Source organism: Myxocyprinus asiaticus, chromosome 4, assembly GCF_019703515.2.
Source record: "Myxocyprinus asiaticus isolate MX2 ecotype Aquarium Trade chromosome 4, UBuf_Myxa_2, whole genome shotgun sequence".
Lineage (NCBI taxonomy): Eukaryota > Metazoa > Chordata > Actinopteri > Cypriniformes > Catostomidae > Myxocyprinus > Myxocyprinus asiaticus.
Genome location: NC_059347.1, coordinates 40,076,104 through 40,148,192, shown reverse-complemented (window position 1 = coordinate 40,148,192; position 72,089 = coordinate 40,076,104). Strand labels below are relative to the sequence as shown.

Genomic DNA, 72,089 nt, shown 5'->3' with positions numbered 1-72,089 from the left:
CCAGAATGCTTTTCTCGACGCACTAGAAATCCGTTGGGAGTTTTTGCGACTGATGACCTCAAAAGTGTTTTGATGACGCAATGACACAAAATAAACACATGTGCTTCGTTTTTGTATACTATTTCAGCGTTTTCTTTCATAATGCAGAATTAAATGTTTTTGGGTCTAGAAAACTTTCAGTGAACTGTTGCCAATGCCCAAGTTTTACTTAGGCTGTATATAATATGTCGAATTAACACTGACTGCTGCCTTATTTACTTATGACCTTGTGACAATTTCTTAACACATAAAACTGTTAATTCTGACAACAACACTACAGTTTTATAAATGCAAAATTCAGATCGTCAGCACAAGGGTTAATCCAGGGGCGGACCGGCCATCGGGAGAAACGGGACTTTTCCCGAAGGGTCGGCCGCGAAACGGGTACAAATGGGCCGTGATAAGATGAAATCGCCGCCGCGTTATGCAGAACGGGCCACAAAATGGCGCCGCGGTCATTTTTTCCTCATTAATAAGTTTAACTCATATAGACATGTTGCAATATATATAGGAAATCATGACCACTTTAATTCTTTAAAGGCCTTATTAATATCTGTGAAGTAAATATATTGCCTCCAGAAGACTTCACTGAAGGAATGGTTGAAAAAAACTCTTTCTGTTTTATGTATCTGACAAAAAATTTCCTGATTTGTCCCCTGATTCAAAATATGTCTGTCTTGCCCTGAATAACCAAAACTCAGCATTATGTGACAGAATAGTATTGTACCTATATTTTAGCTGGGTCAACTCTCTAAGACCATTGGATGACATTTGGCGCTTCAGCTCTGCTTCAGCATTTGTAATACTCTTTTCCAGTTCTATGTATTCTTGTGCTTTGATCTTTTTGATGAATGAGGTATATTGCCACACCCACAGAGGACACTGAGGATCAGTTGGTTTCTACATAAACATTGACTTCTGTCTTTAACATTTGTTGAAATGCTGGGTCTTGTAGAAGAGGTGTATTAATGTGCTGTCTATATGATTTTCTTTTATCTATATGCAGAAACATCTCTAAACCCACCAAAGCATGATCTGAAACTAAAATGTTCCCAATTGAGCAGTCAGTGGTAGATGGAATAAGTGGCTTATATATATATATATGAGTAAATCTTATAAACTAATGAAAAAAGGTGTAGTCCCTCCCAGATGGATTCAGAAGTCTCCAAATGTCTGTAAGACAAAGATTTTTACACATCCTCTGAAGTGTCAACATTGCTCTAAAGGGTCTACACACCTTCGCATCACTATGATCAAGGACTGGATCCATTAAAAGATTGAAGTCTCCACCCAAAACCATATCATGAAGGATCCCAGCTGCTTGTTGCTTTCCCTCAAGATCTATAAAAAAAAGTTCTGATCATCAGCATTGGGTGCATAAATATTATCCAAAATAAGGTTTTGCCCCTGTATTTCAGCCAAAACAATAATGACTCTTCCTAAATTAAAATGAGATATTTGAATTGTAAATGCTTACTTATCAATGTGATGACTCCCCTGCTCTTACTCGAACCAGCACTGCAAAACACATGCCCACCCCATGCCCTACCAAGTTTTTCAGCTTCCTGTGAAGAAAGGTGTGTTTCTTGAAGGAACGCTATATCATATTTTTTACGTTAAGGAAAGATACAACCTTCCTTCTTTTTATAGGGTTCCCCAGCCCATTAACATTCCTTGTGGAGAGAAACATTTTACCTAAATTAAAGTGTGACGTATTGACATATAAAGATAAACTGTGTACCCAAGGCAAAATTATATAGACCACTTTCCAACATTGAAGTAACAATCAAATCCTGAACAAATAAATGTGCTTTAACCCCGCGCACAACAGTCCCAACTGACATCCATCCCCCGGATATCCGACTGTCCATGCACGCTCACGAGATATTCCGCAACACGATTGTTGAAGTCCGATGGGTTTTTTTCTTTCTTTTTTTCCCTTGTTTTGTTTTTTAAAACATAATTCGTGCCATAAAATTGCACAAAAAGTTATTCCATAAAATAAGCTCCAGTAAATAATCACATTGAACCTACAAAATGAACAAATGGACTCAACAATAAAAAAAGAAGAAAAGAGTAGAGCGAGAGTCAGTGGGCAGCCAACAGAATAACATACCCTCTCAGGCTGTATCAGTAAAATGCACAATGTGTAGTCTGTATTATTGAACGAGTGCAGGCAAAATTACCCACTCACACCATTAAATGAAGGCCATAGCTTGTCGTGGGCATGTAAATGTCTTACGCCCAACCTTGGTGTCAAATCTCAGCTTAGCAGGAAAAAGCAGTGCGAAGCCCACCTTCTGTTGGTGAAGCAATTTTTTACACTCTTTGAATCTGTCATGCTTCGCTTGTGTCGCACTATCAAAATCCAGAAAAACCATGATGTTGTGGTCCTCCCAGCACAACTTGCCTTTATTCCTCGCTGCTCGTAGAACAAAGTCTGTGTCAGCTGACCGCAAGAATCTTGCCAGGATAGATCGTGGTCTGTCACCCATCGCAGGAAGCTGACAGAAAACTCTGTGGGCGCACTCAATTTTGAGCTGGCGGTCCACTGTGTTGTTCAAATTCGGAATAAGCCCGTCCAAAAACTTCACCTTATCTTGATATTCCTTTCCCTCAGGGATTCCAATGAAATTAACATTATTACGCCTGCTCTGATTTTCCATATCCTCTAGTTTTTCCCACATGCATTCCACATCAGCCTTGGTAGCAGGCGGGTTAGCCTGTAGCTCTCCTTCGGCAAACTCCAGAAACTCAACCCATTTTTCAACATCATCCATTCTTGTGATCAGGGTGGAAAGTTTCGCCTCCATAGATGTGATCGCTCTACGTATTTCTGCGAGGCCCTCCAAGTCAGTCGAGATTTTTGTCAGTGCTGCGTAAATGTTAGGGATGTTCAATTCCGACTTTTTTGGAGTTGACTCCGATTCCCAACTCTAGACGTAAGAGTCGATGGAATCGACTCCTCAACTCCATTTATTTTTAGTAAGGATAAGGTTGAAATTCAAGGCCATTGCCAAGGGTGGCAATAGGGGGTAGTGCCTTCTAAAGTGACACAATGTGGCCCTTAAAAATTGCTTGTCAGGCATGAGGGGAAAATTAATTGAATAAATAAAAATCCCCAGGAGTTTTCACTTGTATTAGGTTGTTTAATCCAATAATTTAGATTGCTGGTCCATAATAATTCTGCAGTTTTTCTGTAACTGCTGGTCTAGGATCAGTGTCTCTCACCCAAACCCAAACTATTAGTGGGGCATGAAAAATGACTCTATAATCAGTGGCTACGGTCAACTGAAACCACATCGCTTGCTGTGTATCTGCAGAGATACACAGCAAGATCTTTATATATATATATATATATATATATATATATATATATATATATATATATATATATATATATATATATATAAACTATGCATGTATAACCAATTTTAAATAAAAGTAATGCAATTCATGGAGTAAAACATAAATTATGGTAGCATTATGATAGAGTATGGTATGGTATGATATGCTAATTACACAGCAACTGTTATTTATAATCAAGTCAAGCTAACCTACACTGAGATGACTTAAACGAAATTAATTCACAAGATATATCCCTTGAACATGTGACACATTGCCTACTGGATTTCATTCCAGCTCCCTAAACCTCAACTTCAAGTTGATGCTGATATTGTTGGCAAGACCGCAAGATATGCCAGGTGCAAGTGTGATTTTGCTGCATTCAGTAGTTAGGCCTATATATTTTTCATGTTGGCTGCCATGCCGACGGAAAACAAATCATGCATATCGTTGCTGTCTGATGAAAAGCACGTTTCTCCAAAAAAATTATTTTTCAAGAGCATGGAAAAACTCTATTTCTCATAAACAATCTTACAAAATGATTCGAAAATAACAAAATTAGTCACCTTTAGCACAATAAATAGAATTCTGTCATTACACATCTGTTAGTGAACTGTTCGATATTGTAACTGGACTTCCATGGATTTCCATTAGCAAACGTAGACATACATGGTTTTCTTATCATGGGTTCTTAAATTTGTCTGGCCCACTTGTGGGCCACATACTTAGTTCTGGATTTAGTTCTGGCCCAGTATACGCCTTGGTCCTCGGCCCTGATCTGGCCCACACACTGTAAAGTGAGCAGAACTTTATTGAATGTGTATATCTGTATTTGCTGAAATCTTTTAAATGTATGTATGTATTATTATTTAACTGCCAGACAGTTTATATACGTTTTCTTTTTTACACACCATGTTTTCAAAGATCTCACACATTTAAGACCACAAGCTACTTAATATTTACTGTGTTGAGATGGAGGCCTTATAAATGAGTCAAATTTATTTTATTGTAGACACATTTTTTATTTATTTAAATTCATACATCAATCATGTAGGACAGACAGCAGCATTAAGAAAAAAATTTGGTGTTAAAGGTAGAAAAAATAAATAGCTTGTAAAAGGAAGCTATAACAAAAGCATTGTGCAGACCTTCACTGAAGGGATAGAATGCTTTCGTTTCAAATATGCACCATTTCAAAACTTGCATACTTTTGACTCAAAATGGAATGCAAATCTTTTGTCTCCTATTTTTATCTGTATTTTATAGGTCCTATTGAATTCAATTATATCTAACATAATTGTTAAACAAATTAACACATTTACACTAATTGCATTTCCCCATATGTAAAATCACTCTTGCATTTAGTAAAATATAAAATTCAGTGCTCTTCTGGCTAGAGGGAAAATTTCAGTAATATTAGCCTTATCTGTTCAGCACTACTGTGATTGAACAAACTCTTAACTTATGGACCTATCTCATTAAATAAAAGATTATTTGTATTAAGAACATTTGAAGCTCATGTTTACTCTTCAGTCAAGGGCAACTGATAATGTGTTTGTGGGATTTAGATTATTGACATTTACATTAAATGTACTGTATAGTATACAGTGTCAACTAAAGCTTGGAACAGTAAAGAAAAGTAAACAGAAATATAGATGGTAAAAATCTATATTGCAATCTATCTCAGTGGGGGGGGGGGGGGTTCACAGGAAACATATTTTCTCTTTTTTGAGTCTTAATCATCATAATTATCTTGAGGGCACATGTGTGTGTCCAATAATATACAGTAAGTATCCACTTTTAAATGAACATTTAGCAATAAATAATTCTCTCCTTTAAACTCACTTTTGCCTATATTGGTAATATTGTATGATCCCTTTTATGTACACTGTACCAGTGGATGCTAATAGAAAATGTATTAAAGGCACACGTTGCAGTCTTTTCACCGTTGCTCTCAAACTGGAATAGCTTATTACCAAATGGCTGTATTTGTATAAAAAATCCACAGTGTGTGAGAGAAGGCAATTCCACTTTGATTCTTCATTAAAAAATGTCTTCATTAAAAATACAAAACTACACTCATTCATCCAATTTGTTGTCCTAAATGTGGAAACACTTTACAGATAAAATGTTGTTGTATGTTGTTCACATTCAGCTATTATTTGGTCAGCAAAGGATTGTACTTCCAAATATGGTTTCTTCCAGTGTTGTGATATGAAAATCTGACAGCCTTGGAGGGTAATACCAGTATAACAAACAAAGTAGTAGATATTAATAGGAAACAGGCTCATTGCTAACATAAGTTGGCAAATTAAAATGAGTGAAATCAATTAGTCTAGCATGCAAAAAAGATACTAAAATGCAGTCTTTTGCGGACACTCTTACTTGAAAAATTTATATGACCACCTTTCAGGTACCTCCTTAATTTGTACTCATTTAGATGCAGAGTAAACTGCACTGTATTATGGAGGAATGTGACAGATTTTTAACAGAATTTCAGCAGGTTTGTGCATAATTTCTTTTTTTTTAATCCTCTCTAAACAACTGTGAATATTATTATAGCTTGTATTGATTGAGGTAGATCTCCATTTTGATCTTTGTAACTGAAACTGAGCAAAATATAAACATCACAGAGAAGTAGTTTAATCCATGATATTGATAATATTTCATATCAAATGCCCTTGTTATGCTTAATAAGTGATATCCAATCTAACGTTCTATTCCAAAGAGCTCCTTTGCTTGTTTCTGAAGCATGGTTGAGGCTTTCTCAGTCACTATCCACTACAATGGATCCCACCACCTCCCAATTCTCTGACACTATACACACTCTAAGCCTTAGCAGTCTTGGTAAAAGCATTCTCCTACAACTACCTCTGGTCTCTTATCTGGGTTGCATTTCCCATGTTCTAGAAACTTGCCTGTGTAGTCCATGCACACTACAGTACGGTGGCGCTCTCCTGGTCCGCAAGTCCGTGAGCATGCGGACCACGTCCCCATCTGCCACGTGGGACAGGGCAGATCCCCACAGGGCCGGATGTCTGCAGGTCGCAGGTCAGCATCACAGAGGAAAGACAGGGACCCCTCCCCATCTCTACACTCCACGCTCCTCCTGGACCATCCAGCACCACAGCTCTTGGAGCACTCAGACCACTCACCCAAGACCCAGTCAGCCCCACCAAAAGGCAAGATCACATGTGGTGAAATCCTGCTCTCTGTGCCAGGCTTGCTAAAAGGTACATCCCTTGGCAAAAAAAAGATGTACTTGATCCTGGGGGGTGAGGCGTCTCCAGCTGTGGACAACAGCTGGACAGTGATGGCTTCTTGAAGCTTGTGATAGCTGAGAAGTCGCTCCAAGGTTGTTGAAGAGCCACTGTAGCGTAGCATGGCTCCAGGCACTGGGATGTCCTGCTCTGCCATGGACACTGAGAAATTTCCATTCAGAATGTAGGTTCCATCTTCTGCCTTCACCGCTAAGTAGTTACCATCGTGTGTGATACCTCGATGGCTGCGTTGTTTTATGTCAATATTAGTGGCCCCAGCAGGTATGGTAACAATATCATTGTAACCAAAACTGTGGAAATATTATAAGGAAAAATCAAAATGCAAGAATCTTGGTTATATCAGCAGTCCATTACTTCTCCAGTGTTTACAGCATGTTGTAATTTTCTAACATTTTAAGTGTCATTAGTAATGCTTAAATGAATAGTTTGTCCAAAAATGAAAATTCTGTCATTATTTACTTACTCTAATATCTGTACAAACCTGTATGACTTTATTACTTAAGTGGAACATAAAATGTTTTTTTTGTTTTTTTAAAGTCTTCACACAGCTTTTTGCCCTATAATGAATGTGATTAGTGATTCTGGGCTGTCAAGGAGGGTTGAAGTCATAATATTTGGTCACAAGACAAGCAAGAACCAAAGAGGTTTGATGTTATAGACTTTCAACCTGCACCATAGTTGCCATTTTTAATTTGGGCACTGCATATTCAGCTCATGAATGATTTGATTTCATTTGAGAATTAATAAAGACTTAATTTTTGTTCTGTTCATCACACAAACTGATCTCATGGCTTCAGAACACTTGTAATGTTGTTTGAATATTGAATGGTGAAAGGATGTTTAGATATTTTTGCCAGAGAATAAGACAAAAATTATTGTTATAACTGTAAGAAAGTAAAGTAAGAAAATAATTGTTTCGCATTGTGTGGGTTTAAAGCAACATTTAGATGACAGAATTGTAATTTTTGGGTTAACTATCCTTTTAAATATACTCAGTGTACAAATTTACTCAGTATCCTACTTACGTAGCTTTATTTAGTGAGCCACCTATTTTCCTACAGGTTGTACCATCACCTCCGCAGACTCCACACTTATCCAGCCTTTGGTTGGAGCCTATCACCAGGTCACAACCAGCTTTGATGCACTGACCCTGAACACAGATAGATGTGGTGTCTGGCCCACAGGTGGTGCCATCCACAACCTGCCCAGCATACAGCAAAACACAAACGAAGGTTCAGTGTTAAAGTGTTAGGATAGCCAAAAACCTGAAACTTGAACCAAGAAATAATGTGCATTTATATTGCAATGGCAGCCTAAGTGCTCAAGTGAGAGGAAAATGTTAAGCAGTTGTAGCTCAAGGAAAGGAAAAACAGTTAAACTGAACAGTTTAACAACATAAAGAGGAATAGCAAAAACATTGGGCTGATGACGCAAAACTAACTACATTTCAACTATATCTGAAATATCTGTTTCAGAGAGGTGCACACAAGAGCTTAAACAAGTAGCTGTACTGTGGGGTTAGGGTACTCAGGTTTCACATTTTACAACAGGGAAAATATTTCATGCATGAGAGTTTAGTGGGAGTGTAAAGATATCAATGGGCCTGTGGCAAGAGAAAAGTTTAAGAAAGAGGCCAGACATCTCACTAAATCTGCAGAGCAGTGCTTCTCAAACTTTTCAGGACAAGTACCACCTTCGATCAAATCAGAAGATTCAAGCAACACCTAGTCACCATCAATGTTCACTCAAATATTTTTTCAGCATTCTGCAAAAAAAGTTTTTTTAGCACAGTCTTGAGGATTGTGAGCAACATACACAATGCCATATTTGATTAATATCAATATTCCTGCAGTTCACACAATCACTAAGAGTGTGTTTCTAAAATACACATATACAATGTTAACATTTAGAAGTTTTGCAATCTAGTTCAAACAAATTGGGGGAGGGGGGAGGGCTATATATGTGGGCTATATATGACTCTTATAGATGTACATTACAAATAAAACATGGAAAACATTGAATAAAATCTATATTTTAGTTATTTTTAATGCTAATATCCCAGGTCGTGCCGCACACCACTTGAGGGCACTAACATTCACACTCACACACAGTTTGAGAACCACTGCTTTAGAGCATATACACGGAGGAGAGTAAAATATATTTAGCTTCTTCACATTATTACTAATCAAACTGGTTTAAAAGGAAACGTTTTCAATGCATGTGCACCTTAGCTTCAAAAACTTTGAATTCGTTGGTCCCTTTGGCTCGGCAGACAAGCCTGCAACGGTCTCGTGAAGAGACACCTGAATGTTTGGGGATCCACTGCTTTATATTCCCTTGAATGTCCAAATAACGGTCAGTGTTATACTTCTCACATTGCTCCTCTCTGAAGCTTTTTCCTGTGGATAAAAATGGTCACTATGAATAAAGTGATCATAACGAATGCATGGTCTTAAAAAGCAGAGTATCTTTTGACCTCAATCCTTCTCTAGCCCTCAATAATGTGACCTATGCCACCCAAAGTCTGTATGGAGAGAGTTTATTTATAAAATGTTACCATGGTCTCCTGGGCATGTCTGAGTATTGCAGGATTGGTATTTGACCCTCTGTCCCACACAGTACAATCCTCCATTCTGTGGCACTGGGGCAGTGCACTCACGGTAAGAAAACTCCACACCCCCACCACATGTCCGTGAGCATGGCCCCCAAGGGCCCCATTCACCCCACCCGCCATTGACTTGCACCTGGAACAAAAATAGAGGCTGTTAGATATACATTTCACTCTAATATGTAGCACCTAGTACAAAAATAATGTTTGCATTATGCCAGGTCAAACTTCAAATGCCTCTATAACAAATTCTTGTATAAATCCACTTTTATAACGCACTTGCATAAATTGCCTATGTGCAATAACAGAGTGCCATTTTCAATTAAAATGCATAACAAAATGCACATTGATCTGGCCATGCATGTAAAGGCTCCTAAACACCACTTCCAGTAAGCATAGTGCTGACGGAATGTGAGCATACCACACTGCATTTCTTTTAGAGTTTTTTACGAGTTGGCTGAAGGATGTCTTCTCACAGCCAGGCCGTCTGGGATCACAAGCTGGGGATTTTTTTTTAACACACTGCACTAAATATAATCATACTTTTTTAAGGGGCTTTGCTGAATACATTGCATCTTAAATGGGTGGCTCAAAAATAATTGAGCTTTTTAAGGCTAACTCTACTGTATATAAACTCTAAATCTCTCACTGTTTCTCCCCTCACTTTCTCTTTGGCATTTAAAAGCTGGATTTAAAGTAGATTGATTATTTTAAGCTGCTCAGAGACAGGGACCAGTTGGGATCCAAGAGGAGGAATGGGTTTTATTTCTGAAGGGGAAATTTTTTTTTTAAGTCTGACTTTGAGTGACTCTGAGGACTCTTTCAAACATGTAAACAGCATTGTGAATAGAATGTGTAATCTTGAGCAGACACTAGTATAAGGAAGGGAAATACACTGGCCAAAAAAACAAAGTCGCCGTTTGGATTTAAATAAGCAGATACATTAGAGCCTATGATTGGATCATTATTGCAGTGATTAATATGTTTCAGCTGGCAACAGTTCTTTTAACCCTAACTGATGCAGTGTGTAGCTTCTCATTTCTTAAACAACCATGTCGGAAGATGTATCCTGTGGTCGTAGAAAAGATGTTACTGTGTTTCAGAAGGGACAAATTAGTGGCCTGCATAAAGCAAAGAAAACAACTAAGGAGATTGCTGAAATCACTGGAAATGGGTTAAGAACTGTCCAATGCATTATTCAAATCTGGAAGGATAGTGGTGAACTGTCAGCTTCACAGAAGAAATGTGGTCGAAATTTATTTTTGAATGATCATGATCGGAGATCACCAAAACACTTGGTGAAGTACCATCATAAAATATTGACAGTAGAAATCACAGATATGTTTAATATTGAAAGTAAGAGCATTTCCACACGCACAATGCAACGAAAATTTACAGGATTGGGACTAAACAGCTGCATGGCCACAAGAAAGCCACTTGTTAGTGAGGCTAATTGGAAAAAACGACTTCAATTTGCTAGGGAGCATAAAGATTGGACTTTGGAGTAATGGAAAAAGGTCATGTGGTCTGATGAGTCAAGATTTACCCTATTCCAAAGTGATGGGCGTGTCAGGGTAAGAAAGGAAGCGCATGAAGCAGTGCACCCATCATGCATAATGCCCACTGTACAAGCCTCTGGAGGCAGTGTTATGATCTGGGGTTGCTTCAATTGGTCAGGTCTAGTCTCAGCAATGTTATGCGGCAATAAAATGAAGTTAGCTGACTATCTGCATTTACTGAATGGTCAGGTTATCCCATCAATGGTGTTTTTTAATACCTGATAGCACGGCGTATTCTAGGACGACAATGGCAAGATTCATCTAGATCAAATTGTGAAAGAGTGGTTCAGGGAGCATGAGGAATCATTTTCCGGATTTCAGGAGTCCTGACCTTAACACCATTGAAAGTCTTTGAGATGAGCTGGAGAAGACTTCACGGAGTGGTTCGACTCTCCCGTCAACAATACAAGATCTCGGCCAAAAATTAATGCAAATCTGGAATGCGTGTCATAATCAAAGCTAAAGTCAGTCCAACGAAATATTAGAGTATGCTACTTTTTTTTTGGGCCAGGCAGTGTATATTAAAATTTTGAGGAAATAATTGAGACAGTATGTGTTTACAATGTTTAAAGGAAGGGCCATAAGCAAGGCCAAAGTGGCAGTTATTTTTTTTTTTTAGAATTATGGTGCCCATAAATCTGTGCATGGGCATTTCCAGTCATTTTTTTCTCACTATAGATGTATATGTGCTGACAGGTAAAGTGCGATAAAACAGGATGACGCAGATACACACATCCTGCTCGCCATACATACCTTCTCCTCTCCCGCCTCCTTCAGTGCACTTGACACGCACAAACCCTCACGACATCTCCTGTCCTCCCTGCAGGGAGTGCCGTCAGCCCAGGGCAGGCTTCCATTCCGAGTGGTGCATTGCATCTTTCCTTCCTCTCGACACCACAGCTGTGCACAGACCTGATCTTCAGGGGTGTTGGGACAACGGGTATACTCCTCCCCGAAAGCCTGCTGACACTGCCTGTCTAGTCCATATGTGTGGCCGGGGAGCTCGGCAGGTAAAGGGAGGGCATTCTCAGGTGGATCCAGCAAGCAGTCACCTGAGTAGTGGAAAAGGAGTGCACATGCAGAGAGATTGTTAACTTTCAAAATTGAAAGTTTGCTTATAATTTACTCACCCTCAGGCCATCCAAGATGTATCTGAGTTTCTTTCTTCAACAAAACAGAATTTAAGATTTTTAGGATTTCATTTCAGGCCTCCTCCTTTAAACAGTGCAAGTGAATGAACTCAGTTTTTTTGACAGTGCAAAATGCATATTTAGGGTGCATCAAAATAATCCACGTGACTCCAGTCGACAAAATAAAGTTCTTCTGAACCCAAACGATTGATTATTTTTAGAAACAAAACAATACTTATATACTTTTTAACTACAAATGTTCGCTTCCGTACATCTCTGTGATGCGCGCTCATGAGATGACGTAAGCTCTTTGGATGACGTAAACTCGTTGGTAAGGTCACGCGTGGAGGAGGAGGCAGGAAGCACTTCATTGTTTACAAGAGAAACTTGCACAGACCACTGACCAAGCACCTTTCACAAGCCAAAACAGTCCAAAACAATTTCAAGCATAATGTCGGAGGATTTTGATTTTAGAAGAGAAGAGGAGATGTAGTTTTTCGACCAACCCTACCTATTTGAGCCTGAATACACCGATGAGGAACTGTGGGAGATGGAGGAGGCTGCAGCAGCGGCGCAATCACAAGTCTCAGGGAGGCAGAGATCTATGGAGACATGGTGGTGCACATGTAGTAAATGCCAACCAATACCAACAGAGGCAGAGAGCCTGTGCTGCCACGATTGAACCATAGCAATCCCACCGTTGGAAACAATTAGCGAGGCAGCCGGTGAGAACACTCCTAGTCCTAGCTGCATTACCGAACATTTGGTTTTCCACCATTACTGAGCCCCAGCGTTTTAGAGGTGTTTTTCTCCTGCCTCCTCCTCCACGCGTGACTTTACCAACAAGCTTACATCATCCCTCTCATGAGCGCGTCACAGAGATGTACGGAAGCGAACATTTGTAGTTAAAAAGTATATAAGTATTGTTTTGTTTCTAAAAATAATCAATCGTTTGGGTTCAGAAGAACTTTATTTGTTGACTGGAGTCGTGTGGAATATTTTGATGCATCCTACATATGCATTTTGGACCATCAAAAAAATGGAGTACATTCACTTGCATTGTTTAAAGGAGGAGGCCTGAAATGAAATCCTAAAAACCTTAAATTCTGTTTTGATGAAGAAAGAAACTCAGATACATCTTGGATGGCCTGAGGGTGAGTAAATTATCAGCAAATTTTCATTTGAACTATTCCTTTAAGGGCAAGTGCAATAAATGCAGTTGCGACTGTTTATTATATCATCATTATTTAATATCTATTTAATGTTTAATTTTTTTCCCCCTTATACTTTTTGTCAGTTTTTTTCATAAACTGATGGTTAGATAAATTGCAATATGGCTCAGAAGGTAGGGGAGTTGTGGGGTAAAATGGTTCTTAGAGGATACAACTCTCTTTTTTAAATGAAGTACACTGTTATCGTATACTCAAAATCGAATACCTAATTTTGCAATATTGCAATAAGGAGTTGAGCTTTAGATAATTGTCAACACTGTTCCATTTTTATGTTTTATGCTGTATTTTTCCTTCATGATTGCTTCAGAATTCATTCTTGCTTCTGTAATGATGTTTATGAAGTTGCATTGTTATTCTCGATCAGCCAGTTGCTATTGACTGAGCCTTTGGATGTTTACTTCAGCTAAACCAATCACTTATATTCACTCAGTCTAAACCAGGTGTGCATGCTGGCTTGAGGGGATTTTTTTTCATTGCAGAGAGATCTAACTGCGTAAGACATAACAGTCTCCCATTTGGAGCTTTCCATTATGTAATCTATTATTGTGGAGCTTTAGTTAGCACACTCTGGTCCAAAATATTGAATCGGGAACAAAGGAAAGTATAAATGTACTGTAAGGAATGTCTACTCTGTGTCCTTCCTAAACATAGTTTTATCCATATGGATCAGAGAGGATATGGAGACAAAATAACACCTTGAAAGAATCATGCAGACTTCTCGACTTTAAGTATGTGTTGCAAACAGCTTAATTTCTGAAATATTAAGATCTGGGTGAAATACAGTGAAATGAAACCCTTTTCTGTTTACACACGTAAAACATTTTACTGTTTGAATACTCAGTAATGAAAGGCTTTTGTTACAACGGAAACAGGCTTAACAACAATGGAAAATAACAGCCTAGAAACCATATCAGTTCTTAGTCTACCTGTGGCAACAGTGCGACCGGTAAAGACAGCATGTGCTTGGCTACACATAGTGTCTCTGTGAGGGAAAACAGTTGTTAAACCTGGAATGTGTGAGTCACTGAAGATGAGTCTGAGATACCGACGGAGATAAATCAACAACTGAAGCAAAAATGTCTACCACATTTCTTGAGATGTCACTTTCTTTTATCTGAACTCATCTTTTTTGTGAATTGTTCTGTTATCTTTGAACCAAAGTAGGCATTAGATATCCTCCTGAAAGACAACCTTAATTTAACCACCTTAGTAGTGGGATCAATTCTTTCAGATATCTCAAAGTCCTATTTTACACCCCAAATTGGTAAGCAAACCACAGCTTCATAGATAGAAATATATATATATATATATATATATATATATATATATATATATATATATATATATATATATATATATATATATATACAGTTGTGCTCAAAAGTTTGCATACCCTTGGAGAATTGGTAATATATGTACCATTTTTAAAGAAAACATGAGTGAGCAGGCAAAACACATTTCTTTTATTTCTTATGGGATTCATATTCAACTGTAGGTTATAACAGAATGGCACAATCATAAAACAAAGCGTGGCAACAAATAAAAAAATGAAATGACACCTGTTCAAAAGTCTGCATACCCTTAGTTCTTAATACTGTGTATTGCCCCCTTTAGCATCAATGACAGCGTGCAGTCTTTTGTAATAGTTGTCTATGAGGCCCCAAATTCTTGCAGGTGGATTAGCTGCCCATTCGTCTTGGCAAAATGCCTCCAGGTCATGCAAAGTCTTTGGTCGTCTTGCATGAACTGCACGTTTGAGATCTCTCCAGAGAAGCTCGATGATATTAATGTCAGGAGACTGTGATGGCCACTCCAGAACCTTCACCTTTTTCTGCTATAACCACTGGAGGGTCAACTTGGCCTTGTGCTTAGGGTCATTATCATACTGGAAAGTCCAAGAGTGTCCCATGCGCAGCTTTCGTGCAGAAGAATGCAAATTGTCTGCCAGTATTTTCTGATAACATGCTGCATTCATCTTGCCATCAATTTTCACAAGATTCCCAGTGCCTTTAGAGCTCACACCCCCCCAAAACATCAGTGAGCCACCACCACGCTTCACAGTGGGGATGGTATTCTTTTCACTATAGGCCTTGTTGACCCCTCTCCAAACATAGTGCTTATGGTTGTAACCATAAAGCTCTATTTTGGTCTCGTCACTCCAAATTACAGTGTGCCAGAAGCTGTGAGGTGTGTCAAGTTGTTTTTTGTGGCATTGGCGCAGTAAAGGCTTCTTTCTGGCAACTCGACCATGCAGCTCATTTTTGTTCAAGTATTGTCGTATTGTGCTCCTTGAAACAACCACACCGTCTACCTGACCTTGGCTTGGTATCAAGAGATCCCCGAATTTTCCACTTCTTAATAAGTGATTGAACAGTACTGACTGGCATTTTCAAGGCTTTGGATATCTTTTTATATCCTTTTCCATCTTTATAAAGTTCCGTTACCTTGTTACGCAGGTCTTTTGACAGTACTTTTCTGCTCCGCATGGCTCAGTATCTAGCCTGCTCAGTGCATCCACATGAGAGCTAACAAACTCATTGACTATTTATACACAGACACTAATTGCAATTTTAAAGGCCACAGGTGTGGGAAATGTACCTTTAATTGCCATTTAAACCTGTGTGTGTCACCTTGTGTGTCTGTATCAAGGCCAAACATTCAAACTTTTGATCATGGCCAACTATGCGATAATAAATGGCTTCATATGATCACTATCCTTAAATAAAAGACTTTTATTTTATATTTAAAGTTTTTTTTGCATGATATTTCAAAATCAATGCCAAAATGTCACAGTTTCTGCCAGGGTGTGCAAACTTTTGAGCACAACTGTATACTGTAAGTACAAACACTTATTCATGTTTAGATAAAGTGAATGAGCGAGAGCTTACTGTGCAAAGTTAGTTTTGACAGCTCAGCAAAATTACACAGTGTGGTCCAACCAGCCCATTATTAGTGGTTACAGAGTAAGTGATGATAAAAGAGGAGTTTTAAAAAATCTAAAAGAAAGTAAATTCATAAAACACAGGCATTCACATTATAGAGATTTTTCACCACACTCTAAGTTCAAAATTATACAGTAGATTCTCTGTGACATGTTTCCATTAACTTCAAAATGACAGATGGACAATGCAGGCCAACTGTCTCAAAAACATATTTTTTTATTTATTTATTTATTTTTTTTCTGGGAAATATGCAGAATTCAAATCTAAAGCCAAAAACAAATGAAAACTGAAAACCTTATGTTGACCAAGAGAAACCAGCTGTAAAAAACAATTACCCAGAAAGCAAGGGAAAACAAATGCATGAGTACTTCTGCTTTTCAGTGAATTCTTTCTCACTGACATTAAATGTATTGAAAAAGTTAAATGAGTAAAACAGTATTCTGACAAACAGAGAGGGAACATACCGTGGCCATTGTCGAAGAACTCTGTGATGTACTGAGCACTACATGGGGACCAGGGAAGAGATTTGTTGAGGTGGACAAAGAAAGGAGCCATCATATTGTGTCCATGGAGATGCCCGAACCATTTCTCACAGTTTTTAGAGTCATCATGTGGCATGCTGAGTACATGGCCTGAAAAAACAAAGAAACAAAGAGGGAGATGCAAAGTGAGAAAGAAAAAGAAGAAAAGTAGAGGAAAACAGAGTGATGTACAGTATCTGTATAGTTTAACAACTTTTCCATGTCAGTGTACTTCTCCAGATGACTGTAGGCAATATATCTTTCATTGATGTTTATCACTGCGTCTCAGTGTGTACTTACAACCAAATATTCACACAAGAATCCTGCAGCTACTACTACTGCAACTGCCCTTTGTAAAACACACTTTACTTATCTTTTGAACACATACTGTATTTGTGTGTGCACATTCTGTATGATCTTTATAAGCTTTAGTACCGAGAGTAGAGTGTGACTGGGAAATTTTTTAAATCAAGGTGACAGTAACGCAGTAACTCAGACATAGTAACTCAGTGTATTTTGGCTCTACATTAATTGATGACTCAGTCTGGAGAACATGCTCTTGTCCAGACATTTAGTAGAGTGAGATGTTCAACAACAGACATGGAGTCTGGTCATGTGTACATGTTTGTGAGTGTGTGCGTCTATGTATATAGATGTGTGTGTGTGTGTGTCTGAACATACCAAGTTCATGTGACACAGTGAAAGCTGCCTGAAGGCCATTGTCCTCAATAACGGAGCAGCTTCTTTTGGGGTCACACATAGTGCCAATATCAGCTACACCCAGAGTGTCACAATCCTTATATCCACAAATATCCTGAGGTCAAAAAGAGAGAGAGACAAGTTGGAAAAGGAGAGTGAGAGATGTGAGACATGATTGGAGAAAAGACAGGAGACGAGAGGAGATGAGAGGAGAGAGGGACACATTTGAGACATTGATATCCAGACATCACTCCATTAGTTCTAGACAGACCTTTTTCCTTAAGCAGGCTCTTGCCAGCAAAACATATTTGTCAGTGTTTCCATCATAAAATGAAGCAAATACATGGTAGACTGCGTATTACAAAAAACAAGAGGGAGAAAATTAACTGTAAGATAGTTGGACCACCCAGCATATCTAGACCAAAGAGCCTGTCCAGCACTTTTCTGTCCAGGCTGGGATAACCTTGACTGGAGAAGACATCTCAGTGGAAGCCATGAACCAGAGACACACAGACCTCCACTAAACAAAACCACCTGTTTCTCCATCTAGCCCCAGCAGAGCTGAGACCACCATTCTGTTCTATTGCTCTCAGCTGGAAGTCTAGCCAAAGTTTTGTTTCTCCTCCATCTACTTTATACAGTGTTAACCCTCTGGTTTTTGAAGAGCAACAATATCATGCTTGCTGTCTCCAAGATTGGACAGTAAAGGGTTCCCTGCTGATCAATATGATCATGACCCTGTCTCTGAGAGAATGAAATTACTTCTTGTTTTGGAGAAGTGGTAGCCAAGTAAGTAAATCAAATGTTAAAGGTAATTATGTCTGTAAAACATGATAAATGTGCTGCTGTGTTCTGATGTGGACCGGAAATGTTGGGGAGTTGGAGTTGCCATCTTTCCCAATGGAAAAATGAATTAAATGACCTACATATTTCAAAATTTTACATGAAAATCTGGTATTAAAAGTCCAATCCTGTTAGAAATTTAATAAGCCTGAAACTAAACCTGACCCAACATCAGTGTGATTGCTACCATTGTTGGTTACTTCTTTGCTCGAGAAGAGCTTACAAGCTGAAAGAAGCATCTTTTTAGAACATCTCCATTTATTTTCTTCCATCCACAGTAATGCAGATTCTCTCTTTGGATTCATTCTTCCATTTTCCCAGTCCTTTTATCCCTTTATTTATTTGTTTTATCGATTTCTCCAATTTCCCAAATTTCAATTTTTTTTCATACCACGCATTTCAATGAGTATTTTGGAGTTTGGCTAATCGTTCACAGCATCTTGGTTAGCATTAGCCACTTGGCAAGGTTTGCAGGTGTTTGTCATCTTATTGATTCCCACATTGGGGTTTCGTCTACTTTGTGTTTTTAACTCACCTCTTAGCTACTTAAGCAAACTTGTATATTGAGAACCCAATTGTTGTGTTCTGAATTGATGACTGGGGTAGTTTTTAACTTGTTAGGTGAAGAGCTCTGTTACAGTGCAGCTATCTCAAGGGGAAGCTTCTTCTATTTATATTGATTTTGTCATTAAACTTTTGACTACTTTATTATGAAAAAAATAATAATGACGTCTATTTATGTTTCTCACCTCTCTTGTGAACAAGATGGCAGTATCATAGTGTTCTGGATGCCTCTGGCTACCTGGGTTGAAAAGCTGTTGCCACATGCAGAAATTTCGCAGAGCAACACCACCATTGCTGGAAAGCTCAGGCCCCACCTCCTCATCGTCCACAACCAACATCTTCACTACCACCAGACTAACAGCATTTTTCAGGCTAGGGTGCGCATAGATTTGCGCTGCCATGGACATCACAGTCAGTAGATAGTGCTGCAGAAAGAACAGAGAAAAAATAGAAACCCAGAAGTGAGACACAAGTCTGTAGATATATTACACAATGCATAAAAAAAAAAAAAAGTGGTCCAAATCTGTAGGCTTGTGAGACCTAAATATTTAAACATTTGTTCTTCTTTCTAACAATAAAATGGGTCAAAACAACTCCTGGCCATCCTTCTTTTCCAGATGGTTCTTTAACTCCCTCTTTCTTTCTTTTTTCTACCACACGCACATACTGATTCACAAGTTTCATATTTTGTTACACTCTGTATAACCAACCCCACAGTCACCCTCAAACCACAAGTTTTAGTGATTTGCCTTATTTATATTTCTCTTCATATCTTAAGCCACTGACTGATCATTGTGAGCTAACCTTCAATGTGTAGTCCTCATTGCAGTATGACTTTTCCTATGATACAGTAGGACTTGGGAATACAGCAGCAATTGCACGAGAATGAGGAGTGACTCTTATGAAAATTAGCTCCTGAATGATAGTTTTGTCATGAAATACTTGAAAATATCTTACAGTACATAAGGCTTTAGCGAAACATATGTAGCAGTTATATGTGGTCAGTGGTACACCATTTAAAGGGATAGAGACAGAATATCCCCTACCTCTGTTTACTTACATATAGACCTTAAGGGCAACATTGTCAAGCCATTCAACCATTTTGTTTGATGATTGTTGAATAGCTGAATAAAAAAACAAAAAAACAATACTGGTACAGATTCGAAGACGACTCGCTGTTCTTAAAGGGAAAGTTCACCCAAAAATGAAAATTCTCTTGTCATTTATTAGGGATGTGCCTGAAGCCGAATACCTTATTCGGAAAGGCACGAATAATGACTTCAAAACGAATAACGGATTCATCCGAATATAAAAATTTTCGTAAAACTGATTATCCAAGAGGCACAAGGATAAAGGGACATTTTAAATAAACACAAAAAATTACAACAAACTTAATTGGGTGGTCTGTTTAATCCTTTACTGTCAGAAAAGAATGTGCAAAAATTGTACCTTTAGGGGTACAGCAGCTCGTCACTGGGGCAGTACCCTCAAAGATACACCCACTGTACCCTTTATGTTAACTGGAACGTATTTGTACCTTACCTGTCCCGAAAGTGTAGCCTACATATTAGTATCTTAAGGTGAAAGGAAGGTACAGTGGGTGTACCTTTGAGGGTAGTGCCCCAGTAACGAGCTGTTGTACCCCTAAAGGTACAATTTTTGCACACACACACACACACAAAAAAAAAAAAAAAAAAAAAAAAAAATAATAATAATAATTCTGAAAGTGTTTCGAATGAGTGGCGAAACGTCTTCGATACGTGGATAACTAGTAGTGGCTTGACTGACTTTTACATGTTTTTATTTTATTTTATTTTTTTACGATCGACAATGTAAAGACTGTAAAGTTGCATTAATCATTGTGCATGGTTTGGCTATTTAAACAAAATAAAATCACTTAAAAACAAATTGTGACTTCTCGACCCACCTTGATCTCGTCTCCATAGAAACGGGCCATTGAAGCGTCAGCAACTATCAGTGTCTCGATGTATCTCGCAGATGACACGAATCTTTTTGCACGTCTCAGTTTGCCGTCTTCGTCTTCTCTAGAGTTCAAATTGGTCTCTGTCACAAAATTGTCTATTTTCACTTGATCAAAGAGCATTTTTGACGCTGTTTGACTGTTGGAAAAAACTCGCCTTTTGACGACGTGCACCTGAGGAAAGTTCCCGGTGGTCTTGCCACTTGCTTTGGGCTGAATAAAGTACTCGTCTCCTTGCGTTATGAAAGTACCCTGAATGCCGTGACACAGACTGACAGCAACTACCGATTCCTTTTCAGAGTTGACTGTTCCTGTGTAGAAACAGTCTCTGAGCTCCACACCGCTGTCCTCGTACTTGTTGACATCCATGAGAGCACCTTCGCTCCTGGAGCCGTGCAGAACTGAGGGGAGATTCTTTGCTTTAATGCGTTGAACGTTTAATGCTGGAGCCACAAATCTGCTATCCGGTGTCAGGTCAAGCAGGAAAAGTTGACCAAACGCATTGATCCTAAAACGCTGTCTCTCCCCATTCCAAAAAACACCTCTTCTAAGTGTAAGGTTTACTGGCACAGTCTCCTCTTTCTCGTTTAGCTCACCCAGAGCAATCTGAGACATTATGAGATTCACTAAGACAAATTTATAACAACTAATTATGGAGACCATTTTATGGGTAAATAAATGCAAGTATTCGAATAAGTATTTGAATTCGGAAATATCCAGCGCTGTATGGTTTAAAATATGAAAACTTAGAAAATGAATACGGAACGCACAGATGAAGACTCCAACGGTAAATAAAAGAAGAAAAAAGAAGAAGAAAAAAAAACGAATATTGCAGACAGTCAAAAAATAAATGTAAACGGCTTTTATCAAAGTCTCGAGAAATTAATACAATAAACTTGATCCAATGAAAAAATCCTCATCTAGCTCACACTGTATAAGCGATGAATGCTCGTGCTGCTGGTATTTATACAGTACGCATACGCGGTTTATTTTTGATATTCATTCTCTTTCTCCTCCCCTTCGTGCAACAAAGCAAAGAAGAAAAAAATCGGTTTGATCCAATGGGGCTACCGGGACGCCCCCTTTCCACTACTGTGGGCCTTGCTTACAGCTATTACTATAACAGCCGGCTGGAATGCTGAAGGCCATTCAAAGTAGGTGTAAGTGTAAAACCGTGACAATGTTTGAAAGCGTGTTAAAATGAATGAAAATCTTGGGAGGAATGCAGGTGTACCTAACAAGTAAATGGCTGTCTGTCACATTGATTTTCAAGTAGGCCCATCACATACACTGCAATCTCCTAAATCCCTAAAGAACAAAACAGAAGAACATATAATAAACCAAGTTGTGTGCAATACACACAGTAAGACCGAATGATGCAGCCAGATCATTTATCTTGGCACAATGCAGGCAAACTGATTTCAGGTTGTTTTCCAAATCACCGCTGAGAGGCAGCATTGTAACATTTATAGAATTAATCTGTAAACTACACGCCTTTCTGCAGAGGCTACCATTTAACAAGATATCGTATGATATTCTACAGTACCACCAAGGGAAAAAACACTGCCCAACACTATACTAATTTGTTTGTGTGCCGTAGAAAGAGGTTTTTAATCGTAGTTTGATGGCGTTTAGATATTAATGTTAAATTGTCCTGTCATGTTTTTACCACAAGATGTCGCTCTTACACCTGTGCATTGAGTAAGGTCACTTTTTATTTGACCACTTTTAGTTTGAGCCAGCCTTGACAGAAACACATTCAAATAAAAACATTGAATACATGCAGTAAAGTGTTTGTACTGACGCGGTAGAAAATGAAAGGTAAGTGGCTGCTGTCGGCGTTGTTTTAACTAATCGGGTTAGCTATTAGCTAAAGAAAGAAGTGTCGCTGGATAATAGTGCACCCTTGATGCACCCAGAAATTATGTATTATTCTTAACACCGTTTCAAAGCTTGTCATGCTCCCAGCATTTATTTCCACGTGGAGAAAACGGATCATTCAAAAATATCTCCACTTGAAACTTATCGGATTTGATAGTGTATTGCTAAACATTTTTATGATTGTAAATTTAAAGTTACATCTTTTATTAGAGTATTTCGTTGTAATACCTAATTTATTCTTTATTCTTTAAATGACATTAAACCTGAAGGCACTATGGATTTTTCCTTGACGTGTCAGTCAACATGAGAGCCCTGAGCCTGGCTGGGGGTCACTTCATTCTGTGGTAAGTGTAAAATATTGAGATATTACAATAGGGTTTGAAATGTATGGTGTATAGTTTAGTCTGGCTCTTGTGTTGTTTTTGTTTTATGTCCATGAATCAAAAATTATGATTTGTTGGGGCTTTTAGCAAGTCATACCAGAGTGGTACATGGATTTATTAGTTATATTGCATGTCTGTTGCACATTCTTTTACATGTTCATGTAAAAGCAGGTGAATGTTAATACACTTTAATTATTTAATGTGTATCATTTGTAATAGTATCTGTAAGTTCATTAACCTTTAACAATTTACCTCATAGGGCTTGAAGAAACTGGAAAAAGTAATTAAAGTGCATCACTGGTGACTGTCATGCATTCTGTTTCTAGAAAGTGGGCCAAGAATAGGCCTTGTTCATTTTAAAGATATTAAGGTAATTCACGTTTAACTCTTTTTTTTTCTTTTCTTTTTTTTAATCACACAATAACAGGTTATTGTATCCAAGTGCTGCAAGGATGTAGTGGGTACAGTGTGATGTATGTTTGAGTTGGCTGCACACTGAGTCTGCTGGAGTTACTGAGAGATGCAACCCTACACTTCTGATGGGTAAGGTTAAGTGTAAAGCAAATCAAATCAAATCAAATCAAATCACTTTATTGTCACACAGCCATATACACAAGTGCAATGGTGTGTGAAATTCTTGGGTGCAGTTCTGATCAACATAGCAGTCGTGACAGTGATGAGACATATACCAATTTACAATAGCACTGGTTTAGATCATTGTCTAGCTCAGAAATCTTAAAATATGCCACTATCTTGCCAAAGTTCTTAATGGATTTTAACCAGACAAAACATAAATGCATGCAAAGAATGCAGTATTGACCAAAATGTATTTACAATAAACTCTCTTCTAGTCACTAGTTGAGCTTTAAAGAAGGATTAATGAAACTTTCAAACTGTATGGATCCAGAAACTGATTGTGCCACTAACAACCAGACACACCACTAAATTCAGCAGCATGTGCAAATCTGTTGATAATCTGTTCTTTCAGTTTTTGGATCCATACAGTATTTAATTTGCATTAGTCCCTCTTTAAAGCTTGACTAATGACCAGACGAAAGAGTTTATTGTAAATAAATGTTGGTCAATGTAGCATTCTTTGCATGCATTTATGTTTACCTTACTATGCCAAAGCGTTGTGTTTAAAAACCGAATGTGCCAACTTTCAGTAGCATGTGCAAATGGCAGTAGACTTTGTTTCCACCTGGTATTAAGATGCGTCTCGGTTGATCCGACCACATGTGGTAAGGTGAGACACACCACTGTTTACACATGGTCGTTTTAATGCGTCTTCTGTGACCACTTTTGATTGGATTTGGAGGAGAGGGATTCTGTTTCATGACGACGTACATCATTCACTATGTCAGTGTGTAACTGCATGATAATAAACTGCAACAAAGTCAGGAAAAGACAAACATTCATATGTGGTTTTTGTGATCCGATCACAAAATGTTTTAGACACAATTTAGATCTGTATTTAGCACTGACCACATATGTTTGGATCACCTGAAACGGATTTTAATACCAGGTGTAAACGGGGTCAAAGATGTCATGCCACTAAATGCAGCAATGGTTCTAATTTAAATTGTTATTGGCATCTTACGTTCTGTTGCCATTGGCACGTGCTGCTTGTGGCTCATCCATTGGCATTTCTGGTCACTAGTGGCATATGCCACTGTAGATGCCACTAAAATGTGTGGCACGTCCGGTAGCGACTGATACATACCACTGTATTTTGAGGTACTTGGGAGACACTTGTGGAGTCGGCAGGTTAGACAGACTATTTTGTTAGAAAAAAAAAGTGGCTTGTTTGAGATCACGTGTGTGTGTGTGTGTGTGTGTGTGATGCTCATAGAGGTACATTCTAATGGTTTATGGAATTAATGTCTGAGACCAAACATACTTCATATACTGTACTGTATGGCTCTACAAACTGAAAGAACATACAGCTCTATTATTTGTAAAACGAATAACTTAATGGTTTCAACCTGAAAGACTTAAACTTAATTCACTTTAAAACATGAAAGTGTATAAAGAAGAAGGATAGGATGTGAAAGGATATATATTTTTTAATATATATGCAATGAAATGTCAACTTACAATATATAATTCTTTGAGTTATGTTTGTTTTACATAGATTTTATCTGAGGACATGCTTTGATCTATGAGACCCAGAAAGTGGCCTTCCTTACAGGGTTCCCGCAGATCCTTAAAAAGTCTTAAAATGTCTTAAATTTGATTTTTAAAATTTAAGGTCATAAAAAGTCTTAAGTCTTATTTTTACTTATGAGAGGTCTTAAATTTTAGATGACACTTTGACTTAGACATATCCAAATACTTTACCAAATTAAGACTATCTAATTAGCATTATATGATTTTTGTTATTCTTTCTTTGTGGATTTGCTTGTTCATGTGACAATTCGTGGCATTTACGACAGCGTATTACGTATTGTCTCCTGCATGCGAAAGGAAGAGAGAAGGAGAAGAAAATGGGTAAATGTAAATTCAGTGCGATTTGGTTCCAAGATGTGAAGTATATAGAATGGTTAGCTGGTGCAAGCAACGAGTTTGAGGTGACTTGCAAGATGTGCCAGAAAACCTTCTGTTCTCTGAACGAGTCGGTTCTTTTGAATCTGCAGCGTGGTACTCTGAGGGCTGAAGTGTTGTGGGTTCTGCACATGATAAGTCGACACCATTCATACAAGTCAAACAATGACATCCACACACTTTTCAAGGCAATGTTTCCTGATTCGTAACATGTAAAAACATTCACCTGTGGCAGAGATAAAATGGCATACATAGCCAGATTTGGTATTGCGCCATTTATTAAAAGACAACTGACCACAAAAGTTAATGACGAATGACGAAAGCATGAACAAAACAACAAAAAACAAACAACTAGACCTCCATGTCAGGCACTGGACCACGGATGAAATGGGAATGTACATTTGCTCCCGCTACTATGGTTCTCAGTTCCTGGGCCATTCCACAGCTGAGGATTTATTGGACAAATTCAAGGTAAAAATACATTTATAGTACACAAAATACATAGTACACACTTGTCTCAAAAGAAAATCAGTGAGTGTATTTCATTTTTAGGGGCTATAGTGCAACCCACACCATGAAATATGTAATTAAATGTGCTGTAGCAGGTCAACAAAAATAAAAATTCAGTCTAGTACCAGTCCTGCAATAATCCCTGTTCTCATGAATGTTATATTGTACAGCTTTGTTTCAACTGTTTTAGAGATTGTATATCAGTGTGGTTTGACAAAACCAAACTACAACATCTTAAGTGATCATAAAATTACACTAGCAATTGTCATCTAAATAAGTTTTTGCTTTAAAGTACACATAATGATTACTCAATGCCTGGCACACACATATGCTGTATGATCTGCCATTAGCCTGTTTTGTTGTTGTTGTTGTTGTTGTTGTTGTTGTTGATGATGTTTTTCCTGTTGTATCTTCTCTGTAGGATGGTACAAAAGAGCTCCGCCTCAGCAAGATGCTTTCTGTGTCAATGGACAGGCCAAGTGTTAATTGGAAGTTTGTGCAGCTCCTACAGCAAGAATACAGTGAACAGTTTGGTGGAGCTCAGATTCAGATTGTGAGAAGCTGTGGTCTTCACATCATGCACAATTCTATCAAGGGTGGTTTTGGAGTGTGACAAGTAGAGAAGCTTTTGAAGGCCCTGCATGTCCTTTTCCACTGTGCCCCTGCAAGCGGCAAGATTTCAGTTTAGTGACAAAGTCCACAAAATTTCCCCTGCCTTTTAGTGGGCATCGCTGGCTGGAAAATTTGCCAGCAGTGGAAAGGACAATTGAAATTTGGCCATCCATTGTCACCTATGTGGACCAGGTGAAAATGAAAAACTCCCCAACCCAGGATCATCCTCATATGACACTGTAGCAGAGGCCCGAATGGATCCCCTAACTATACCAAAGCTGCACTTCTTCATGTTCATCTCAATAAGCTTTCAGCCGTACCAAACTGTTGTTCCCATGATCCCCTTCCTGAACAAAGACTTGGAAGATCTTGTCAGGGTAAATATACATGTTAAAATTATATTATCTTACACCCTTTATTCATTCATAATCATGTTATGTACACTTGCAATGTATCTTGTGCGCTTCAAAATATATATTTAAATATTCATCTATTGTTTGTCATATCTGCTATATTGCTTACATGTTGTTTAATGAATGTATGTACACACACTGGACTCTGTAGACACTAGGTCATTAATTCTGTATTGTAATTACAATATTACTCACTCAATGGAAATTTTTTCTCAGAGCCTTTTCCGACGCTTCATCCAGCGGGACATCCTTCTTGTTTCTGTGTCAAAGCTTGTCAGGCTTGATGTGACAGATCAGAGCCTATGGGTCAGTCCAAAGGAGGTGGATATTGGAATGGGAGCCACAGCTGCCTTGAAGGTGTGCCACTCACTTTTCTTATTAGTTATAAATGGTTCCTTATGAATTTATTCAGTAGGATTCAGCTTGTTCATATAAATATCTTGCACAGATCACTTGTTTCTACTTTTGCCTGGGAAGATCAGGGAGTCAAAGCAGAGTAAGCGAGCTTAGTCTGCTGCAGTTCATGAAAGACTGTGGGATTGCTCTTGCAAACATCTGCAAGAAGATTCTGGATAAATGTCCACTGAAGTACCACTTGTTCCGAAATATGACGTGTCTGGACCCAAATAGAATGTACTCTGAGCCAGATGTGTGCTTGCAGAGAATAAAGGGCCTCATCCAGAAGTGTGTACAGGATAAGCAGTTGTCAAGTCTAACAGCTGGTAAATAATACTTAGGAATAAAAAATTACTTGACAATTCAAAGTATATTTTATTTCTTATAGGCTCTATTGTATTAGCCTATTTAAATAGTCCATGTACAAATGCAGGTCATTTATTATACCTAACTGAAGTTTAAGGCAAAATGAGCAGGATTTGTCACTTCCAGTTAGTAAGACAACATTCAAAACTGGCCCTTCCTCTTTTGTTCATAACACCAGAATTGTGCACTGATTATGCTGCTTACAATTTGCATCTGGTCGCTACATTTTTAGAGTCCCGTTCTCAAACCTTATGTGCTGTTATTGGCTGGAGGTGACATACACACTGTATAAAAAACATTCAGAAAACATCTAGAACTCAGCAAAATAAGAAAATACAGGCAGAGGGCAGAGTTTCTGGAGATACAGACACCACCACACACCTCTAGTGTGATTGAGAGAGATTGTTTTTGTATAAGTCTGTACATTGTATTTTTGGAAATTCCTACTCATTCTGCCATTTGAAGTACTTTTCAATACAGTCTGCATACTAATTCCAAAAGAATTTAGCTCTTAACAGTTTTAATGCGGTTAGTATTTTGCATTAGAATAAGGTCTAATGTGTAAGCAACTGCCAATATTGACTTTCCTTTTTTAAATACAGGTGATGTGATTGCACGGCATTTTTAGACATTCCTCTTCAATGAGGCCAGAGCAGCAAGCTTCAAGGACTTCAGTCCCACAGAACCAAACTCCAGAGTCGACATGTTTTTGCATCAGCACATGAGCACCTCATCACCTGAGCTGTGGGGTTTTGTGAAAAAGCTGCTGATTCTCTCCCATGGCCAAGCAACAGTTGAATGTGGGTTCTCAGTCAACAAAGAGGTGGAAACATGGAACATGGATGAAGACACAGTTGTTGTCCAAAGACTTATCTGTGACCATGTGAGAGTGTATGGTGCAGTGATCATGGTACCTCTTACAAAAGAGTTACTAAACTACTGTGCAACTGCACGGACCAGGTACAGAATTCACCTAAATGAGGAAAAAAGGAAAAAGACAAAGGATGAGCAGATCACCAAAAGAAAAATGGCTGAAGATGAACTTGAAGTTCAGCGGAAGAAAAGAAAAACCATCCACAGTGTATGTGAGACCCTAGAAAAAGATGCAGACAGCTTTGCAGAAAAAGCTGAGAGTACGACAGGGACAAAGGTGGCAGAACTGATTGTAAAGTCCAACACACTGAGAAGACGCTACAAGGAGAAGAGAGAGGAGCTAGATGACTTGGATAAGGAAATTGAGAGAAAGTCTTCTGAGCTACAAGAAATATAATGCTGAGATGTATCTGTTTTGATGTTATTAATTTTATTGAATAAAAATTGTTACATATGTGAAACCTGTGTTAATGGCTGTTTGTTCTGCTGTGCAAAAATGGTATTAATCTTTCTTTGTTCGGGTCTTAAAAAGGTCTTAAAAAGTCTTAAATTTGATTTTACAAAGTGTGCAGCAACCTTGCTACCAGCTGTTTTGTCAACTTTCAAGGCTTCGTCAAGAAGCATGTTTGTCCAATAGTGTTCAAAATGTCAGTGATGCTGCCATGTGCATTGTATGTATTTAATTTTTTTTTAACGAGTTGAACCAATTTTTATTTATCTGTATTTTCTAGGGTACCACTGTGAGACCTCTGCCGACATGGACATGATGGCATTTTGTTTTCCTTTTGTAGAGAACACTGTGTTTAATGTTGTGTTCTTGGTTTTGACACTGCTCGCAGTTCGGGAGAGGTGAAAGTTACATCTCTGTATTTGGAAAGGCACTAATGTCTTCCTGCAACAATGTTCACAAGTCTACCTTGTATGTACATTGCATGTTTCTGCAACAGTATGCATAAAACCTGTGTATTTAAGCACTCATTCTCTCTTAAGCATTTGACAAAGGCACACTCATAACATCTATGTGTGTGTGAACAGTTAAAGGCACAGATAACATCTCTGTGTGTGAACTTGAAGACACATAATCTCTCTTTGTGTGATCTAATGAAGATAAATAAACGCATGTGACCCAAACTTCATCTCCCACTTCTCTTCTCTTCTCTTTGACATCAGCACTATATCAACTGTCTAATTCCACTAAATGTCATTCCAGACAAAGCACAAAAGGTGCCACTGTATAATCTTGCCATATTCCACATTGCTAGTCTACAAATAATCTAAGCCAAACCTGATTGTAAATTCTTGGTGGGAATTGGCAAATATCCTTTTTCTCTCTCTAAATTTTACAGTTGTAGCCACCACTCTACATTGACTCAGAAGAATACAATCACACATTGGTGATCACAGTGACATAGTAACCATACAAATATAATGAAAAGTTAAGTAGTTGAAACAGTTAAGCTGTCAGAGCACAGTGGCTATTTAAAAAATAAATAAAACGCCTATGTTGACTAATTACTTTATTACAAGAAAACAAAATACATTTCATGCACAACGCGTATTACAACGGAACACGAGACAGACCTAAACTACAGTGTAAAACAATCATTTTTGGCTTTGTACGGTTAACCTGCTAAAAGCTAATGTCAGGAAGCAACGTGATTTATACAATATGTCCACGCGCCATCACTACCGTTAAATAAACCGGCGTGTATCGTTGACAACATCTACAGTACAGTATGCCTTAAAATACAGTGGCATGTGTCAGTCGTCCAGACGTGACACAAATTTCAGTGAGTGCGGTAAAGTTAGTTTTATATTTGACATTCGTTTGACATTCGCGACAATATTAAACTCTTTTCACATTTTCAAGGCAAACCAACTTAGAAATGCATGAATACGTTTTCTTTGCCTAGCACAAAGCTGAATTTAAAAAAAGGAGATTTTTTTTCATATACATTTTATTAGCCCTATAAATCAAACAATTTAACCATTTGATATTATGACACCACAACAAATATGAAATGTTCTTAATAAAATATTGTAAATAATGTTAATAGCCAACCCCTTCTCAGTGTTTCTCTGTGTATCAGGAGACTGTCTAACCATATTATTGCAATATCATTATTTCACTAATGAAAAATATGTTAGGAAACAGTCGCATAAAGTAACCAGATGTTCTCCACTGAATCGTTGTTTAACATAAATCGCTGGAAAAGTTTAAACTGTGCTATTATAACTTCCCACTATATGACAATGATAACACTAAGCCTGGTAGTACAAATAGATGCAAGGGTGCCCTTTTAGCGTAAAATAAGTAGCCCATCACCAAATGACAGCAAACGTAGCCTGGTGCGCTTTCTTGCTCTCGTCTCAGTGTCATCATACCAAAAAAAAAAAAAAAAAAAAAAAAAATACAAAAAATAATAATAAATATATAAAAAAATAAAAAGATTTACGCATTGCAGTTTCATAACAAAGTCCTATCATACTGAATCGATGTTTAACAAAATTATTATTATTATTATTTAACATTTAGATTTTTAACATTTTATTAAAAATTACTCAATTCCTCCCTGAGATGAAATATAAACTGTTCAAGCCAGATCGGAAAATATCATTAAAAACTGAACAAAAACGCGTTTACAGAACATAAACATACAACTGATCTATAATATATCAGTGGTTATCCTCCCTAAAGTCACTGTTTGGCTGCTACAAAGCTAAAGGAAGTGGGAGGGAAACCCGGCTCGCAGAGCGCTCCAGGCTGATGATGTGAAAGCTCACAGAGCCACAAATTGTTGCGGGTTTAACATTAAACAGAGAGGCATACCCAATGAGCGCACTCGAGCACCTCCCCAAAATTTTCTGATTACAGGCGCTAGATGTTTATTTACATATTACGCGCGCATAAAGGCGACAGAAGAGGAGAGTCGCTTCAGTATACAAGTAGAAGACAGGGATGGATCACAGACCGGCGGATTTCGCACTTTGTGGACGCGCAAAAGCAGTCTTTTAGTGCACTGCATCCTGGAATATTCTTCCATTCACATCTCACTCTCTTTCACAATTTGCCATTTATAGATCAAACAAGTCTCTGGTGCACCAAAACAGTTTTGCTTTTCGCGCATAATCATGTTTTTTTTGCTAAGGTCAGTTCTTCTTGTTAATGTGTTATATGTTCAATGGGAAATTGTTGGTTCAATGCAGAGTCAGTTGTGCGAACCCGTCAGACTGGACCACCAGAGATATGTAGAGAACAGTTTAGTCGGTGTTGAAGAGAACGCGTTGCCACAAAGAGTTGTATTCAAAATAAGTGCATTCGAACAAGATTTTGTACTCGAATTGCAGTCGGACTTCAGTTTCATTGCCCCAGGCTTCTCTGCACACACAGACGCAACTACTCAAAATTCAGCTCAGAGTGAAGATTTGAGCCGGTGTTTCTATGCCGGCGAGGTGAATTCTGACCCCCTGTCCTACGCAGCGCTGAGTTTATGCAAAGGCTTGCAGGGGGCTTTCGGCTATGATGGCTGGGAATACTTCATCAAGCCGGCGTTCAACGACACCACCTCAACAACCGACTGGGAAAATGTGGATGCGCATCTTATCAGACGCCGGTCTAACGCAAATCTGAATGGAACTTCCACTTCAAGGTGCGGTGTGGACAGCGGTGTGACCTACACCGTTGCACAGTCTTTGGCAAAGTTTAAACACCTGAAGGAGCAACACATTAGTCACCTGAGAAATCGCTCGAAAAGGTTTGTCTCCATTCCGCGTTATGTAGAGACATTAGTGGTGGCCGATGAGTCCATGGCTAAATTCCATGGTGACGACCTGAAGCATTACGTGCTGACTTTAATGTCGGTGGCAGCTAAGCTTTACAAACATCCCACCATTCTCAACTCTATCAACATCGTGGTCGTCAAGTTTATGGTGATTAACGAGGAAGAGAAAGGACCCAAGGTGTCCGGGAACGCAGCGATGACCCTGCGTAATTTCTGCACCTGGCAAAAGAAGCTGAACAAAAACAACGACAAGCACCCGGAGTATTGGGATACGGCCATCCTGTTCACAAAAGAGGTAAGGCTAATCCACGTTTCGTCAACAGGGGGCAGTCTGCTCGAATCCTAGAATGATCCCGCGAATGTATATTGTGGTAATTATATCAAGATGTCTTGCAACATGAAACAAAACGGAACACAACACAGGCGTTTGCAATTTACTTACCCAATAATCAAACCAATTTAGATATGATTTATGATGGCATTGTAACCGCACCTTTTAAGACCAATGTTGCATTGGTAAAATTTTACAATAAGTTTCCATATATTAACATTATTTCACAACATCAGTTAACATGAACTAACAATACACACATTTTTTACAGCATTTATTAATCTTGGTTGATGTTGATTTCAACATATAGTTACTAATACATTTTTAAAATCAAAAGTTGTATTTGTTAACAGTAGTTAATGCTCTATGAACTAACATAAACTAACAATGAACATTTTTTTTTTCATATCTAACACGAACAAAGATTAATAAATGCTGTAAAAAATATATATATTGTTCATTGTTTGTTCATGATACCTAATGCATTAAACGAATGGAACCTTACCGGTGCACTACACATCCATAAATAGGCCGATATGTTGTTCTAATCATGTGCACGTATTTGGATGGGTTCTTACTCTTACTTCAAAAAGTAATGTTTTAAACACATATTGGCATACAAGCCTTTTTTAGACTCTGAAATGTGTTTTGTGTCTTACCAAGCAATGGGCAGGCTGCAACAAGAACAGCCTCCAAAGTTAACCTACAGTCGCCATGGGGCTCCCATCATATTTATGAGTGTTGTTAAGGTCATGGGTCAGGCCTGTCTTGGGGCTACTGCCCTCTGTTGGCACTGCAAGTATTAATGTGTGCACTGAATCAGTAGAGACACAATTCATGTATGCAGAATGCTTAGAAGAGTGACAAAATAATTTAATTATTGATCCAATTTAACTTGCAGTATTCTTTTAAATTGTTAAATTTTAAAACTGGCAGATCATGGTAGATCAGAGTAGAATTTTCAGGGAAAACAGAAAGAGCAACATGTCTAATTGGTCATACTGTATGTGATTTGAGAGCCACAGCAAAAGGCAAGATTTTTTCATTAAACAATGACTTACATTTCAGTCTGTTCATTTGTCAAAGCTATCGTATGGCTAAAGATGAAAATTAAGATTAAAATTGTTTCAATCACTTTTATGATACCAATGTGGTCCTTTTTTTTGTCATTGTGGAGCTTGACAGCCAGACTAATCTCACTGTGAATTTTGCAACAGTAGGTTGAAAGTTCTGCCTCTAAATTCAGTCTGTATTTACCGAAATTCAAACCCCAGTGACCAAAGCTGAAAGTGTTGTTGAACTTATGAACATGTGTGAGCTTTAGTTACTTGGGTGAAATGTCCACAGAGTGGCTCCATAAGCGAGTTGTAAAGTGAGTTGTATTTTTGTTATAAATGATAAAATATGTCAACAGGAATGCATATTTTATTAACCATACGCCTAAACCCATTCCCTAAATCTAACTGTCAGTAGAGTAAAAATAAAATTTTAGTGGGAAAATGCAACCTCTGAATTGCACTCATCGTTGTTAATGTGAAAGCGACTACTTCCTGGTCTCCATGGGACCAGAACCAAGGTCTCTAAAGGGTGCTCGTGTGCCATGCTGTCAGTAGTGCCACAGGAAAAGGTAAACATATTTAAATTGATTAAAAAAAAGTCTGATGGGAGACAACACTTGTCAGTATTTTGGCAGAATTGGGTTGAATTGAGGGCACCAAAACATTTGGTGGCAACACTGTGTCGATTTCCGGTGTGATGGTGTTGTGACAGTACCTGTTCCCATTACCTACAATATTTGGAAAAGAGCAGCCAGGATATTGTCAAAATAACTACTCAAGATTAGCCTTCAAAAGTAGGGCTGCCACTATCGATTATTTTAGCAATCTAGTAATCTAACGATTATTCAGTGGATTAATCAAGTAATCAGAAAAATTATTAAATAACTCAGTTTGAAGTTGTCGAGGTGAAGTCATGTTTGTCTAAAATGCATTAATTAGCCTAAGTTTTGATGTATTTTCGATTGAATAACAACAACAAAACAATTGTGCAAGCAATATATAAAGCCAACAGAAACCCAAAACAGATCTATAATATAAAACATTTATATAATTCAAGCTGACAGAGACTGTCTTCTCCAGGTGTGCCCAACTTTGTTTTTAAATGCAAGATCTACTTTTTTTCCCTTAACTTGTTCGACATGATCTACCCATTTTAGTTTAGAACTCAAATATGGGAAAACATGCAGACCATGGAAATAAAATATTTTATCTTTTCAGAAGCATTGTCTGCCCACCAGTCTTGTTTATTGAGGATGAGATATACAGTACATGGTTAAACTATTTTATTGAGATATAAAAGCCATTTTATTTATTTGTTTTTTTTAACTATCACTTGCTTGCAAAAACAAAATACAACATTCACAGTAATTGCATGAGATACATTTTTTCACTCTTGTTGAGCTGCAGCAGTTGCGGGCATTGTTACGCTTGTGCTACATACCGCATTCGCAAAAGCTTGTCGCGTGCCACGTACCACGTACCACGTACAATTCCCTTAAGCATTTGGATATTCAGTTCCTTATTTAGTAAACACTGTTAATAATTTCACCATAGCCATTTCTCCCTCCAATAAGCCAAAGTTTTATATTGCGTCTTTGGGGCACATACAAGGAACAAGATCACATTTACATTCAAATGGTAATTAATTAACAGAACAGAACTTAAACAATAATTAGCTGAAAATATCCTTCTTAGATCATCTAGATTCTGTCAGATTTATTGAACAGAATATGTTTGTGCATAAGTAACTGTGTGTAAATTTAGTCAAGTCTGAAAGATGTTTTTTTTGTGACATAATTTCATGTTGCTTTATAAAAGCCTATATTGCAAACGATTGTGTAGATAAATAGGTTTAGATAGCATTCCATGTGTTTTTTTGAGTTCAGCATGTCCTGCGCAGCAACAAAAATCTCAAATTCTCTCGCGCATCTGGACACAGCACCACGAATTGCATGCAGTCTGAACTTACTGTGCTGTGGTTCAGCGGGTCTATGAAAACTGCATATCATGTTTTTTAAGTGCTGTTGCATTGCTGAAGTGATGTTATGTTTTTTTTTTTAGGTTCTGCATTGTTTTTAAAATCTAAAGTGAAGTGCTCTCACACAGCTGACACCTCTTGTAGTTATGTGATCGCACCCTCTTTGGTGGACTGCGTCACTTCCGCCTTATTTTCGATTTGTCTATTCGGCCATTTTGAATCAAGGAATTTTTGTAATCAAGTAATCGACTTAAATTGAGTAATCGTGACAGCCCTATTCAAAAGTTCACCTTTTGTGTTCCACAGAAGAAAGTCATATGGGTTTGGAACAACATGAGGGTTTGTAAATGATGACAGAATTTTAATTTTGGGGTAAATTATTCTTTTAATTAAATTAAACCACGCAGAAGTGTGAAGTGACTGACCGACTTTAATTACCAAAACTGTGTAATGATCTGGTCAATACGGTCTGTAACCTGAACACCTTTTTGCCCTTATTTAACCCCATAACCTTATTCGTCATGCCTCTATTGGGGAACTGACACTTGAAATATTATGTCTCTAAGCACTCAGTGTTATCAGCAATTTATCAGACAATAGGCCAGTGCAATAATAAGGAGTGGTCACACAAAGTTTGGCATTGATTTTACTCACACATAAACTCCTACTTTGAACCGATTCACCCTTACTAAGCCACGTGGACTCATTTTAAGCCATCAGCTGTTTTTCAGGAACACTCATAAGTGTGAAAACATTGCCAGCTCCAAACATGCCAGAAAAGCAAAACCTTTGTATCCTCTGTTAATCTGTTGTAGTTACACTTGAGCTAAGCTGACCATCCGAACCAGTCATATCTGCCTAGTCTGGATGACAGAGACCAGCTGTGGTGAATCATTCTGTGGGGAGTAAATGTTTTATTGTTCCTTCTCCAAAGGGAACTCATGAAGCATTTTAGCAAGAGTGCTCAGTTACTCCTTACATTCTTCCACTCATTATGTTCATTACTCCCTGTGGACAGAGGGAGATTGTTGAGCTGAGATTCTCTGTGGCCTTGGATGAATCAAGAAAAGCTGGAGAGGGGTTAGAGTTCTACATCTGCTAACCTACATTACAAAAAAATTATGTATTCAATCAGGGCACGGGGTGATTATTGAAGTCTGCATAAATCACACAAAGGAAGATGAATGAAGGGAATGGATAGATAGAGGAATGAAGGAATGGAATATATTATCTGTGCATCTATCCACCTTTTTCCTGAACATGGAAGTGTTCCATGATTCGTAATGGATGCCTGTTTTAATTATGTTGATATTGTTATGATACCAACAAGTTGAGCCAAAAAAAATGTCTCCCAACTAACACTTAAATGTTCATTGTTCCCTGTCTGGATTGCTAGTTTGGGAGTTTTTACATTGCTTCTTGAGACCAGAAACAGAAAACAGGCAAATAGAATCATCATGGCACCGCCCAGTGTTTGCTCAGGAAAACTGTGGATAGATGAGTATGGACACAGCAGGTGTGTTAGATGAATGAATAGATGGACACAGAGTGAACAGAGTATAGAAGGTATATGCTGTAGATGGAGGTAGGCAGACATACTGCTGATATATAAAGTAGAAGCAACAGACATTTAAACAGATGCCACACTGTTCACTCAGATAGTGCCTTGGCAATCCATTGCATCGGATCCTCTCATTTTTCAATGAATAGCAAAAACAGAGCGATTCACCAACCTAAACACTACTTTTGAGAATGTCTACTGTACTTATGATATGATTAAAAATATTACACACCCCTCAGAGTTGCCATAAATATGCATCATTAAAATCATATGAAGGACGTAGAGTTAAACTCCTCCAGGATTTAAAGACGACTGCAGAAATAAAAATTGAACAAAGCAATATAGATATCGATCAAATGTCTAGGAGAATTATCTATTAATCTCTTCCACATTCATGTGATGACATACACATTTCCATTTGATCTGTTTCATTCAACAAAGCCAATGTATACAAAAGAGGTAAAGGGGATTTCAGGCAGGACTATGGGACATACACTAACAGGAAGTGTCAAGTTTCCTGAGGAGCTTCCCCTAACCACACTTACAGCTGGGAGCGATCTGACTCTTTACCCCTCTTTCTCCTCCCACCCCCTCTCAGATAGTCTGTTTCTCATTACTGACATTTAATGAGAGAGATGCTGGGGGTGGTGAAGAAACAGAAAGGCAGAAAGATAGAGAGAGAAAACCCTCATGCCTGCTGTGTCAAGGCCCACCTGCTGCAATGCTCCAACCCCAGCTGCAGCTTCTTGAATATTTAATTCCAAATTAAACTAGATATCTCTCAAGCTAGACAGTTCTACTGTGACCTCACTAAATCATTTTCTGTCAAATGATGCAGTGTCACCAAAACCAGCAGTGGATTATTGAGGATATTTATTGATCTCCAATTAAATGTTATGGAAACAAGTGGTTATTAAACATTACATTTGTAGTTCTTAGTAGTTCAAGGAAAGTCTGAAAATGAGTCATTGCTGGCCAGTCATGTGAAACTGCAACAGTTCAAGTTTAATACAAACAAAAGCAAGAACTGTTACTAGGCCACTGTTGCAAGGGGGGCTTCAAGAGAGAGACTATGTTATTAAAACATGACAATTTGACCATTATAATAGTGACTCAAGATGGATTTACAAAACTTTACAGTCCATGTAACTGCAGGTCAGGAACTACAATTTGCAGTGTATGTAGATTGTTAAGCTATACAGAGCATAGGATCATGGTCCAATATATACCTTGTTGTATATCCCAGATAGTTCCATAGCATTATTAAGTTCTGCAGATTTGAAATCTGTTCCAAAGAATCAGACACGTTGTTAACTGCCCTGAAGATGTGTTGCCTTCATTCAGTTGAACAAGGTGATTAAATTTAATCTACTATATACAGTATATTCTAATGTTTGCCTTTTACATACTTCACCAATGCACTGTCTAGTGAGTCTGCTTTTCGGTGCAGATCACATGGTTCCCAAGTTAGTCAGGTGGTACAATTCAAGAGATACTTTTTTACTGAGCTCATTGGGTAGTAGAGGATCGGAACAGAAAATAAATAACGTGGCAGCACATTGTGATTCGGGAATTTAAACTAGTTTAATTAAACGTGACAAAATAATTCGGAAAAGCATTCTCAATTTGCTATGTTTAGGTATTGCAATTTCAAATAGCTATGTTGCCTGTATTGAATTATGTACTTGTTTTGCTGCCACTGGAAATGTACTTTAAATCTTCCTAAATGGCTAAACATACAATTCACTACTCCCCTGCAGGGGCAGTATTAATTTATCAGAGAACATAAAACAATAGATATGAAGAGAAGGAAGGCAAGAGGGAAGAGTGAGAGAGGGAAAAAGGTAGTTTGTGAGAAAGAGATGGAGAGAAATGCAAATATAGAACAGTTTGGATTTTATAAAGGTATTATGAAAGTCATATGTTTGCAATGCTGGATGCCAAATGGGTCAGCACTGCTTGTGGAGAGTATGGGTGAGTTCCACATCCCCCCAACATAGAGAAGATGCTTGAAAAGAAACAATGGATAGATAAGGTACTTGAAATGACTTGGAAGTCACTGCTTTCATTGCTTATCTAACCTCTAATGTTGAGGGTGCACCAGCCCACAAGCTACATCAGGACCTCAAGATTAAAATTTTTTACCTTCACCTGGCACAGACAGATGGCTAGATCCCAGTGAAAAGGCCCATTCCTATGTCAGGACAGGGTTATGGTCTACAATTGAATCGACAATTAAATTCTCTAAAACAAGTGGTGAGAGTTTTTCAGTGGGCAGACAAAAAACAGCAGAAATAAGATATGGTGGCAAAGTAAAGGAAGCTGCTTGGAAAAAATTACCCACTAAATCAAAATTTATTTTTAGTTATGGGGCGGTCAGGCAGAATGGAGATCGGCCGCAATCCCATCAAAATTGTCATGAATGAGCTATATAGAGAAGTGGAGTACCAGGATCCACTGTTGGTTTTAATTTAGTGGACACAGTGATTTTGTGAGGAATTTTAATAAGGTTCATTGTTTAGGGCTGTAATAGATTAATAGTGCCAAATAATTGTGTATGCTTTGTATTGTATGCATTGTACTTTATATATGTCTTGCAGCTTGTGGCAATCCAGAAAAACATTAAGGCTACAGCTCCATGACACCCCTGACACATTTGTGAGTGGTATGTAAATAATACACAAGTTTTTGAAATGAAATACCATGCACAACTGTGGCCCAACTGTTTAGTGAATTTGCCCCTGAATGTTTGTTTGAAGTGGTTTGTGTGTAGTAGTCCAGTAGTTTCTGGAGTACATATGGCCATATGACCAATGTGAAATAGTACATACTGTAGAGTAAACACCACAGTTGTGCAACCACAACTGTTCATGTGTTTTAGTAATCCAATTAGCAAATTGTCTGCTTTTGAATTGTTTGTATATACTTGTAACTACAGCAGAGTGACTTATTTAAGCACTAATGTAAAGTTGATGTTGGAAAAACCAGCTGGTGCTGTGGTAGATGAAGTGATTTGAGAAAGAGGTCACACCTTTCCTGGAACATGCATTTGTGGAAAGAAGCCATATTACATGTACTCAAAATAGACATTTTAAAACACACGCAACAGAATAATTTCTTTTTAATATTGCTGTACTTTCCTTCTGTGAGTCTGAAAGTCAGGGCTCCAAGTGAGCCAAGTTTTGACTTGAGTCATCGCATAGCAAAATGCATTTTCTGGTGTCTGAGACAGTGAAATCGGAAACAGTAGGTTGACTTTTCTTAAGCTAAAGTCCGTCTGTGCTTCCCAAAATTCCAAACACTGCCCCCAGTGGCCAAAGTGTTGTTAGGCGTATGTGTAACATAGACTCAGGAGAACCAGAAGGTAGATCCATTTGCAGCTTTACTAGTAAGGTCACAGAGAATATACAACAGGCAGAGGTCAGTATCCAAAATATACAGCAACGTAGGCAAATCCAATAATCTTGGTCACAAAACAGACAGAGGGTCGAGGCAGGCGGCAAACAATGACAAAGAGCATTCCAGGAACAGATCAAGGTCAAAAGGCAGGCAGCAGAGAATCAAGACGATAATAACAGGCAGTAGTTCAAACACAGGCAGACTAGAATAGAAAAACACTCAGAACTGTTAGCCAGTGCAAAAACAAGACTTCACTGAGCCCTGTGTTTTTAGTGCTTAAATAGTCCATGAAATGGATACAGGTGCATTGTAATCACTCCCACTGAGGATAATGGGAATCGTAGTTCATAAGAACAGTTAATACTTGGGTGATGGTGCTTTCTGGTGGTTATCGAGGGGAGTGTTCGTAATAGTATGGGCACCTGTGAGCTCCATTTTCTGGGTGCAATGTCCATGCAGGGGGGACAAAAGCGAGCTGCAAAGTGAGTTTTTTCAGCTGTACAAGCTGTAACACAATGAAGAGGAATGCATTTTCTATAAACTGTACCCCCAACCCAAAAACCAAACCTAACCAACAGTGGAGTAAAAATGTAATGTTAGAAGGAAAAATGCAACCTCATAATCGTGCTCATTGCTAATTATGTGAATGCAATTCTGGTCATGTCACAAGGGAAGGTAAACACACTGGAGATGATGCAAAAATGTCTGATAGGAGATGGCGCTTGTCATGAGTCAGCATAATGTGGCCGATCCTAGGGTACTGGAACTCTCGGAAACAACATGTGACTTCCCGCGTGATCATGTTGCATATGTTCACACTGGTGTTCAGCTAGATTCACACAAATCAGTGTAGAGTGGATGTGAGAACTAGGTCAAATTAAAAAATAGCTAACCGAGTGAAAAAAAGAAAGAAAGGTGGAATATACAGTAAGAATACTGTATCCCCCCCCAAATTCTCTCACATTCATCCATCTGGTTAGTGTTCAACAGTCAGCAACGGGACTGTATAAGTAATTTGTTAATTATAAGTAAACTGATTTGGTCCTTTAGCTTAGATACAATTTGATGTGATTAAATCTGTCAGAGCCTTTAGGTTTAAATGTTCATAAGGTGTTTTTGAGCATTAAAGGAGTTTTACTGTTTATAATCATTTACTCTCTTGAATGTGGAGAAGCTAAGAAAGAAACTAATACTAAAGTTACAACCACAGTCAATCTTAGTCCTTTTTTGGGAGTTGGTAGGCCTGGGTTTTGCAGCATGGAATGAGGTTGTCAAGCAAACATGCTATTATGATGTTAAGTCAGTAGGGCTCAACAGATATTTCAAGCAAATCCATTTAAAACCGTGTGGTAACAAAATATAGGTCAGTTGGAAACTCTTTTGGATTAAGATGTCGCACACTACACCAATAAATAATGTAATGGCAAAAATGAAACATATTTATCTAATATATTTCCATGTCAATCAAAAGCACATGGGACAGTTCCACCTTAATTTAACTGGTTTGTACTCACATTGTCTTGCAATTACACAATGAATCCCCATCTAGAATATGTTAAAAATTGCATTTTGGGATGATGACAACCATTTGATCTGTTTCTGATCTAGGACCTGTGTGGATCCTCAACTTGTGACACACTGGGTATGGCAGATGTAGGCACTATGTGTGATACCAAGAGAAGCTGCTCTGTAATTGAAGATGATGGGTTGCCATCTGCCTTCACTACTGCCCATGAGCTTGGTAAGTGAAAACAATTGTATTGCTGATGTTATGCTTAGTCATGTGACAGCTTAACTTAACTGTTTCAAACAGATGTATTTTTGGAACTGAGAGCACAAGACAGAGTCACGAAGCACAGCGAATGCGAATATTTTTCATAACTGACATTTTTTCCTAAACTTGCATTCATATTATCACACCCAGCACAAAAATGATGCTCCAAATATAAGCCTGTTGCAATGGTTAGACATCGATCATGTTCAGAGTTGCTGTGTGCCTGCCAACCCTGCTGAATATCTGGGGACCAGTCTTTTCTGCATCCTAATCTTCAGGAGGAATTTCATATCATTGTCTAAGAGAAGATGTTCATTCCGTTACACTAATTTCCTCAGACATTTCTTTAGGGTTTAGTTGAGCAGCTGAGGAAAGATAAGCATTATTGAAGTGGCTTATATCCATGTGGAAAGTCTCATAGGTGGTTTTGGTCAAGTTTCCTGGCCAGGGAGGAAATGTGGGAAGCTACTGGAGGTATGGTAGAAATGACTCAGCATAGCTGTGGCCTGATTGTTGACTGGATAATTTCACCAAAAATGTTGGAATTGTGTTTTAAAAGGCAAAAAAACAAACAAAAAACAAACAAAAAAAACATTTACAGTACATTTGCATAGAATTTCTGGAGACGGTTCATTTACATAGAGTGATAGAGTGCTGACATGCATTGCACTTTATCTTTTATCTTTTACATCTTTCCTTCTTCCATTCCTCTTGTGTTCTCATCATTTCTCACTTCTTTCTCCTCTCCTAAACTGCTTCCCCTCTACAGGACACGTCTTTAATATGCCACATGACAATGTTAAGGCATGTGAGGAGGTGTTTGGTAAGCTGCAGGACAATCACATGATGTCTCCCACTCTGATTCGTATCAATCGCACCAGTCCCTGGTCCCCATGCAGTGCTGCCATTATAACTGATTACCTGGACAGTGGATACGGTATGTCAAAAAAGACTATGTTGTACATTTCCTTTAGGTCTAGACCTAATCTGCCTGGAACTAGAGTTTTGTTTCTACATAAAAGATATAGGTCATATGCATGTGGGAACAAAAAAAATATATATATATATATTTGTTTTTTAGAGAAGCGTTTAATTCTACAGATTTTGGCCATATTCCCTAATTCAATTTTTCATGAACACATGCTTAATTTATTGCTCCTTTAACATTTAAGGCTAACTTTTCTTTGCGATCACTGAAAGAGGCAGGAAATAGTCACTTACTGCCTCTATCCTTTAATAATATACAGGGATAATGTATAATCAACCCTTCACTAAGCCAGTGTTTCTCAACCTTTTTTCTGCACACTTTTTACAAGTAAAAAATACCATGGCACACCACTATGAAGTCACATAGGTATGCTGTGTAATGAGGTCACAGGTGGCAAGAGCACTAAATGGGTAATGCAAAACAACAATATTGCTTTTTTCTAATTTGTTGATTTGTTCTTGCAAATTAATTATTGCAATGCCACAGCAAATTACAGGAATGCAAACTCATGAAGGGTGAAAAAGGTGAGAGAATCACTGGTCCACGAACATTTTTTCCGGGTATTTAAATTTTTTTTTTTTTTTTTTAAGAATTAGCTAAAAGCACCAATACCAGCGATTTTAATGATTCAAGTAGAGCAAATTAACTGCACAATTGTGCAAAATTTGCTGAATTAGCTGCAAAAATAAAGGGTATTTTGGTGTGGCTTGCTTCTGTGTCACAAATTTGTTCAGTTTTATTAACTGACTAGTTCAGTGACCCCTTCTGGATATGTTACTAGGTGGCGACAAATGAGCGCCTTATGTGGTATGAGCGAGTCATTGAATCGTTTTGAGTCGTTCACGACCGAAATCTGCCAAGAGACTTTAGTGTTAAAGCATTAAAAGAACAAAGCAGATCTATAGATTTCCTTCAGTTTGAGCATTATTTTTCATCCAAAAAGACAACAATAATGGTCTAATAATAGTGAGTTTCAATAACGTTCTTCTCCATTAAAACTGCATGACTACAAATCTACTGACTTGAGTAGAATGTTTAAGAATTATAAACAAAAAGCAGATCTACGGTATCATTTTCCTACAGATTAAACTTCTGAGCATGACTTTTATCAGAAAAGAGGACAATAATAGCCTAATAATAATAATTATTGTAAATTTCAACTTCATTGTAAAGCACATTTTACAGGAGTTGAGTCGAGGTACCAACGCTCCATTCAGCGCCAGCATCAAGCGCCGCATTGCCGTCCACATGTCAAGCGTTGCAGAAAGCATCACGGAGAGGCGATTTTACGAGTTTGCCATGCAAGAATGTGGGAGATGTGCACAATAAACACTGAAAACATGTATTTGGAAGAGAGAGAGAGAAAAAACCTGGCAGTTGCTTTGATAGCAGAAAGTAATAAAAGGACTCGTTTATGTTTAGGTCTTAGCGTTTTCTTGGTGAATTTTAATTAGTTCAATAACTGGGGTCTCTGATACTCTGAAACGATACGGTAATATTTAATTAAAAGAAATTATGAGACATTCAATATCTCTTCACAAATTTGGACAGTTTTTGAATATTTCTTGTTGCTTTGCACTCTCAAAGACATTATTTGTGAACCAAAAACATGAGTGGAAAAACACTTTGGTTTAAAGTGGCGTCACCTCATAGACTTCAATGTATTCGGCAGCGCTGGCACGAGTCATGTAAAAACCCCTTAACGTGTATAAATATCAGCCACTTTTACACATTAATTGTAGCTCTTCCACCCTTTTCTCTCCTTGATGAACAAGGAAGACGAAAGATGCCGAAGTGAATGAACAACATGCCCCTCTCATTCAGACGGTTGGTACATGTACCAGGTCATTCAGCTTGTTTACAAATGAAAAGTTTCAAGAGTGCCTCTTCTTCAGAAATCAAGATCCATTCCTGTCAGACACAGATTCACTGTGTACGTGCTGCTGTAGCCAAGCACGCGATTGACAACTGCTGTAATCTATCAAGCGGGAGTCCGACCCCTGATTATTTTGTTTATTTTTTATTTATGCATTAATATATTTTGTGGAATTTTATCATTTTCCACAGCACACCTGACAATCCTTCACGGCACACTAGTGTGCCACGGCACAATGGTTGGGAAACACTGCACTAAGCTCTACCCCCCTTGGTTATCGTTGTGCGCTCTGGCAAGCTTTGCAGAACTTTCCATAGGAATGAATGGGAGATTGCCGTGAACTGCATGTTTTTGGCAAAATATTCTCATAAATGAAATTGACAATATTCTTACATGGGCTGGAATGAAGAGTGACATTGTAACGCATATTTATCTTATTTTTTTTTTTTTTTTTTTTTAAGTAATGGTAAAATTACACAGTAATTTGATTGAAAACTGGGGAGACTGTGAATCAGAATTGAGGCAAATGATCATCACAGTCATTTGAAAAGAGATAAGCATCATTTGATGGTGATTACACACCTGATAAGATTAGCGTAAGTGAACAAATCTGCTCATAACGTCTCATAACACACTCACTATAATCCTGTGAACTCTTATATACTATCACCTTTACTCAGACCTGTATCAAAACATAAATGGATTAATGTTAAGTTATTAGCTTTAATTTACCTTGTAGCAAATGTAGGTGTCCTCGCTGATGTTATACAGTACATATTGATTAGGGAATGGGAAATGACAGTTTAATCCATGGTCTTCTTGAGATTTATATAAAAAAAAAAAAAGAAGAAAAAAACACTATGTGCATACTCTCTTGGTACCTCTTATCACTGTTACAAGTGACCCAGCAACAACAATTTTGTTTTTACATTTTGTGGATAATTTCTGTAAAATTCCACTTAAAACTGCTCAAACACACATCACTCCTATAGACTCTCATTGGAAAAAAGCAAGCACTGCAAATGGTGCATGGCAACAGTTCCTAAGATAGGACTGGTCAGAAAGGGTCAACTGACAACAGTAAGTTGGTAACACTTTACAATAAGTTTCCATTTGTTAACATTAGTTAATGCATTAGGTATCATGAACAAACAATTAACAATATTTATATTTTACAGCATTTATTAATCTTTGTTAATGTTACTTAATAAAAATACAATTGTTCATTGTTAGTTCATATTGCATTAACTAATGTTAACAAAAACAAATTTTGTTCCCTATCTGTCATTCACTTGACGTTGTGTCGATGTAGTGACACTAGGGGTCACTCTTGGGAGCCCAAGACACCTCTGGTCTTTGATACAACTCGCCCACCATCTCCTCCTCTGGAGTCTGCAAGGTTCTACAACCTCCGGGTGGAACTGGTTTTGTCCCAGGTAGTGGCACACAACACAAGCGGATAAGCCCGGGATAGCCGGCAGGGTGTATTGCTTGCACAGAGCTCCATGTTTGTAGTAACTCCTCCCCCATTGGGCAGGATCTACCTTGAAGACTCTCCACATGGTTGGAAAGACCATGTGACGTATCCTTCCACTTAAATATCCCCCCCATCTCTTTGGGCGAGGTGTGGTCTCCGCTGTGTCTTCCCCTTGGGAGGGACACCCCCCGACTAGACCTGGCGGCCCAGTCAGATAATCCCCCTTCTTTTTTAGGGATTGGAAAAAAGAGAAGGGGAAAAGAGGCCACGACTGGTTTAAGCCTGTCTCTATCACTTGTGTAGTCGACTTGTCCCCAAAAAGGGCCGTTCGACACTCATAACTATGTTGGGGGAGGTTACGTGTCGACCTGGTGTGCTGGCTATGAGGCACACAGTAGTCTGCCCACCACACACTGCCAGTTCACGTAACACAGTTCAGCCAATTGTGGCGTTTCGTATAGGGACCCCTAGTGTCACTACATCGACACAACGTCGAGTGAGTGACAGATAGGGAACGTCATGGTTACTTGTGTAACCTCCGTTCCCTGATGGAGGGAACGAGACCTTGTGTCCCTCCTGCCACAATGCTGAACTACCTGATGAGATGGCCGGACCTTATATCGGCTCCTCAGCATAAAACCTGAATGAGTGGTTGCATACCAGCTCCTTTTATACCAGTACGTCCGGGGGAGTGGCATGCAAATACCACTCGCCAATTTTCATTGGCCTTTTATCAAAGACCAGAGGTGTCTTGGGCTCCCAAGAGTGACCCCTAGTGTCACTACATCGACACAACGTTACACAAGTAACCATAACAATTTTAAAATGTATTAGTATATGTTGAAATTAACATTAACTAAGATCAAGTTTAGTTCATGTTAACTAATGTTGTTAACTACTGTTATCAAATGGGACCTTATTGTAAAGTTGCCAGTAAAATAAATAGCTTAAACAAAAATATTTGACCACAGAATACCACAGTAATCCCCCAATAATCTATCCTATCAAGTACAACCCCCCAAATATTCATACCATGATCAATGAAAACAAATGTAAAATTAATTTTAATTTAATTACATTTTAATTTATTTGGTAACATAATTGGTATTTCGAAATGACTGTGTGTTCAGACGCAGTTCGGCACAATCGTGGAAAATCGCGAGTAAGTGCTACTCAGAGCCAGGTTGTAGTCTAAAAACCTAGAAAAGAATTAGCATTTTCAAACCATGGGTTCCCTAAGGCTTTACCTATGAGTTTTTATAATGGCAGTTTTGGATTTAGGAGTAAAATAGGATATGTCGTAAACATTGCTTTAAGATACTTGGACATTTTGTTCTACAACATAAATTACACACAGTCCTGCACCAAACATGAATTATGATGCCACAATGTTTTTTTACTTTTTTTTTTAAGTATGTTGCTTATTAGTTGTTAGATGAGAAATGGTTACATTATAACTTTAAGTCAGAGGAGAGAAATGTTTATTTCCATAATATTTATGTTTTGTGGTGTTTATTTACATTTATTGTGGGATACAATAGACATACCTTCAGTAATTCAGTTGCTATTATTTTTATTCTGTTTACTGTTCCAGAAACCTTGCATGTCCACTACTTGATGAGCCTAAAAAAGCCTCAGTAACACCTACATACCTACAAAACCCTGAGTTTTCTAATAGGAATACTATAGTGCCCAGTGTTTAATTTACTGGCATTTTTAAGCCCTCAGTGAACTGTTTTTCAGACATGCCTAGATGTCTTTAAGCCCTGAGTGAGCAAGTCAAAGACGACTGTGGCAAGGGAAAGAAAAGAAAAAAAACCTCTATAAGATGTAGTTAGTAGAGAGAAAAAACCTTGAGAGGAACCAGACTCAGTGCAGTCCAACCTCTTCTGGCTTTACAATAAATGTACACGCAGGGATGTCAAAAGTACTGGTACTTCGGTACAAAGTTGATATTAAAATAAAAAAGATGTCATGATACCAGTGTTTCTGTTGTACTACAGAGTATGACTCAGATGTAACACAGGTCAGACAGGTCTGACACATGACTGCTTTCAAATGCTCACACATGAATTTGACACATTAGGGGAAAAATAGAATGCAAAATTAATCAAATTAAAATCGTGATATGTCCTAGTTTTATTAATAAACGGCAAAATGCTGAGATTTAATACATTTACTGTCTGCATGCGCTGCACGCTTTACAGTGAATGTGTTAAGCCGCTAATAAATAAATAATAATAATGTCATATTTAAGCAATATCTCACTAGCAAGATTGCTGTTTATGTTTTAAATAGGCTAAAAGAGTGTGTTCAATAGCTTATTACCCATTCTGTGGTATTGAGAGTCGTGAAATTTTACTGGTATCGGTACCAAATACTGATATTTTGGTATTGTGACAACCCTAGTAATGTCAATATATAGTATCACTATATTGCCAAAAGTATTTGCTCACCCATCCAAATAATTGAATTTAGGTGTTCCAATCACTTCCATGGCCACAGGTGTATAAAATGAAGCACCTAGGCATGCAGACTGCTTCTACAAACATTTGTGAAAGAATGGGCCGCTCTCAGGAGCTCAGTGAATTCCAGCATGGTACTGTGATAGGATGCCACCTGTGCAACAAGTCCAGTCGTGAAATTTCCTCGCTACTAAATATTCCACAGTCAACTGTCAGTGGTATTATAACAAAGTGGAAGCAATTGGGAATGACAGCAACTCAGCCACGAAGTGGTAGGCCACGTAAAATGACAGAGCAGGGTCAGCGGATGCTGAGGCGCATAGTGCGCAGAGGTCGCCAACTTTCTGCAGAGTCAATCGCTAAAGACCTCCAAAGTTCATGTGGTCTTCAGATTAGCTCAAGAACAGTGCGTAGAGAGCTTCATGGAATGGGTTTCCATGGCCGAGCAGCTGCATCCAAGCCATACATCACCAAGTGCAATGCAAAGTGTCGGATGCAGTGGTGTAAAGCACGCCGCCACTGGACTCTAGAGCAGTGGAGACGCGTTCTCTGGAGTGACGAATCACACTTCTCCATCTGCCAATCTGATGGACGAGTCTGGGTTTGGCGGTTGCCAGGAGAACGGTACTTGTCTGACTGCATTGTGCCAACTGTGAAGTTTGGTGGAGGGGGGATTATGGTGTGGGGTTGTTTTTCAGGAGCTGGGCTTGGCCCCTTAGTTCCAGTGAAAGGAACTCTGAATGCTTCAGCATACCAAGAGATTTTGGACAATTCCATGCTCCCAACTTTGTTGGAACAGTTTGGGGATGGCCCCTTCCTGTTCCAACATGACTGCGCACCGGTGCACAAAGCAAGGTCCATAAAGACATGGATGAGCGAGTTTGGTGTGGAAGAACTTGACTGGCCTATACAGAGTCCTGACCTCAACCTGATAGAGCACCTTTGGGATGAATTAGAGCGAAGACTGTGAGCCAGGCCTTCTCATCCAACATCAGTGTCTGACCTCACAAATGCGCTTCTGGAAGAATGGTCAAAAATTCCCATAAACACACTCCTAAACCTTGTGGAAAGCCTTCCCAGAAGAGTTGAAGCTGTTATAGCTGCAAAGGGTGGGCCGACGTCATATTAAACCCTATGGATTAAGAATGGGATGTCACTTAAGTTCATATGCGTCTAAAGGCAGATGAGCGAATACTTATGGCAATATAGTGTATATAGTATGTGTAATACAGGTCATGTGTTCAATGGAAATGATAAAGGTTGTTTTAGAAATGATTAGTTTTTTTCTTTTTTCTGGCTTGTGAATGTGGCTATATCATGCTGAGGGACATGGTGAGGACAGCAGACAGGTAGGCATATCAGATAAGTAGGTGAGAATAAAAATTTTCTAATAGGGAACAATGTTTCCCTATCTGTCACTCACTCGACGTTGTGTCAATGCAGTGACAATAGGGGTCACTCTTGGGAGCCCCAAACACCTCTGCTTTTTTGAAAAAAAAAAAAAGGCCAATGAGTATTGGTGAGTGGAATTTGCATGCCACTCCCCCGGACATACTGTTATAAAAGGAGCTGGTATGCAATCACTCATTCAGATTTTCTCTTCGGAGCCGAGCAGTTCTATTCATTGAAGCTGAATTCATCCGTGAAGTTCATTCACCTCATCTGCTGGATTCTATGGCACATTTCAGCGGCTTCTCCCCCTCTGCACCCGTGGAGAGCAAAGAACGCCCCTGGGCGCTTCGGCAGAAACAACTAAAAGAGTATATCCTAAAAAGAGCATATTTTCTTTCTAAAAGAGCGGCACACATGGAACGTATTTTTAAAGATGCCTTTCCGTTTGTGTGTTATTCCTGGTTGTGGTCATTATCTCTCCGCTACTGACAGCTACGATCGCTGTCTTACGTGTCTGGGCACTGCCCACGTGGAGACATCGTTCGTGGATGGGTCTTGTCCTCATTGCGAGAACATGACCATGGCAACGGTGCAGTTGCGGCTTGCATTCGTAAGAAAGCAAGCCACCCCAGCGGCTCCCCGCCTCAGTCCTTCTACCTATGGGTATGAGGCCATGTCGGTTAGCACTGGGGGCGATTTGGGGACCTCAATGGAACCACATCCACCGGATATCCCCCCACGGACATCCCATTCCCCAGCACGCTCCCTTGCCCCGGTCGGGCACTCGGACGAGATCGCCGGCTTGTCTCAGGGCGAGTTCGACCTCTCGTTCGGAGCCCGGGAAGAAGACAAGTTATCGTGCGCAGCATCGGAGAGCGGGCTCGTCCAGTCGGACACAGAGGCTTTGACTGGGCTTCCTCCTTCGGGAATGGTCGCCCAGTCCCAGGCCGACGCGGAAATTACGGAGTGGAACCCTCCACTCTCCCCTGAACCTTCACGGTTCGACGATTGGTTCCTGGGCCCCCGTTCCTTTCATCCCAGAAGTACATGAGGCACCTCTTACTGCCAAGTCCTGGTTTTTCAGCTCCCCCACTCCTGGCGGAGTGGCCAGGGGGTATTCGGTGATCCCCTAGGTGAATAATGCGCTCACAGTGCACTTGTGTTCGCAGAGCGCCGCCACCTGGCGCCCGAAACTCTCGTCCAGGGCCTGTAGGTTTACGTCATCCCTGACGGCTAAGGCCTATGGTGCCGCTGGACAAGCCACCTCTGCCCTGCATGCCACGGTTCTCCTGCAAGTACATCAAGCCAAGGTGCTAAAAGAACTGCACGAGGGTAGTTCTGACCCGGGATTGATGCAGGAACTGCGCTCGGCGACCGACCTCACTCTCCGGGTGACGAAGGTCACAGTGTGGTCTCTTGGGCAGGCGTTGTCCACCCTGGTGGTCCAGGAGCACCACCTTTGGCTCAACTTGGTTGAGATGCGAGAGGCTGACAAGGCACGGTTCCTTGATGCCCCCATCTCCCAGGTTGGCCTATTCGGCGACACTGTCGAGGACTTTGCCCAGCAGTTCTCGGCGGTGAAGCAGCAGATGGAGGCCATACAGCAAATCCTGCCCTGGCACAGCTCAAGACCCCGCACCCCATCTGCTCATCGCCAAGGGCATCTTCCTGCAACTACGACACCGGCTCTGCCGCAGCCCACCCCCGTGGCCCGGCCCCGGCGTGGAGCCCAATGCAGGAAGCAAACGCCACCCATCTCACGGCCGGCCGCCAAGAACCCGAGGAAGGCTTCGAAGCGCCCCTGAGATGGGCGACCAGGGGGCAAGGAGACCCGCTTCTCTGGATCTGGTGAGCAGACCACTCCATCCCCCGGTGGAGGGCCGGGAGGAAAATCTTTTGTTTCATTTTCATTTAATTTTGCCGCATGTCCAAGAGGCTGTGGTACCCAAAAATTCAACAAAAGAGCGGTTTTCTTGTTCCCTGGGTCACATGTCCGGTGCGCACAGCCATCGTCACGGCCACCGTCCACTGTCCATCTTTGCAGGTATGGCACTCTAGCGGCTGTTCCCCCATCCCTGTGCGCCCAGCTGTGACACAAACATGCCCATACGGGATTGGGACCGGTGGACTGCGGGGACGAGACTCCTCCTCCCCCCTCCTCGGCCAATCTTATGGTGGGCGGCAGGAGGGAGGTAAGTTCTTCGATGTCCCTGGACTCAGCATGGCCACGGGGCTCGAATCCCCTCGACGTGACACCTCGAGCTCCGCCCTGCTGCGAGGCCCCACCCGCCGGTACATCCAACGTGATCATTCCCTTGGTCCCCCTCGCCCGGAGTTTTGGCGCGTGGCTCGCGCTTTCCAACCCGTCGCGATGGCTGACCCAGACCGTCCGACTCGGCTACATGATTCAGTTCACCAGGTGCCCATCCAGGTTCAGCGCCATCCGCTTCACCTCGGTGAAGGGCGAGAACACCGCTACCTTGCGTGCAGAGATCACTAACCTTCTGTGCAAGGGTGCGATTGAGCCTGTCCCTCCAGCCGAGATGAAGAAAGGGTTCTACAGCCCTTAATTCATCATACCGAAGAAAGGCGGTGGGTTGCGACCAACCCTGGACCTGCCAATACTGAAACGGGCTTTGCACAGACTCCCGTACTTCCACGTCTCGGTCTTACCTCGACACAGACTCTTCCTGCGGTTTGCCTTCGAAAGCCAGGCGTACCAGTACAAGGTCCTCCCCTTCGGCCTGTCCTTGTCCCCTTGCGTCTTCACGAAGGTCGCAGAGGCAGCCCTTGCCCCACTAAGGGAAGTGGGCATCCGCATCCTCAACTATCTCGACGACTGGCTAATCCTAGCTCACTCTCGAGAGTTGCTGTGCGCACACAGGGCCCTCGTGCTCCGGCACCTCAGCCGACTGGGGCTTCGGGTCAACTGGGAAAAGAGCAAACTCTCCCCAGTTCAGAGCATCACTTTTCTCTGTTTGGAGTTGGACTCAGTCTAAATGATAGCACGCCACACGAACGAGCATGCACAGTTGGTGCTGAACTGTCTGAAGCCGTTCAGATGGAGAACAGTGGTTCCACTGAAACATTTTCAGAGGCTCCTGAGGCATATGGCATCCTCAGTGGTGGCCACACCGCTCGGGTTGATGCATATGAGATCACTTCAGCACTGGCTTCAGACTCAAGTCCCGAGATGGGCATGGCACCATGGGACACATTGCGTGGCCATCACGCCGATCTGTCACTGCCTCGTCAACCCTTGGACCGACCTTGCATTTCTATGGGCAGGGGTTCCCCTAGAGCAGGTCTCCAGGCATGTCGTGGTTACAACAGATGCCTCCAAGACGGGCTGGGGTGCCGTATGCAGCGGGCACCAACTGCCTAGAGTTGCTGGAAGTTCTGCTCGCCCTGTGGAGGTTTCGGCTGTTGATCCAGGGCAAGCATGTGTTTGTCTGGAAGGACAACACAGCAACAGTAGCGTACATCAACCGCCAAGGCGGTCTATGCTCCCATTGCATGTCACAACTCACCCGCCGTCTCCTCCTCTGGAGTCAGCAGCGCCTCAAGTCGCTACATTCCACTCACATCCCAGGAGACCTCAACACCGCAGTGGATGCGCTGTCACATCAGGTTACCCTCAGGGGAGAGTGGAGACTCCACCCTCAGGTGGTCCAGCTGATTTGGAGTCGATTCGGTCAAGCACAGGTAGACCTGTTTGCTTCCTGGGAATCCTCACACTGCCCGTTTTGGTACGCCCTGACCGAGGCACCCCTCGGTATAGATGCTCTGGCACACAGCTGGCCCTCTGGACTATGCAAATACGTGTTTCCCCCAGTGAGCCTACTTGCACAGACCCCGTGCAAGGTCAGGGAGGATGAGGAGCAGATCATCCTAGTAGCACCCTACTGGCCCACCCAGACGTGGTTCTCGGATCTCACGCTCCTCACGACAGCCCCCCCCCCCCCCCCGGCGAATTCCCCTGAGGAAGGACCTTCTTTCTCAGGGACCTGTGGTGGTAGACATGATCACTCAGGCTAGGACTCCCTTTACGAGGCGCCTGTATGCCTTGAAGTGGTGTCTGTTCGCTAAGTGGTGTTCTTCCCGACGCGAAGACCCCCAGAGATGCGCTGTCGGATCAGTGCTTTCCTTCCTGCAGGAGAGGCTGGAGGGGCAGCTGTCCCCCTCCACACTGAAGGTGTATGTAGCCGCTACTTTGGCTCATCACGATGGAGTAGATGGTAAGTATTTGGGGAAGCACGACTTGATCATCAGGTTCTTGAGAGGCGCTAGGAGGTTGAATCCCTCCAGACCACGTCTCTTCCCCTCGTGGGACCTCTCTGTAGTCCTTCAGGGTCTACAGGGAGCTCCCTTTGAGCCCTTGGAGTCAGCTGAGCTTAAGGCACTCTCTTTGAAGACTGCCTCCTGACTGCACTCACTTCCATCAAAAGGGTAGGGGACCTGCAGGCATTCTCTGTCAGTGAATCCTGCCTGGGGTTCGGTCCGGGTTACTCTCATGTGATCCTGAGACCCCGACCGGGCTATGTGCCCAAGGTTCCCACGACCCCCTTTAGGGATCAGGTGGTGAACCTGCAAGCGCTGCCCCAGGAGGAGGCAGACCAAGCCTTGGCGTTACTGTGTCTGGTGCGAGCTTTACGTATCTATTTGGATCGCACGCAGAGCCTTAGAAGCTTCGAGCAGCTCTTTGTTTGCTTTGGTGGACAGCGGAAAGGAAGCGCTGTCTCCAAACAGAGGATCGGCCACTGGGTCATTGACACCATCACAATGGCATATCAAGCTCAGGCCGTGCCACCCCCTGCGGGGTTACGAGCCCACTCCACCAGGAGTGTGGCGGCCTCCTGGGCCCTGGCCAGTGGCGCCTCTTTGGCAGACATCTGCAGAGCAATGGGCTTGGCAACACCCAAGACCTTTGTGAGGTTCTACAATCTCCGGGTTGAGCCAGTCTCATCCCGTGTATTGGCAGGCACGAGCAGGTAAGTTCTGGAACAAACTGGCCGGGTGTACCGCTTGCGCATAGCGCCTTTCCACTCCCTTGAGGTGAAGACATGCGCTCTTGACTCCCAGTCGTGTTCACAGACTGTGATCCCTGGATGACTTTCCTCCTTAGCCCTCTGGCAGTTGAGTTTGCAGAGAAACGTGCACTATGAGCCCCTGTACTGAGGTAGGTGCTCCACATGTGCTGGTTCCCCGAAGGCGACCCCATGTGATATCTTCCGCAAAATTGTTTCCCTGATGGCAAACTGCATCTTCCTTGGGCAGAGGCCCCTCTGCCCCCAGTCGCCATGCTCTGTAGAAACTCCTCCCCCTTCGGGTAGGACCTACCATGGGACCTCTCCACATGACATACTTCCGACAAGACTCGGTAAGACCGTGTGATGTATTCCACTCAGAATACCCCCCCCCTTTTTGGGCAGGGTGTGGTGTCCGCGGTGTCTTCCCCTTGGGAGGGACACCCTCTGACGCAGACACTTATGGCTCCTAGTCAGTTAACAAATTCCACTCTTTTTGGGGAGAAAAGAGAGGGAAAATAGGCCTCAGCTGGGCTAGCCTGTCCCTATAGTTGGGCAGCCGACTTGTTCCTAATGGACCATTCGACGCTCATAAGAGCGTTGGGGGAGGTTATGTGATGGCCTGGTGCACTGGCTACGAGGCACACAGTAGTCTGCCCGTCACACACTGCCATTTCACGTAACACAGTTCAGCTAGTTGTGCCGTTTTGTATAGGGACCCCTAGTGTCACTACATTGACACAACGTCGAGTGAGTGACAGATAGTGAATGTCCTGGTTACTTTCGTAACCTCCATTCCCTGATGGAGGGAACGAGACGTTGTGTCCCTCTTGCCACAACGCTGAACTACCCGCTGAAATGGCCGGAACCTGGTCTCGGCTCTTCAGCACAAAACCTGAATGAGTGGTTGCATACCAGCTCCTTTTATACCCGTATGTCCGTGGGAGTGGCATGCAAATTCCACTCGCCAATTTAAAAAATCTTTTTTAAAAAAAAGCAGAGGTGTTTGGGGCTCCCAAGAGTGACCCCTAGTGTCACTACATTGACACAACATCTCATTCCCTCCATCAGGGAACGGAGGTTACAAAAGTAACCAGGACGTTTATATGATACATAAATATTTGTATATAGTGAATGCTATGAAAGTGAATTTTAATTTATCTGTGCATCAATTTGAATTTTTATGTACAGTGTAATGTATATTAATGAAACATAATCTTCTGACCATAAATGTTTGGGGACTCATACACCCCCGTTTTTATTATTAAAACCTAAGGCTTAGTTACACTTACACTATTTCCTAAAGTTTATGGAATGATAATTATTGTTATAATAAAATATAATACTAAATCTATGAAGAGATATATAAGACCCTTGCTGTAGCTGCCCATTTGTGTGTATATAGGTGTGCATGAGGCTAAATAGAGTGATGGATGAGTCTAGAATATCAGTGATGATGCTGTCTTCAAAGAAATAGGCATCACAAGATCAGATTAAGTAACTGTCTGAAACAATTCCGTGATCTATATCTTGAAACAGTGTAGTGACTGAGGGAATTGTTTGACTGGACACGGATCGGAGTGTTTATGTGAAGGTTTACAGTGGTATTCAGAAACTCGAAAAGAGCTAGTATTTGCACTTTTCTACAGTATATATATATATATATATATATATATATATAGCATATACAGTACAGTATACCAATAAACACAAAAATCTAGGCCAAATATATCATGGCCACATGTCAATCATCTAGTGAATCTTTAATTTCAGTTTTTGGCATCTATGCAGGTGATTGTCTCTTGGACCAACCTCAGAAACCTTTAACTCTACCAGAAGTGCTCCCTGGTGCATCATATGGTTTAGAGCGGCAGTGCGAGCTTGCCTTCGGAGCTAGTTCAAAGCCATGCCTGTTCATGCAGGCACCATGTCAGCGCTTATGGTGCACAGGGAAGACTCGTGGGCAACTGGTGTGCCAGACAAGACACTTTCCGTGGGCAGATGGAACTAGCTGTGGGGATGGACAGCTCTGCATGCGTGGTACCTGTGTAGAGAAACAGGAGATCTCCAAAACTAAGGTAACTTAACACAACAGACACACAGATTAAAGCTGTAGGTTGATACTGTGAAAAGAACAAAAGAAAGAATGGAGATTGTTTGCCTTGTCTGATCCTGTCGACAGGGCATGCATCTGTATTTAAGAGTAGCCATTGACCCTATCAAACATCGCTTTACATCGCTTGACTCATTCTGACTCAGTTTAAACCTGGTATTAAAATCTTGAATGATATGATAACAAGTGGACTTGTGATCCGATCACCAAACCACATTCTGAGATAGCTGAAAACACGTGACCACATCGATTATGTATTGTAATGTAAATTTTCATGTATTCTAATGCACCCTAATGTGACCACAACAAAGATTTGACATATTGATGTCAATCTTTAAAAAAATTCTCCACTTGATTTGTTCCTTTGCTTTATTTGCCTTGTTACTTAGCAATCTTGAACATGAGCTGTGGACATGTTAATCTCAATGGTCAAGTCATTTGGAGATTAGAAGTAAAATATTGTGTCCATAGTAAAGGCAAAATTTTAAATGGTCAAGTGAGTTGTGACAACTACCTCTTCCTGTTTCTTTCTCTTAGTTGGATGGCAGATGGGGTAAATGGGGACCATTTGGAACATGCTCCAGAACTTGTGGAGGTGGAGTGCAGCTGTCAAAAAGAGAGTGTGACAACCCCGTGCCAGTTAATGGGGGCAAATACTGCCAAGGAGTGAGGGTCAAATACCGTTCCTGCAACCTCACCCCATGCCTCGACACAGGTTTCAACCCTTTAAAAAGATTATAAATTCATACAAGGATTATTTATTATTTGGAATAACTGTTTTGATGCATTTTGGCATTACTTGTGGAGTATGACCAATAGACATAAAATACCTAAAATGGGCATTTAAATTATTTAGGGATTCAAATCATACAAGCTTCTTTCTGTGTGGTTAGAATTAAAATTCTGGTTTGGAGAAGCACTGTAAATGAGGTAAAAGATAAAAGTTAATTTATACATCCCCTCTTACATTTGTTTCTGTTTCTATCTCCATTACTTTTTCCTGTAGGAAAGAGCTATCGTGAGAAACAGTGTGAAGCTTACAATGGGTTTAATCTAAACACTAACCGGCTTACCCCCTCTGTGGTATGGGTACCCAAATATTCTGGTGTTTCCATCAAAGATATGTGCAAGCTGATTTGCAGGGCAAATGGAACAGGCTACTTCTACGTTCTTGCCCCAAAGGTGAGCACTTTGGGGCAGTGAGTTACTCACTGTGTACCACCTTTAGACATGTTTTATAGTGTTTCAAGTGTTTCAAAACATTTGGGTTTGAAGGCATCAAAAAGCATGTGTTGTAGAACTACAGTATGTGAAATATATTTAAAAGGATAGATAACCCAAAAATTTAAATTCAATCATCATTTACTCACCCTCATATTGTCCAAAGCTTTTTTTTTTCTTCTTTATTACATGGAATGCAAAAGGAGATGTTAGGCAGAATGACAGCCTCATTATACCATTCATTTTCATTGTATGGAGATGCAATAAAAGTTAATGGTGATTGAAACTAAAGCCAGTGTTACACTAGCAGACTACAAACAACTACATTTTGGCTGAGGGTGTCACACTTGCAGACTGTTTTGCTGAGATCTCACTTTCTTCAGTCTGAGGTATGACACACTTGCCGATTAAGAATGGCGATTCTCTCTGATTTCCTGTCACGTGGAGCTTGCTGAAATAACAACAGGAGTACCGTGTGAGCATAAACAATTGTAAAAGAGTGATGTAGAATGTGATTCATGGAGTAACTTTACCTTGTGAAAGTGTGTGATAGTGTATTTATCCCTCGAGGCTTGCCGTAGAATGCGTATGTCCATATGCAGCTTGCATATTATGTTCAGTTAAAACAGCCTGTTGTGCCTTTGCTTTCTGATTTCATTAGTCATTTTAGTGTAGGAGAAAAACACAGGAAAAATGCTTGGTGACAGAATCACCATGGATTACAGTCCATAGGATTGCTAAGCAACAAGGCAAATAAACCAAAGGAACAGATCCAGTGGACTATTTTTGAAAGATGTCAAATCTTTGTGATGATATGCAGCTAAGTACGGTTGCAGATGAAAACGTTCAGATCAGCTTGATGTCTTATCAGTTCTCAGTAAAAGAAGAAGCTCATTTGTCACTTGAGAACACAAGGGCCAGCCCTGGCAAACAATTTTTTCTGTCATGTCGGATCCTTTTTTCCATTGCTGTAACCATTAACTCAGCAGGGAGTCCCGACGGTCAAGGGATTAATGACCTCCCACTGTCAGACGCTAATGCGGGCATTGTCACCCTCCGCCTTGCGATTATGTTTATGAAACTCACTCCTGAAAATCTCTGGAAAAATCGGCTGGTGTGGTGCCGGCTTCACATACCACTGAATATCTTCTTTTGCTTTCCACAGAAGAAAAAAAATGTCAAATGGGTTTTGAACAACATGAGGCATTGGGGCAAAAGGAAATTGTTAGTACAGTGGAGTCCCTGCAACCCCTTCTGTGATGACAATATCTATCCAGTTGACAATGCTCACTGAAAAACATATTCGTCAGTCGAAGTGCTTCATTGACCTAATTTGTATCTCATGAATGAAAGCGTCAGTCCCTGGAGATTACAAAGCTTGAGTACTTTATGGGGATGAGGAGAACACATTTCTTTATAGGGTCTACAACACGTATATAACCTGTCAGTGAGTTCATGATGTTTTGAATATCTAGCATTCAAGGTTCACTCAAGTGTCCACACTGCCCTCCTTGCATTACTAATTTATCGACCTCCTAAGGCTTTTTCAGATTTTTTCTCTGAGCTCTATGAACTGCTTACCCTTTCCTGTTCTGCAGCCTCCCGTTATCTTGCTTGGTGACTTCAATATTCATGTTGATACTAATTGTACTGCTGTTAATGAACTAATGGCTATTCTTCATTGCTTTAATTTTGTTAAACATGTAAAATGTCCTACTCACTCTCATGTTCGTACTCTTGATCTGATCTGTACTTTTGGTATTGACAATATAACTACTTCATGCTCTGATGTTATGATCTCTGATCACAAACTCATTGAATTTAGTTTTGTTTTTGCTATCAAAAAGCCTAGATGTAAAACCAGAATAATGTACTGCAATGTTAATGCTGTCGATGTATCATCTTTCTCTGCATCCATCTCTGCTTCTATCATATCTCATCATGCTGATGTTTCCTGTCCCTCTGAAATCCTCTCTATTTACAACTCTACAATCTCTGAGGCTTTAGAAACTCATGCTCCCGTCAAAACTAGATTGGTGCCATCCTCAAATTCATCCCCATGGTTTACCACTGAGCTTCAGACATTAAAACATACTGGTAGATGTCTGGAACAATTGCACAGGAAATCTGGTCTTGTTGTTCATTTTTCAGCATTTTCTGATCACCTGCAAAAGTCTGCGCTCAATTTCACTCATACAGCATATCTCTCCTCAGTCATTATTAATTCTAAATGTAGGTCCAGAACTCTGTTTGGGACTGTAAATAAACTCATTCACCCCCCTTCTCACAACGCCTTGGGCTCGAACGAGCATTATAACACTTTCCTCCACTTCTTTCAAAACAAAATAAAACTCTATCTATGATTGATTTCCGACTATAACTCCTGCACCATCTACTAACAGGCTACCACCTGATCAACCTGTCCACTTACTTTCTAGTTTTACCCCAACCAGCCCAACTTCTGTGACTGAGTTAATTACAAAATCTAACTTATCATCCTGCCAGCTAGACCCTGTGCCTACTCCCCTTATTAAAAGTTGTACCTGTATTATTTAGGCTCCTGTCTCATATTTAATAAACTGCTCTCTTTCATCTGCCTCTGCTCCGAAAGATCTGAAAACTGCTGCTATCACCCCTATTATAAAGAAACCTGGCTTGGATCATTCTGATTTGAACAACTTTAGGCCTGTTTCTAATCTCCCTTTTGTATCAAAAATATGGGAAATATTGGTTTTCTAATCTTGTTGGACCTGAGCACTGCATTTGATACAGTTTGTCATGACACTTCTCTCTCGACTCTCTTCTGTTGGAGTCACTGACACATTCTTGGTTTAAATCCTAGCTCAATGATAGACAAAGTTTTATTTCTATTAAGAAATTTAAATCTCACAGTGTCCCTGTTAATTGTGGAGCCCTGCAGGGCTCTGTTCTTGGCCCTTTGCTTTTCAATATTTATATACTGCCCCTTTGTCATGTTATCTGTTGATATGGCTTTAACTACCACTGTTACGCGGATGATCTGCAAATCTATATTTCGGCTCATTCTGAAGCTGCGCTCCCACTATGCTCACTTAATGATTGTCTCAATGAAATTAAGACCTGGTTACAAACCAGTTGTCTTAAATTCATCATTGATAAGACTGAGGTTATGTTATTTGGTTTACCAGCTCTGATAAAAAAATCTAATATGAGTATTTCCATTGATGGTGTGCTTTTCAAACCTTCGAAAACCATTTGGGTATCACTTTGACCCATCCTTATCATTTCAACCTCACATTAGTTCCCTTGTTAAGGCTGCATTCTTTCACCTCCGTAATATCGCACGTCTCTGCCCACTGTTAAGTCAGAAAGACACAGAAACTCTGGTCCATGCTTTTATATCCACTCACCTTGATTATTGTAATTCCCTTTTGATTGGCTTACCTGCAAAACTCATTGTCAGACTGCAGTATGCAGCATGCATTGTTACTCACACCAGTCATACTGCCCATATTACTCCTATTCTCCGTGACTTACACTGGCTGGCGGTTTCTTCTCAAATCCATTACAAGATCATTCTATTAACCTTTAAATGCCTCAATGGCCTTGCACCCCACTATCTCTCTGAATTACTGTAGCCTTACCGACCAATGTGTTCCCTCAGGTCCTCTGGTTCTCAACATCTTGCTGTCCCCAGATTTCATCTTTCCTCTATTGTTGGTAGATCCTTCAGTGTCATGGCACTGAAACTCTGGAACTCACTCCATTTAGAGCTCCGTATTATTTCTTCCACCATGGCTTTCAAGTCTCAGTTGATAGCGTATCTATTCTCGCAGTACTTTTTTTTCTACATCTTAATGTTTTGTTTGTTTGTTTGCTGTGATTACTGTTTGTTTCACTCTGTTTATGCATATTTTGTTGTCATGATGTCATTCTATTGTAAAGCGACCTTGAGCTGTGGGAAAGGTGCTTAATAAATAAAACATATTATTATTATTCAGCAGACAATGATATAGTAAACCTAACACACCTTCAAATCATAAAATACATTTTCTACAGTTTAATACATGAAAGCCCATGCATGCAATATCCCAAACAGTTATGAGTTATTTTAGAATTTCTGAGTTATCTAAGAATTTATTGGAGGAAAAAGGAACATGAAATTAAGAACGTATATTACTATAGGCATTTTACAAGGGAAGAAAGCTCCATGCCTGCTTAACACTTACCTCAGATGTCACTGTGTAAAGAGTAGAGTGGTTAGGAAGGAATAATAAAAGTGAGAGAAGAGATAAAGAAGGTGAAAGAGATTACCTTTGTGAGATATTGCCGTGTGGAATGAAGCACTAAAGACACAACAGTTTCGTCATGGCCAACACTCTCACTTCAGAACAGCAGAGGTATGTTTATGGGACTGACATGCTGTTTTAACCAGGCTTTGACACGGAAGCAACTATTCAGAACTTGAACTCTTGAATAGACTAAAAGACTCTAATCTGCTCAAGACATGCATTCTTTTGCCAAAGGTGAAAGAGACTAGACTGGATAGTATAGTAATTCAATAAGCCCTGTTGCTCAACTGAAAGTGTACTTAACCCAAAACAAACTGTCAACAGATAGTGAATTGACAGAAACAGCTTAATTAAATATAGAGGAGGCCACTGCCACGCATCCCAAACACCCCCCCTCATCCCCACCCCCCGACAGGGGCACCAATAAGGATCTCACCTAGGGTGCCAGAATCGTCTGAAACGGCCTTGCAAGAATGGTCTTTATCACCATAAAATGCTCCAAAAGGACAGAGGCCCTCAAGATTGCAGGCATTTAATTAGCTTTTCTCTGCTTTTTATAGGTTGTTGATGGAACACCATGTTCTCCTGACTCCTCATCAGTCTGTGTCCAAGGTAAATGCATCAAGGCAGGCTGTGATGGAAAACTAGGCTCCAATAAGAAGTTTAACAAGTGTGGTGTCTGTGGAGGAGATAACAAGAATTGCAAGAAGATCTCAGGCCTTTTCACCAAGCCTGCGTGAGTGAACTGGGGTCATAAAGAATTTTAGAAGAATTAATGCATTTCTTATGCTTTTGGTGCACCTTATATGCATTGAACTGATCATCAAGGCATCCTGGACTGGAGATTACATCTCTGCAAACACTTAGGATCATTATCTAATTTAAACTCCTTTAAAAAGTCCATGAGGTGCTTGGGCTGCTTCAGATTATGATAAAATAGCTTTTGGTACAGATTCGTCCATTGACAAATTAAGGTAGAAATGATATCTGAAAACATTCTAATCCTTTTTCTGACCTTTCACTCTCTCATCAGACATGGTTACAATTTTGTGGTCATGCTTCCCATTGGAGCCTCCAACATCGACATCAGGCAGCGTGGCTACAAGGGCATTTTGAGTGATGACAACTATCTAGCCGTCAAGAACAGCCAGGGAAAGTACCTGCTAAATGGAAACTATGTGGTGTCTGCAATGGAGAAGGATATTCTAGTAAAAGGAAGCTTGCTTCGTTACAGTGGAACCGTCGGTTCCTCTGAGACTCTCCAGACAGTGAAGCCTCTTGGTGAGGCCCTGATAATTGAAGTGTTGTCTGTGGGCCAGATGACACCTCCACGCATCCGCTATTCCTTCTACTTACCACGGGAGAGTAAAGATACCAAGGTGCAAAAGAAGCATGAAAATACACATGCCGAAAACAGTGTGCTTAGGGAAGAGGGAGGAATCAATAAAGGTGGAAAAGAGTCAGATCTGCTCAAGGACAACATCTCACCATCTTACATCAAAGATAGCCTACCATCACCGGGGAAGTGGGTGGCAGCAGTATGGGACATGTGCTCAGTTACCTGCGGTAATGGGCTCCAGAGGAGAATGGTGCAGTGTCTTGTTGCAGATGGTGGGCCTGGGGTGGACTGTGACCCTGCCCATAAGCCTAGTACTATTCAGGTATGTGGAGACCCTTGCCCCATGTGGGAAGTGGGTGACTGGTCCCCCTGCTCCAAAACCTGTGGGAAGGGATTCAAACGGCGCCTGCTTCGCTGTGCTACAAATACAGGAAAGCTGCTACCCAGAGAGCACTGTGCAGGCAAGAAGAAGCCACAGGAGCTGGACTTCTGTTCACTAACTCCTTGTAAATAATCCTTACCTACCTTTCCTCCTGTCATTAATTCCATACATGGACCTTCCATTTTGTCAAATTACTTATTCAGAGAATAGAGAAAAGAACAAACAAAAAGACACTGTTCTGGTTCATATTTTTTATTGCCTCATCTGCCTGAAAATGGGAAAGATTAAATGAACATCCATAGAAACATTATGAGGCAGACAACTGAGGTCATTTGATAAATAGGCTTGAACACAAATGCAAAAGTATTCTACCTCGAATTGTAACCAAATTGTTAATTGATATAATTCATGCAATATATACCATGTCTTCTGAAGCAATACAACCACTTTGTGTGATGAACAGAATACAATTTAAGTTGTGTTTTTCTATCAAATCTTGTGACCAAACATGGAATATGACATCATGATATTTGGTCACAAAACTCGATGAACACCAATGAGGTTTGATGTTATCGTGTAGCTGCCATATTTTATTTTTAAATGCTTTATTAATGATTTGATTTGAGGGTTAAAGGCTTAAATTTTGTTCTGTTCAGTACATAAAGTGATTGTATCTCTTCAGACAACCTGGAATGTAGTCGAGTTTATATATATATATATATATATATATATATATATATATATATATATATATATATATATATATACATACATACATACATACAGTATGTATATTATTTTTAAGAGAGAAAGTCATGCCTGTTTGGAGCAAGTAAAGTTAGGGTGAGTAAATAATAACAGAATTTTGGGTGAACTATCCCTTAAACTGAATGGATACTTTTTCCACAAACATCCTTGTAAAAAATCTCTATTTGTGTGAGCAACTGATGTTTGAAATTATCTTTAATGAATGCTTGCAGTGAAAGCTATCCCAAACACTGATATGCCCCATCTGAGTTAACAGAAACATTCCACAGGGTATATAATAAACTAACCCAGAAAATGCCTTTGTACTGCATGGAACTGGTTGCAACTATATACCCTTTGATTCTCTCTTTTCTCCAAAGCACAGATAATGGTGAATAGTGAATTGGGAAAATTAACTGCATCAAGATAAACATCCAAGGATGAGACCGGAGTATTTGAATAGGAGGTTAATATTTGCAAAAAATGGTTTACTGGTTTATTTGTTTTTCAAATTTTTTTAGAATCTTGCTATACTACAAAACCAACAACATCCCAGCAGCTCTCTCCTATTTTTGCTTGAGGAATTTAAATTCTTTGTGTCAACAAACAGACTTAATATTAGCATTTTTTGCAGCTCACAACAAGTAGAGCAAGGAAGCAGGTTATCCCTGTGCTTTACATCATGTAGATAAAATAAGTCACTATTTTGGTAATGTGACTAGAAGTCTACTTTTCCAAGCACAACTACATTCCATCAAGCCCTTGCATGCAATCCAAGGGTCAACTTTTACTCACACTTTTACACAGTAACTCAAGATGGGCCATTTTGACAAAGTGCAGATCATGGAAATATTTAAGATGTAAAAGATGTATTAGCCCCTTCAAATAAAACAGCCAGGAGAATGCCTTACATATACAAGGCCTGTGTTTTATCATTAAGCATGTGTTAGCATGTTTGCCTTCTATCCTTAGACATTTTTGCATGTCCTTTCATCTCCTTCAAGCCCTCACTGTTATTTATCTCAACAAACCTAGTTTTTCTGGCCAGCATATTTCTTGCTGTCAACCATGTTCTGTACTGCCAAACACATTCTCTCCTCATCCAGTTTTCAGCCAGAGATCTTTTTTTGTTTGTTGTAATGCTGTTTAGCGAACATGTCCTCCTCTTCTCTACCTACCACAGAGCCAGAGGTGCAGCTGCTATAATCATGCCCTGTCTGGTACAGTTGCCATTGTAACTAAGTTATTATGACTATTAAAATGAATTTTGAGCGCTGGTGGCACAAGGTTGTGTTGTGCCCTGTGCTTCAGTGGCAAGTCATTCGTTGTATACAGTACATGAAAATCCCTGTAATACACTAAACATTTTACATTTGTGATCAAGGTTCTTCAGAGTGACCATATCGTCCATCTAAAAGATGGTTTCTGTATTACTATTTTTTTCTTTTGCACTTTTGTACAGCAAAAGATTTTAATGTCCTGCATGGGCTTGTATACCATGTATACATCCATCTGGTTGTGCACAGACAAGTCATGTAAATACCTATTATGTCTTGTTATACATAAATACAAACAAAACATTTCCCTCATCAATGCTTCAAGGTATTTATTCCAAATAAAACATATAGAAATATTTTGTTGTACAGTTTGTATCCTTTCTCCAGTTGTTTCTTGATAATTGTCTCAAATGTACCATTTGTCCCAATAGCTAACTTAGCTTGACAACATGTCTTGCCTATACACAGGAATAAAAAAAAATAAAAAAATAAAAAAAGAGGTTGTATTTCAAGATGAATGCAACAGCTGCATGCTTCTCATCTCAAGCCTTTTAAGGCAGTTTGACCTCAATCAGTAAGGAATATATAACTTGGAGAACAGTGTTAGGGCTGTCCATTGTGGGAAATAAGGCAGACTAGGTCCATTACATCAAGCAGAAAGCATTGTTATGTCAGTGGCCAAAACAGCCTGATTTCAACTGACCTACATAAGACCTGCATGGAATATAAAATAAGACTGATTAACAATGAAAGATGCTTTACTTACATCTTCCATGCTCCAGATTCTTCCTTCTAATTTTTATTACTGCCACTAACATAACGTTATTTGAATCCTGATATGAAATACTGTATGAATGCTCTTTGAATTCTTCACTCTTCTTTTAACGGAACAGTACATTATGGAGCTGAATTGGCACCTTGTTCTGCAACGTTTTGGGAAGGCTGGAGGATACGATGTGGTATTCTCTCACTATTTGTTACCATTTTTCTATAGCCTCTCATAACCACCATCTTTTGCTCCCTGACCTTACATATTAAGTGACAAGAAATGGAAATATGGGCTTGACAGTACTATGCTTAATATCCTGTCTGAAACCACTACCCCATTAAACTTTGTGTCCATTCTTTCCTACTCCGTAGGAAATAAACAATTTGACTTAATACACAAGAGATGGACAGATTTTTGTAAAGCTTTGCAACATGTCTGCACTGATGAGCAGTTGTTATTTTTTATGTATTTTTTATTTTATTTTATTATTATTATTATTATTTTCAGCTGTGTGGTCTTTCAAGCTTTCTTGCAACTTTGTCAACTAGTTTGGGCAGGAAAGATCAAAAGGGAGCTTCCCTAAAAGTTTGTAAGATCAATTTCTGTAGAGCATTAGGTGGCCAAATGTTTGTGACATTTTCATGAATTCCACGAATTCTAACAACGGTACTGCATCTTCCTCTGATGCTATACTGCCACAGAGTTCTGCAGCATTTTCACCCACATGTGGGATGGAGAAGAGAATGGAGAAAAGGTTGGGGAAATCGTCATGGTTACTTGTGTAACCTCCATTCCCTGATGGAGGGAACGAGACGTTGTGTCAATGTAGTGACACTAGGGGTCACTCTTGGGAGCTGAGACACCTCTGATCTTTGATAAAAGGCCAATGAAAATTGTCGAGTGGTATTTGCATGCCACTCCCCCGGACATACGGGTATAAAAGGAGCTGGTATGCAACCACTCATTCAGGTTTTATGCTGAGGAGCCGATATAAGGTCCGGCCATTTCAGCGGGTAGTTCAGCGTTGTGGCAGGAGGGACACAATGTCTCGTTCCCTCCATCAGGGAACGGAGGTTACACAAGTAACCATGACGTTCCCTATCTGTCACTCACTCGACGTTGTGTCGATGTAGTGACACTAGGGGTCCCTATACGAAACGGCACAATTGGCTGAACTGTGTTATGTGAACTGGCGGTATGTGACGGACAGACTACTGTGTGCCTCATAGCCAACACACCAGGTCGACACGTAACCTCCCCCAACATAGTTATGAGTGTCGAATGGCCCTTTTTGGGGACAAGTCAACTACCCAAAAGATAGAGACAGGCTTAACCCAGTCGCGGCCTCTTTTCCCCCTCTTTTTTCCACTCCCTAAAAAAGAAGGGGGATTATCCGACTGGGCCGCCAGGTCTAGTCGGGGGGTGTCCCTCCCAAGGGGAAGACACAGCAGAGACCACACCTCGCCCAAAGAGAGGGGGGGATATTTAAGTGGAAAAATACGTCATATGGTTTTTCCAACCATGTGGAGAGTCTTCAAGGTAGATCCTGCCCAATGGGGGAGGAGTTACTACAAACATGGAGACTGGGGCAGAGGGGCTCTGCCCAAGGAAGACGCAGTTTGCCAACAGGGAAACGAATTAGCGGAAGATATATATCGCATGGGGTTAGCCTTACAGGGAACCACCACATCCGGAGCACCTACCCCAGAACAGGGCTCTTAGTTAGCGTGTGTACTGGGCCGGCAGCGAATCTCTCCGAAAACTCGACTGCCATGGGGCTCGGAGGAAGTCAACCAGGGAACAAACTTGTGAACACTACTGGGAATTAATGGTGCACGTCTTCAGCTCAAAAGGAGGTGGAAGGTGCTACGTGCAAATGATACACCCGGCCGGCTATCCCGGGCTTATCCACTTGTGTTGTGTGCCACTACCTGGGATGAAAATGGTTCCACCCGGAGGTTGTAAAACCTTGCAAAGGTGTTGGGTGTTGCCCAGCCCGCTGCTCTGCAAATGTCTGTTAGAGAGGCACCCCTGGCCAGGGCCCAGAAAGCCACTATACTCCTGGTAGAATGGGTTCGTAGCCCTACCGGGGGCGGCATGTCCTGGGCGAGATATGCCATAGTTATGGTGTCAATGAGCCAGTGGGTGATCCTCTGCTTGGAGACAGCGCTTCCTTTCTGCTGTGCACCAAAGCAGACAAAGAGCTGCTCAGAGATTCTAAAGCTCTGCGTGCGATCCAAATAGATGTGTAAAGCATGCACCGGACACAGCAATGACAGGGCTGGGTCTGCCTCCTCCTGAGGCAGCGTTTGCAGGTTCACCACCTGGTCCCTAAAAGGGGTGGTGGGCACCTTGGGCACATAGCCCGGTCGGGGTCTCAGGATCACGTGAGAGTAACCCGGACCGAATTCCAGGCACGTTTTGTTGACAGAGAACGCTTGCAGGTCACCTACCCTCTTGATGGAAGTGAGCGCAGTCAGGAGGGCAGTCTTCAAGGAGAGTGCCTTAAGCTCTGCTGACTGCAAAGGCTCAAAGGGGGCTCTCTGTAGACCCTGAAGAACTACAGAGAGGTCCCATGAGGGAACGAGGCACGGTTTGGAGAGATTCAGCCTCCTGGCGCCTCTTAGGAACCTGATGATCAGGTCTTGCTTCCCTAAGGACTTACTGTCGACTGTGTCGTGGTGTGCTGCTATGGCGGCAACGTACACCTTCAAGGTGGAAGGGGACAGCCTCCCTTCCAACCTCTCCTGCAGGAAGGAAAGCACTGATCCGACTGTGCATCTCTGGGGGTCTTCGCGTCGGGAAGAACACCACTTAGTGAACAGACGCCACTTAAAGGCATACAGGCGCCTCGTAGAGAGGGCCCTAGCCTGAGTGATCGTGTCTACCACCGCAGGTGATGTCCCGTGTGATGTCCCATCCAGGGGCCAGACATGGAGATTCCGGAGGCCGGCGGCTACGTGCCCGTTGCAGTCAGCACCCCAGCCCATTTTGGAGGCGTCTGTCATGACCATGATGCGCATGGAGACCAGTTCTAGAGAACGCCTGCCCATAGAAACGAGAGGTCGGTCCAAGGGCTGAAAAGACGGTGACAGATCGGCGTGATGACCACGCGATGTGTCCCGTGGCGCCATGCCCATCTCGGGACTCGAGTCTGGAGCCAGCGCTGAAGCGGCCTCATATGCATCAACCCGAGCAGGGTGGCCACCGCCGAGGATGCCATATGCCCCAGGAGCCTCTGAAAAAACAGTGGCACTGCTGTTTTCTGTTTGAACGCCTTCAAACAGGCCAGCACCAACTGGGCGCGCTCGTTCGTAAGGTGCGCCGTCAAGGAGACTGAGTCCAACTCCAAACCGAGAAAAGAGATGCTCTGAACTGGGAGGAGCTTGCTCTTTTCCCAGTTCACCCAAAGCCCTAGTCGGCTGAGGTGTGAGAGCACCAGGTCCCTGTGTACGCACAACATGTCTCGAGAATGAGCTAGGATTAGCCAGTCGTCGAGATAGTTGAGAATGCGAATGCCCACCTCCCTTAACGGGGACCTTCGTAAAGACACGAGAAGACAGGGACAGGCCGAAAGGGAGGACTTTGTACCGATACGCCTGACTATCGAACGCAAACCACAGGAAGGGTCTGTGTCAAGGAAGGATTGAGACGTGGAAGTACGTATGCTTCATGTCTACCGCCGCAAACCAATCTTGATGCCGAACGCTCGCCAGAATGCGTTTTTGCGTCAGCATCTTGAACGGGAGTCTGTGTAAAGCCTAATTCAGTACTCACAGGTCCAAGATTGGCCACAACCCACCGCCTTTTTTCGGCACGATGAAGTAGGGGCTGTAAAACCCCTTCTTCATCTCGGCTGGAGGGACGGGTTCTATCGCGGCATTCCGTAGGAGGGTAGCGATCTCTGCAAGGTAGCAGCGTTTTCGTCCTTCACCAATGTGAAGTGGACACCGCTGAATCTGGGCGGACGCCTGGCAAAGTGAATCGCATAGCCGAGTCGGATGGTCCGGACCAGCCATCGCGACAGATTGGAAAGCGCAAGCCATGCGTCCAAGTTCCGTGCAAGGGGGACCAAAGGGACAACGTCATCAGACGTACCGGCAGGTGGGGCCTCACAGCGGGGCGGAGCTCGAGGTGCCA

The 72,089-nt window shown here is 40.6% G+C and overlaps 3 protein-coding genes across 4 annotated transcripts in view; 1 reads left to right on the top strand and 2 right to left on the bottom strand.

The window, feature by feature from the left end:
- LOC127437549 (zinc finger and BTB domain-containing protein 44-like) overlaps positions 1-38 on the bottom strand; it is an 18,579-nt gene extending 18,541 nt beyond the window's left edge. For both annotated transcript variants that reach the window (XM_051692545.1, XM_051692553.1), the window contains exon 1: positions 1-38. This exon is cut by the window's left edge and continues 284 nt beyond it. The gene's annotated coding sequence lies outside the window, so the exon portion shown is untranslated.
- A 4,353-nt stretch (positions 39-4,391) lies between these two features.
- On the bottom strand, positions 4,392-21,663 carry LOC127437543 (A disintegrin and metalloproteinase with thrombospondin motifs 8-like). The gene is made up of 9 exons (XM_051692533.1): positions 20,691-21,663; positions 18,949-19,188; positions 17,339-17,471; positions 16,601-16,768; positions 11,586-11,884; positions 9,223-9,409; positions 8,892-9,064; positions 7,691-7,866; positions 4,392-6,955 (listed from the first exon to the last, which is right to left on the bottom strand). Exons 1-9 carry the CDS (start codon positions 21,405-21,407, stop codon positions 6,220-6,222), a joined length of 2,829 nt encoding a protein of 942 aa, XP_051548493.1. The 5' UTR covers positions 21,408-21,663; the 3' UTR covers positions 4,392-6,219.
- A 9,958-nt stretch (positions 21,664-31,621) lies between these two features.
- LOC127437534 (A disintegrin and metalloproteinase with thrombospondin motifs 15-like) lies at positions 31,622-67,536 on the top strand. Its single transcript, XM_051692524.1, has 8 exons — positions 31,622-32,799; positions 42,440-42,572; positions 43,375-43,542; positions 57,622-57,908; positions 58,481-58,658; positions 58,950-59,125; positions 63,996-64,171; positions 64,469-67,536. The coding sequence occupies exons 1-8, from the start codon at positions 31,855-31,857 to the stop codon at positions 65,286-65,288; spliced, it is 2,883 nt and encodes a 960-aa protein (XP_051548484.1). The 5' UTR covers positions 31,622-31,854; the 3' UTR covers positions 65,289-67,536.
- Positions 67,537-72,089: the final 4,553 nt, after the last annotated feature.

What these genes read in the sequence shown, in the direction of transcription:
- LOC127437534 (XM_051692524.1), top strand. Translation starts at nt 31,855, where the DNA reads ATGTTTTTTTTGCTAAGGTCAGTTCTTCTTGTTAATGTGTTATATGTT. An exon ending in CCATCCTGTTCACAAAAGAG is followed by an intron (nt 32,800 to 42,439) that starts GTAAGGCTAATC and finishes TTTCTGATCTAG; the next exon opens with GACCTGTGTGGATCCTCAAC. An exon ending in TCTACGTTCTTGCCCCAAAG is followed by an intron (nt 59,126 to 63,995) that starts GTGAGCACTTTG and finishes TGCTTTTTATAG; the next exon opens with GTTGTTGATGGAACACCATG.
- LOC127437543 (XM_051692533.1), bottom strand. Translation starts at nt 21,407, where the DNA reads ATGGTCTCCATAATTAGTTGTTATAAATTTGTCTTAGTGAATCTCATA. An exon ending in GTTCTTCGACAATGGCCACG is followed by an intron (nt 11,885 to 16,600) that starts GTATGTTCCCTC and finishes TCCACTACTCAG; the next exon opens with GTGACTGCTTGCTGGATCCA. An exon ending in TCAAAGTTTTTGAAGCTAAG is followed by an intron (nt 7,867 to 8,891) that starts GTGCACATGCAT and finishes TATGCTGGGCAG; the next exon opens with GTTGTGGATGGCACCACCTG.